This window comes from Cheilinus undulatus, linkage group 6 (assembly GCF_018320785.1).
Source record: "Cheilinus undulatus linkage group 6, ASM1832078v1, whole genome shotgun sequence".
Lineage (NCBI taxonomy): Eukaryota > Metazoa > Chordata > Actinopteri > Labriformes > Labridae > Cheilinus > Cheilinus undulatus.
In genome coordinates, this window is record NC_054870.1 from 21,503,862 (window position 1) to 21,575,950 (window position 72,089).

The 72,089-nt window shown below is 38.3% G+C and overlaps 4 protein-coding genes across 5 annotated transcripts in view; 2 read left to right on the plus strand and 2 right to left on the minus strand.

Moving 5' to 3' along the window:
* The first annotated feature begins 24,730 nt into the window (after positions 1 to 24,730).
* Positions 24,731 to 34,034, plus strand: zc3h15 (zinc finger CCCH-type containing 15). The gene is made up of 11 exons (XM_041790280.1): positions 24,731 to 24,941; positions 26,559 to 26,660; positions 26,968 to 27,079; positions 28,611 to 28,763; positions 28,957 to 29,048; positions 30,557 to 30,739; positions 31,919 to 31,999; positions 32,165 to 32,230; positions 32,440 to 32,553; positions 33,452 to 33,587; positions 33,680 to 34,034. The coding sequence occupies exons 1-11, from the start codon at positions 24,867 to 24,869 to the stop codon at positions 33,877 to 33,879; spliced, it is 1,314 nt and encodes a 437-aa protein (XP_041646214.1). The 5' UTR covers positions 24,731 to 24,866; the 3' UTR covers positions 33,880 to 34,034.
* A 2,507-nt stretch (positions 34,035 to 36,541) lies between these two features.
* Positions 36,542 to 46,058, minus strand: rbm45 (RNA binding motif protein 45). Of its 2 annotated transcripts, none has more exons than XM_041789345.1 (11): positions 45,750 to 46,058; positions 43,703 to 43,825; positions 43,231 to 43,357; positions 43,033 to 43,158; positions 42,136 to 42,306; positions 41,873 to 42,002; positions 40,546 to 40,639; positions 39,927 to 40,084; positions 39,626 to 39,701; positions 38,198 to 38,335; positions 36,542 to 37,061 (listed from the first exon to the last, which is right to left on the minus strand). In XM_041789345.1, exons 1-10 carry the CDS (start codon positions 46,023 to 46,025, stop codon positions 38,219 to 38,221), a joined length of 1,398 nt encoding a protein of 465 aa, XP_041645279.1. In that variant the 5' UTR covers positions 46,026 to 46,058; the 3' UTR covers positions 36,542 to 37,061; positions 38,198 to 38,218. The 2 variants fall into 2 exon arrangements, with proteins under 2 accessions (XP_041645279.1, XP_041645278.1); XM_041789344.1 differs by having other exon boundaries at positions 40,522 to 40,639.
* A 2,127-nt stretch (positions 46,059 to 48,185) lies between these two features.
* Positions 48,186 to 52,025, plus strand: LOC121510945 (cytochrome c). The gene is made up of 3 exons (XM_041789346.1): positions 48,186 to 48,343; positions 50,040 to 50,214; positions 50,758 to 52,025. The coding sequence occupies exons 2-3, from the start codon at positions 50,046 to 50,048 to the stop codon at positions 50,901 to 50,903; spliced, it is 315 nt and encodes a 104-aa protein (XP_041645280.1). The 5' UTR covers positions 48,186 to 48,343; positions 50,040 to 50,045; the 3' UTR covers positions 50,904 to 52,025.
* A 9,656-nt stretch (positions 52,026 to 61,681) lies between these two features.
* LOC121511158 (gap junction alpha-5 protein-like) overlaps positions 61,682 to 72,089 on the minus strand; it is a 27,013-nt gene continuing 16,605 nt past the window's right edge. Inside the window, exons 5-7 of the mRNA XM_041789747.1 lie at positions 66,745 to 66,810; positions 66,520 to 66,668; positions 61,682 to 63,681 (exon numbers count right to left, since the gene is read on the minus strand). Coding sequence (XP_041645681.1) covers positions 63,189 to 63,681; positions 66,520 to 66,668; positions 66,745 to 66,810 — 708 coding nt within the window. The 3' untranslated portion in view covers positions 61,682 to 63,188. The remainder of the gene's footprint in view (positions 63,682 to 66,519; positions 66,669 to 66,744; positions 66,811 to 72,089) is intronic.

Below are 72,089 nucleotides of genomic sequence, written 5' to 3' on the forward strand. Positions count from 1 at the left end.
TGTATACCTTGCTATCGATAGAAGATGCCATGTCCCAAAAGAGAAAAGATTGTTCAGCTACTGCAGCAGACAGGAAGTTGAAATAAACAACTTACAATGGGTTTGGTTTGACTGTATACTAATGTCTTTAGAAATCAAGCCTCAAACAATACAACCAAACTACAGAGAAAAAAATACCCAACAATTACGTTATGTATTTTCACCATGGCAACGGGAAATAACCATAATGATTATCTTGGTAAAAGCACAACAAGACCCTCTAAGAAGATGGAGCAATCCGTGAGTTTAATGGAGAACAGATTATGATTTCAGCTTTGTTGCCATGGAAATAGCACCATAACGCACTTTCACACTGCAGTACCCTTGCAAAACAAGTAGAAAAAAAACACTTTTTATATATCTTATTTTGCTCCCTGAATCTCTGTTGCACCTGAATCTATAGACCTTTAATAAAACTGCATTTCACCTGTTAATATACAGAGTGATATGTTATTTAACATCCAACATTATGTGTGGTTTACCAAAGCATGAAGTAGTAAATGTTTACGAAATCTGTAAATACATAAGTGTGTATGACATTTATGAAGTAGTACATCTGTCTTTTAGCCTGAGCTTTATTTTCAAACGTGCCTCCTATATCTCTCTCTGTGTCTCCTGTAGTCATATCTCTAAATTTGAAAACTAACAGTTTTACCAAAAGTAGTTGTCATTGGTGTCAAGGATACAAGACAGAGATAATTGCTCTTTTATTTTTCATGGAACTTTCTTGAAGAAAAGCATTTTCCTGTCTACCCATATCAGCATCAAATTTCAATCCGACAGTCCCTTTCTTCACGTAGCACCTCTTATTATCCCTGACAAGCTGTTGCTGTCACTCTAAGGCACTGAGCGACTGTGATCAGCAGTCATTAGCAGCTGCAGCACTTACATGTGGGCCACTCATGGAAGTCACTGCTCCGATCTTTGAGGCTTTCAATTAGCATTTGCATTTTGCACCTACACCTGAGTGTGCTACAACAACATGAGTTCATCACACATTAATGCATGCTGGTGTGTCCTTCTGTGCACAGAAGAAACACATCATCACTTTACCTACCCTTATGTGTTGAAAAACATGTTATCAATTTACATTAGTGTTGGCAAGTCTTATCCTTTTGCAGAGGCTTTTAATTTTGACTAAGACTAAGCGGCCCTTTTAGTAGTGTGGTTTAGGCATGTGAAGCATAATCACATAGCTCATACTGCAGGAAAATGAAATAGAATGCAAAAGTTTTACCTAATAAGAATTCAAAACTAAACATGGATGTGCATTCATGGTATCAGAAAAACATATCCATTAGTTTTCACAAGGAATGTGCTGATAAAACTTTTTTTAGTTCAAGTATTTACATTTGGTACTTACAAATATAAATACTTCATATTGCCATTACAGTTCTTACAGTTATTACGTTTCTTAAGTTTTTATCAGACGCCTTCACCCTTCTCTTGATAACTGCAGTTTGATAGTTTGCTGTTTGCTCTACTTTTGTCATTCTGTTTCATGTCAAACATCACAAAACCAAAGACATTGCTCTGACTTGCTCAAATATTCAGAGTCTAACATTATGCTCTAAAATGATATCTGCAATTTTCATAAAAATACTTAGACTTGGTATCAGTATCTGCATATCCCTAGTTTTTCTCACATTTACCAAAATCCTGAAAATTTCCTGGGATATTTAGGACAAGCTGAATGTGCAAATGCAAAATGTCATGCTTTCAACCAAACTTGGACTGGACCCCTCCTGCTAGTACCCTTATAACATTTCTGCATGAAGCAGAGGTGATCTAACCTGACAGGCCAGATGGATCTGGGAAAGCTTCAAAAGGAAATGTTTGAGAAAAGGCAGAGCCTTTGAAAAAAACTCGGAGTGTGATTGGGTGAACGTTCTGTCTGTCACATCTCTACAGGCCAATCAGAGCAACAAAACACGTGACGTAGGTGCTACTGAGGAATAACGCAAAACATGGCAACTATAGTAATGTAAGTACTTGACTTTTGTCATTTTTGAAAAGAAAACAACTCACTGCTGTTCTTTGTTCTTCTTTAAACAAAGAAATGTTGTCAAGTTCTGATAAAACTAGCGCTTTAGCAGCATCCTTCCTCCATAACTGCACCAGCTCTTGCTGCTGCTTGTTTACGTCACGACTCTGCTGCGCCTGAAAGTACTGCCCCTCGTCGCTGATTGGTCCTGTCACTTTCTAACCGGTCCCAAACGGTTCAGATGGGAGCTTTGCGAGATGGATTTGCCACTGAAAAACGAGGAAACGAGCGTATCCATCTGCTTAGCAAGGTTAGAGGTGATCTGAAGAGGCACATAATGGAACTGCTTTATTTGGTTTAGTTTGCTAGCATGTTCTCCACCCTTTTGATGACTTTGATCAATAAAGAAAAAAAAACTACATCTTGCATCGATGCAAAGTAGTGTTGGGGTAGTTTCTCAAAAACATAATCCATTGCACATTACTAGTTACTTTCTAAAAAGAGGCATGACATTACTTAGTTATTCACAACAAAAAGAAACTAGTTACACTAGTCACATTACTTTTGCATTATTGTCACTTGAAATCTTCTTTTAACTAATTGCTAATGAAGCATATCATGTTAAAAACATACATATTCCCACATTTGTGTAATATAATGTAATGGCGCTCTTTCATTCAGTAAAAGGTATAAAGACACATGAATGATGCAAACACAAAAAGTGATATTTCAAGACAGAACTGAGTGTATGCTCTCCATCAGAAGTTAGTCAGCCGTCGAGGACATCTGTTGTGTTACGTTAAGCCATGTCTTGTTAATAAAATCAACAAAAGATAGTCACTGCTGCATGCTGTGTTTCACACGGATGGCTATATGTGGGCACAATGTACTTGTTTTGCTCATAGACTGTAGAAGGAATTGGACAAACCCCGTGTGATGTCAGTCGTCTGCTTAAAACAGGTGGACTCAAACGGCTCTTGAAGCCAATCTGTGGAGGCTTCCATATTGAAATCGCAATCTCAACCGAACTTTGGATCAACCTGACAGCCCACCCACTAAGCGCGACTTCCTGTCAGCCTGCTAGCTAGCATTCCGGTTGACAGAAACGGAGCCTCTGCCTGCCGAGCTATCTGTCAATCAAATGAGACGGGCCAATCAGCTTTCATCTTAAATATAATCCAAACGATGGTGGTACAAAAAATTTGCCCCCTGTACAGTGGGAGCACAATAAGACACTAGCTAATGAGACACGTTTGGTGTTATGAACCAGGCTGTAAACCAGTTTAATTTGTGTGTCAAAACCGGCTGTTTAACATGTGTGCAGATGGAACTTCCAGTGCTCCTGCAGCCAGCCTCAAGTGGACACTCGTGGTATAGCAATTTTTTGCACTTCCGCATTGGCTTCATTTTTCATGCATGATGTGAGGCGTGAAAGTCACGAAGGAAGAGAAGCTGATGCAGTGATGTTTACAGCCACACGTCCTGGATTTTTACGCAGCCACTGGCCATGGCTTCATGGCAGATAACTATGCCTGAACCGTTAACCTACGCAGATCTCTGAGTTTACGCGCTGCCTGCATCACTCGCAGTTTGTGTCTGCAGACTTCAGGGAATTTCATAAACTTCTCCGATTGACCTGACAGTTTTACAGAGCACAGTCAGGCTTCATGATTTAACTCCTGTTTTAGTGCTTTCCCTCTCTCTCTCTGTCTCTCTCTCGCATGTTATAAGCTATATTTAATTATAAATTATTTAAATTCCGCGCACTGACGTCTTGATTCTAGTGTATTTTTCGGAAAGTTTCAGCATCCCAAATAATTCGATAAGACTTATATTGATAATGAATTGACACCAATAAGTGACTGAGACTAAATAGGTAAAAGTTCATCATCATATAGTCAGGATTCAACAGATCATAGAAGTAGCATTATCCCTTTAAATGTGTTTTCCATGTCAGTGGATGGTCTTAAAAGTCAGATTATTATCGTGGATGAATTAAAAAACAAAAAATGTGAAAAAGATTAAAAGTGAACACCCTTTGAAAAAATAGACCATATTCCTGTAATCTAAAGGTTCATCTTTCAGACATCATCAGACCGCTATGTGAATGATGAAACTTTATTTGTTGGTATAATGTGAACATTACAATTATGCATAAAGTAGAGGATGTTACAATGGTTAAGAGTCCCTTTACTTTAATAAAAAATTGGAAAATATAAATAAACTATGATAGAAGAAATAAAGTGTTAGCACCCAAAATTTCCTAGGAGAGAATCCCTAAAACCCCAAATATGGCATAATCTAATGTAGTTATTTACCTTCCTTTCCTTGTAACTTTAAGAAATGTAAACTTTCATCAGAACTTCATTGCACTTTGTAAAACATATTTTCTTTGGAGAACCTGTTAATACCAATTTAAAAAAAGAAGTAGTAGATTTAAGGGACCCAGCTTCTCGTCTCGTTTGTCTAGTACTACTGTTCTTGAAAAGGCAAAAGTGACTGATTAAAAAAATGCATTATTTCTTATTAAAGTACTCGATTAATCATCAGAAGAACTGCCTTACAACTGAGGTTAAAAGCATATCTGACATTTCCTGAAAATTTCATCAAAATCTGTCCATAAGTTTTTGAGTTATGTTGCTAACAAACAAACAAACCCTGCCGATCACAAAACCTCCTTGGCTGAGGTATTAATACTCTGCATACCAGCACTGGATGGCTGCATTGACTTGAACTTAGTAATATCAACAAACTATCTGCAATAATGTTTTATATTAATATGTTCAAGATCATATATGAGGGAGCTTTCAATTAAAATGTTTAAAGTTACCAAAAACATCCTTAGAGGTTGTCTAATAATAGGTCATTTAAATAAAACACTTGTGTGGGTGAGCTATGTAGGGACTTAATTACAAAAGAACCATACAGTAATGATCACCTTGTGGGAAAAAAGGTTCAAAAGTATTGACAAAACCCTCAAACATTGTAATAAGTTCAAAATTCATAATCCTTTAGAAAGTACGGAGAGTTTTGAAACCCTGTTTTGCATAATCATTTGGAACATTACATTTTGAGTTATTTTGCAAACAAACAAAAAAAAGACATGCCATTTTCATCAGTGGTCATTTTCAATAAATAGAATAAAGCCCTACTAACTGCCAATTATATAAGGAATATATTAAGGAAAAGTTGAACAAAAACAGTCAATGATTAATAAATTGGAACAGAGTGTATCATGTGTAACATCCTAAAATGTCTAACTAGGGTTCATCAGCATTAATTACATGGTTAATTTTATTTATTACAGGGAGAAAACATATTTTTTATTGTTAAGTGTTGGGTGAGTCCCTGAAAAACCCAGTGAATGTAACCTCCCCAGTTGTGATTTGTTGATGATATCAATACATGTGTGTCAGTCCAGTAGCATTGTTGCTGGCATTTGTCCTGGCTAACAGTTACTTCATTTTGGACCTGAAAAAAAAGTATCACACTATCATTGGGTTCTGCTGTTCAAATTATTTATTTATCCAACGTTTTAATCCCTTTTCAGCACTTTTTTCCACTCATTTTTTTCCACATTTGGCCCATTTTTGTCACCTCTAACCTACTTTTGCTACTTTCTAAACCATTTTTTCCACTTTAAGCCAATTTTTGCCCTTTTTTCCCATTTTTGAGATCTTAAACTAATTTTTGTCCATTTGTATTGCTTTTCACCATTTCCTGCTCTTTTTTGCCTTTTTTGCTGCTTGTATCCCATTTTTTCTTCTTGAACTGCACTTTTTAACCACTTTTCACTATGTTTGCCATTTTTTGCCAGTTTCATGATTTTTTTCCCAACCAGTTTTGCCTGTCTCTTACCCCATTTTTGCTACTACGAACCAATTTTTTACACCTTAAAAAATAAGTGTGGCCATCTTTTCCACTCATTTTTGCCACTTGTATAGTCCCATTTCACCTGTACCACCAAATTCTGCCATTTTAAAGCCATTTTTAGTACTTTTATAATGTTTCCACCATTTTTTGACCACTTTTTGCATTTTGTTGTCTCTGATTAGCCCCATTTGCAACTCTTACCTCTTTTCACCACTCTCTTTATCCATTTTTGGTAATTTCAACCACATTTTGCTATTTGCCATGCCAATTTCTGCTACTATCTGCCTAATTTTGCCTCTTTTAACCTATTCATCCCATTTTAAGTATAATTTTTGGTCCCCAATTTTTTTTAATTCCTGCTACTTTTTAACATCTCATTTACAATCCTTTTCACTCATTTTTTAAATTTTAACACATTTTAACACACAATCTCTTCTCCCATTTAACCACTTATTTCTGCCACCCTGTTGAATCCTTTCCACCACTTTTTTGCCCATTTTTGCCACTTTCTGCCTGCTGTTGCCTCTGTTGACCCTTTTTGCCACTATTATCCCCTTTCACCACTGTTTTGCTTATTTTGGGTAATATCAACTGTATTTCACTATTTGTCACGCCCATTTTGCCACTTAAAACATAAAAGTAATTTCTGCTTGTTTTTTGAAATTCCAAGCTTTTCACCCATTTTTGCCAGTTTATCCAATTTTTTATAGCTTTTTAATTCCACCCATTTTTGCCAATCTCCTCTCCCATTTTTGCCAATATATTGCTGCTTTTAAAATGTCATTGCACCACCTTTTCCACCCATTTTTACCATTTTTTCATCCTATTTTGCCTGCTGTACCACCAATTCTTGCTGTTTTTAAGCCATTTTTGCCACTATCCACCCTTTTCACCACTTTTTTTTTGCCAATTTTTGCCTCTGTTGACCCATATTTGCCACTATTAATCCCTTTTCCTCACTCTTTAACCCATTTTTGCCACTGTTGAACCTTTTTTCCTCTATCCACCCGTTCGCCACTCTCTTTGCCCGATTTTGCCAGTTCTAACGGCATTTCACTATTTGTCATGCTCATTTTTGCCAGTTAAATTATTTGCCGTTCTGATTTCTGTTTCTTTTGTAATCCCATTTACCACTAACCTTGCAAAGCAGATGGATATACCCATTTCCTTGTTTTTCACTGGCGAATCCATCTTGCAAAGCTCCCTTCTGAACCGTCTGGGCCCATTAGAAAGTGACAGGACCAATCAGCAACGAGGGGCAGTACTTTCAGGCAGGGCTGTAACCAGGACTTGACAAATACCAAGGTCAAAATTTGGTGGTCCAAGGGCAGCATTGACATAAAAGGTGGAGGCAGGAGATGGGGGCAGCCAGTCACCATCCACAAAGACTCACTGAAATTACATGAATGTAATAGGTTATTACAGGCCTGTACATCATCAGATATTTCTATTTATATGGTGTGTGTGTGTTTGTGTTGTCTAATTCATCTAAATGTCCTTACATATGCTGCTTCCCCTCTCTTGTCCCTTTGAGTCTGCTTCACTCTTTCCCTCAGCCTCCTTTTCTGCTGTTGATCTGCATTATCAACACTTCTGCCTCCACCCTGTTCTCTTTCCATTCCCTCATCCACTCTCTGTCCCTGTCTGTCCTCATTTGTCTCTCCTGCCAAGTTGTAAGGAGGATCATTAAGTTAAAAAACAAACAAAAAACCTCCTTCATATCAACATTGAAACACATTCAAATAATTCAAATACTAAAAAGTGAGAACTCAAATACAAACAGCACAAGAGTAAGTTATACAATGATACTATTACTCTCATAGTTGGTATGTTGTTAAATTTAGGCTATATAAGTTCCATTATGATTGCTAAAGAAGACCTCTGTGGTCATTAGGGGAGACTGGGGACAGTTGCAACAAGGGACGGTTGCAACAAGCCTTATTTCTCCAATCAGAAACATGCTAGAGTGATGACACTCACACTGCACATGCTCAGTTAGACCCTCTGCCCACCAAGAACAGAGAGGCCATATTGAGCATCTGGTCCTGCTTGTATCAAAACAAAGTTGTTTTGGGGGTATGAACGTAGCTTTTTTTCATGAGCTGTATTTTTGTCATACTGTCCTGATATTTTGTATGAATTAATCCAAACTTACCTAGTTTAAGTCATTGTTTTGTTGACTATTCAGTGACATGGTTAGCATGTGTCAATGTCAGTGTGGCTAGCTAGCACATGATGTTTTGTCATGACTGATACTATGAGGACGGTTGCAACTTTTGCAAGTGTCCCCATGCTAATTAGGCTAGTCATATCAAAACAGACCACACCACAGTATTTTTGAAGATTTTTAGATCAAAATGGGCACAATTAATATATTTCATTGCTCATGATGAACAGAAAAGACAATCATATTATAAGACAATGAGAAACTAATGCTAATAATAAACCATACATATGGTTTTGACAGCTTTTTTACACTGGATGTTGGTTTTGCTCTATATTGGCCACCAGTTTGGCTAGGCCCCAGAAAGCTCTCCCCTTTATTCCCCTTTGTGTGCAGCCTTAAATACAAGATCAGAAGCAACTATGGACTTTTTAAAACACTTTTTAAATGATTTGAAAAAGAAAAGTCTATATCGTAATGTGAAATTAGTTGATTATTATTTTTATGTGGTTGTAGAGATTTTGGCTGAGGCTGATAACTGCTGAACATGTGACAGATGTTCAGCTCTTATCAGCCTGTCTTTGATTTTAACCTCATCAGGAGCTCAGACAGAAAACTTCCTTTAGCGTATGGTTTGATGAAACGTGAGGTCAGAGTAACACAGATACAAGCCGGTCAATAACATGAAAGTGGCGTGGACAAACACCACACACACACACACACACACCTAAATAAATGCACACACAGATAAAGACTGAGCTGTAAACATATACTGGGAGACATTGATACATTCCCACATCCATTACGCACACAATCAATGGAGATACACGCATGCTCACACACACACTCGGAGAAGAGCTGTGGGAGTCACAGATCTTAACTGAAACACTCTCACACAGAGCATGGCAGAGTGGGTTTGATCGCCTCTCTCTGTCAAATCAGTGCATCCCTTATTAACGCCCTTTTCTTCTCTTTTCTCTCTGTTTTCTCCTTCTTCTTTTTCCTCTCCTTTCTTTGCTTCTTCTTCCTTTCTTCTTCACTGTCCCCCTCTCCTTCCCTCCCTCCCACTCCTCTGTCAGAGAGCAGATCTGCCTGAATAATTTCTTCCCCCTGGACCAGCTCTGCTCTTTAATTCATGAGCCAGAGTGCGAGAGAGAGAGAGAGAGAGAGTGTGTTTCTGTGTGTGTGTGAAAGAGTGGGATTGTGTCAGGGAACATGTGTGTGTGTATTTGTGTGTCAGCAAGTGAGAGAACAAAAAAAGCATGCTAGTGACAGAAAGTGCGACTCCGTCTGCGTGTGTAAGCGAGTTCAGAAAAATTTAATTGTGGGGGTTTTTAGCTCCCTGCATCCTGGTGTTTGTGTATATATGTGTGTGCGTGTGTGTGGAAGGTGACAGCATGTGTACCAACATGCATGCCAGAGTGTGTGCATGTGTCAGTGTGTGCGTCTGATCTTCTTGAACCACAGAAAGTCTATTTTTAACTTCAGGATGAAACTGGCTCTCTCACACAGAACTGACTCCTCTGAATGAATCACTTGCTTCCATTCAACATTAAGCTCCTTCCACTTCTGCTCAGATGAATCATTTACTTCTCTGCTGCTCTCAAAAGTAATTTTTCAGTGCTTTTCCACCGTTTCCAAATTAATTATTTGGTTTATTTCAGTTGTTCTAAATTGAGTCATTTAGCTGATTGCGAATCTTAACTGAAACGCTCAGATCATTAAAGCAGAGTTCATTTCAACTCCAATCAAAATAGTTTGAGCAGAGCTGCACGCCGCTCACCCAGGACATGATCAGACTTCATGAAAAGCATCATTCCCTGCTGTTCACTGGAAGTTTGTACAAACACTTTATGAGTATTATTATCTTCCATGTTGCGTTAATAAAAACAAAAGATTATTAAAATGCAGGCATGCCTGCAAGGCTCCTACAAGCTGTGAATGACAGCAGGTGAAATGTTCATCTGTAGCGTTTTATTGGCAATAACATGAGCCTCAGTCATGGATCCAAAACTGATTTACTGGTTTCATTTCAAGCCACAGTAAATTTGTCTTTACCATCTGAAATTCATCTGTTAATATTTCAAAAACACAGTTTATTAAGTCCTTAACTCGTAACAATTTATCAAGGAAACGTGACCCGACTTCAGACTCCAACAGAACAAAGCTTTACTGCCAGCTGTCATCTGCTGGAGTTATGTTTAGTAGATATTCTCTTTGGCAAGTGTCAGGTTTCTAATATTAAAATAAAAGTCTTCATTTTTAATCAGGAAAGGGCCTGCAGAGCCTAATCAGAGCCCAAAGCATATTTCATTTGACATGTATAGTATCAAATAGAGGTGGATAAAAGTGGAAATCCAATAAGTGAAATTAAACTCATTTTACATTTTTTGCAAAAGTGGAAAAAGTACATGACTATTGTACCCTTGTAAAAGAACAGTTACTTTGGTTATACTGACTTGAGTAAAAGTCGAAGTACTGATCTATAAATCTACTCAAGTAAAAATAAAAGTTTTTATTTTACTTTAAGTATTGAGCAGCTACTAAGTAGCTGTACAGTAAATCTGATCTTTCTATAACAACAGAACAGATGTTTGCATAATGTGCATAAAAGCTCTGCTCCTGCAAAAATGAATTTATTAACCTGCTATTTTGGCACATTACAAGTTAAAGAAATATCACAGCTTCTGCAATTGGTTAATTGCAACAGGCCATATTTCCCAGCCCTAATTTTACTGTAAAACTCACTAAATTAAGTGGCACAGCTGCACCCATCTGTAGAGCTGTGTAACCTAGCTCCCTTCGCGCTCTTCTAAAGGGAGTAACACACACTGAAATCTCTGGAGGCTAATGTCATTATTATTGCCAAGAATCTTCTACAACCCAACTTCAAAATATCAATTTAACTAAGCATATATATCACGGCTGCCACCCTGTGCCCATTTGATGTATGGTCTGTGCACATCCTAAAAAACTAATGGAACCAAAATGCAAGACGCATTTAGTGTACTCATGACAGGGTAGAGTCAGTGGAGAGGCAAGGGAGGAATGAGTCTGTCACAGTAGCAGATACACTGTGTTGATCTGATGTTACTATTGATAATTGATGTTATTGTAAAATGAGTTCTAATCTCAGAGTTAACATTATAATAACCACACTGAGTGTTGCCATGTTTGTAGTTTACATCCCATACAGCAGATAGTTGTATTCGGCCAAGCTGTCTGGTGCACCCTCCAGTGGTGTCCTAGTAACATGGGTCAAGTATGGGCAACTGTACTCACACTCATGATGCAGTGGGATGCATACAAGAAAGTAAGGTTAAATAGCATCTGTTGATGAAAAATGACTTTGCACCTAAACTTGCACAAATACTGCAAAGCAAGAATTTTCTTTTAAAGCTGGTCTGCAGGGTCTTAAAAGTAAAAGTTGCTAAACCAATTCAGCCAAAATAAAGTCTTTTGAGAAACATCAAAAAGCCAGACTATAAGGGCTTATGTGCTTGTATTTCTTTTTTTTCTTTTCTATTTCTTTTGTAGTTTTCCTGATTGTATTAGTTTTAAGATTTAATCACACATAAGTTTTTTTAACTCTCCGTGATCTGACATTTTTCTGCGCATTAATATAATGTCCCACTGAGCACATCAAACCAGCAAGTGAACTATATAATTACACGATGTATACATTGAAATGATGAGTACATGCACATTTTTTGTGAAGTAGTTGCAGTAAAACTTTTGTCTTACTTTAAGCACAAAAATACCTAACTGTGCTGCTAATATAATGAATTAGAGATTTAAGATGTGATAGGGTCTTGAAATGTATTTAAAGGCTCTTGGAAAACGTCTTAAAAAGTATTACATTTAGCATCAGATTTTCTTTATATAACCTGTTTAAGTCAGAGTAGATCCTACTTCTCTTTTGAGGAAGTTTCCATTTTGTCCATTGCTGGCAAATACCGGTCATGATTTGGTGTTGACAGTGGTTTGTTTTTGACAAGAACAGTCTAAATCCTTTTTAGCACACAACACTGGGAATGTATTTCACATATTGCCTCTTTTTGCTAAGCAATATTGAACTTGTATGTTATGGTTGAACAGCTTGGGTTTATATGTTTTTCTAGACCCTTGAAACATCTGCTGAACAAACATGTAACCACACACTCATGTATTAGTGGTCTAAAACTGCTCTGGAGCTTTAAGAGCTGGCTGCATATTTAAAACAACATATACAGCCGCTTGGAATGCACAGAAACTAATGAAACAGAAAGATTATTTCAGCTTAGACCACATAGACATATTTCTGCTGTATTAAATCAGTTATTTTTCATTAAACCTACTCTTGAGATTCAGAAATCTCTTTTTAGGGAGTCCTCGTCAAATCAGTAGCAAGACTGAATTTTTATTAAGTACAGAAAAGTAAAAACGCAGCCTGTGCCAACTCCCTGTTTGCAGATTTGACAAAAATGTATCCCACAAGCCAATATCTTTGAAAAGAACACAAAGTAACAACCATTCATGACACATGGATATTCATCACTGAACCTGGGTGAAAACTGCACCGTGCCAACCACTTAAACTAAAGTTAACCTCAGCATGTTGATCACCTACTGTTGTTTGAATATCAGCTGACAGAGATCCTGTATACCTGCAGCCCTGTTCAATGTTTCCACCATCTTGCTGCTAAGTTAAAAGCAGCTCTTCAGCAAAGCCAAATGGAGGTCAGCCATAATTTTAATGAGCACCACGCAAGCTCTACTTTGAAAGAAGGACGTGGATGAGATTTCTGCCATCTATTTACACTAACTCTAAGTTGTCATTAGACATCAGAAAAGGTGCAAACTTCAGAGAGTAATGTTAATTCAAAATACATTGTGAGGATTTTCTGGAGTTTTAACATGGAATCATTGGAAGTATAGCTATGGAAATGTGTGTTTCTTTAAGCCGAAAATTCAATAAAGGTGTGATGTAGATAAAAAGAAGTTTTTTTTCAAAGCATGAAAACCCCAAAGTTCATTGAAAATAGCCCAAAGGAAATATATCAAATTTTGACTTTTTCCAGTGTTACGTAGTGTCATTCCCTACTCCTGGTTACCTAGTGAGCTGTCTGTAGCTGACTTTATAGTGCACTCATCAACACAATTAAAAATGAAAAGATTTCTGACCATGAACCTGGGATGGACAACTTTGGTTACAAGAGGGCCACACTGGTTTTGTTAATGCCAAAGGGGCACATTGTTGCATATTGTTGGGTATTCTAAATGTAACTATTGTGATAACAAATGAATCATTAAAAGGAAGAATACTCATTTATTTTAAAGAACTAAACATATACCTGTAATCTAAGATTGTTAGAGAAATGTTTCTATTTTCATGTTTTCATCAAAGATGATATCATTTTTTCTTCAAGTTTATAATTCATTCTTATTCAAAATGGACTTGGGCTCCACATTGAGTGAGGTGGAGGGTGGCATGTTCGGATACTGAAAGGGTGTTCTAAGCTCAGTTCATGGCAGCCACCATTCTGAAAGCGATTTCTCAAACTAACATAAGATCAATCTCGAAACAAGACAAAGAGGTGGGCTGAGGCAGGTCTTAAGAAGGCTTGCAAAAATGGATAAATTAATGCCCTTGTTAAAAACTCTTGCTGTCAATTGATTTTAAAAATTAATCAAGTTAATCACATAAATACACTGTGATTAATCATGATTAATCATACATTTAAAATACTACCATTTACTTGCATTTTGGTTTGAGATCAGAAGAAGTAAAAGTATGGTAAACTGTAGTTTTTAAGCTTTAATTAACATCTCAGCCCAGTTGTAATGGTTTGTAAATTCCAATACCATAATTTGCTGTGTAATCATCATTAAACGGCACGGTTAATCGGCAGACAAACACATCACATACAAAATAACTTCTGCAGCAAAGTGAATGTAAATTCCTGAGGCTTTGGCAACCCATTTAGTTTAGTTTGCATTAGTTATGAAGTGACGTGACGTGAAGTGATGACCTGACGTGATGTGACGTGACACGAAGTGACCTGACGCGACGTGCCGTGCCGTGAACTGACATGACTTGACACATGGTTCACAAAATGACCTAAGTCAAGTGGACACTTGTGGAACTGCAGTTTTCTTTTTTCTTTTCTTTTTCTTTTTTTTTTTTACATCCACACTTTTTTCAGCTGCAGATTCTGCTGCTTGGCTGTTCACTAAACTTCTCACAATGCACTGTGGGATAAAATTTAAGGTTCATAAAACTGGCATATTGGCTGTCTAGTGCACTTTATAGTGAATACAGTGTGATGAACTAGTTGTGACACACATAGTCTATTCTCATCAGTTTAAAGAAACATGAGAGGTTTATATTTAACATCAGACATCTCTCTTTCTACATTAACAGGAGGGATGCTCGACTGTCTCTTCTTCTCTGACTGATCAGCAGCAGATTCACACAGGTGACTTGAACGACCTTGATGGGTAATGGAAGTTAGAGAGATTGTTCACTAGTTTATCAGTCATGGAAAGCTTACTACAGATCTAAAAAATGTTAAAACATATAGTGAGTAAAAAAAATAAACTATGGTTAATAGTCTTTATAGGACACATGAAGCAAACATCACCTGCAATACATAATGTGCATGAATTTGCATTTTTTTATATGAACTTTTGAAATAAAAATCTACTGTACATTTTCATTGCTGCAGTCAAGCAGCACCTTCATGTTTTCCTTCAGAAATAGCTGTGAATTCTAAGAACATTACCGACTGCTTATCTCATGCAAATGGACAGCACCAAACACTGACACCAGGAGTTGATTCACAAATGATCAGAGCATTATCAGTCATAGTTTAAGTCAACTAAATTAACGCTGCTATGGTAACTAATGTGTGATACTTCTGAAAAACATTAATTGCAGCCACAGACTCTGGAGCCTCTCCACTCTTTGCAAATTATGTGTAACTACTAGCTTCACTGAGCTATTTTGCTGACTAAAAAAGAAATAATTATTCAACATTTATAGCCTAGCCTATATCATAGTAAACCTCATCACTTCCCAATAGGAAATGAGTCCTTCACCAAGGCAATAACTTTCTTTCTTTTTGAAGTGGCTGCCATCTTGAAAAGCTTATAAAATGGCCCAAGTCACACTCTTGACATAGGCCATTATACCACAGGGTTAGGATCGCTCGTTAGGATCTGTTCAACTGAGGATGTTGGTCAGAGGTGGCCAGCATCATGAAGAGCATGAAGAGCCGACTGAGGCAAAAAACAACATTTTTTTCAAACAATGGCCCATCCCATTATTTTAGGAATGTGTTATTTGGCCCCTGAGTCTTTAAATGACCATAATTCTGTAGAACCCCCCCCCCCCAATAATTTGCAATTTTATGTTTACAGCATCATTCTAAAACTATTGGACAATTTTCCAACACAGTCTTGGACAGATCAGTGGACCCTTCATTCTGTCCCCTCTATCTTTAATTCAGATGAGCTCAGCTCTGGGGCGTGTTTTACTTAATCATTTCACTCACCTGTTGCCAGTTAATCTTAATCTTATTCACTGTCAGATGTTCCATCAGGTATTTTTAGCACTTCACAACTTTTCCAATCTTTTGCTGCCCCAACTTTGCCCTCATGGAAACTCTACTTGAGCAAATCGTTTCCAAAAAGCAAAAAGAAATGTTCTCAGTTTCAACATTTCCTACTGTCTAATGATAAAATGATCAGTTACACAATCGATTTGAAAATGGGGTGTTATTTTCTTACTGATTTAACCATTGTTTCCAGTTTGCTGCCAGTAAAATACGACCCTCCATTCCTCAGTGTGCTTTCAGTTCAGTCTTTATTGCCTCATGAGATGAATATTATCTGCAGATGTAGTTCACAACAAAATATTGAAATAGAAATGCACAATAAAAGCACAGTTGAAGAGCAATTAAATTAAAGAACCAAAGTAAAAACACAAAACAAACCAGCACTTTTATGCTTCATGAACAAAGAGGAGCTGCTAAACCTGCAGGGAGTTGACAGCTGAATGTACAGCGATAAAAAAATAATAAGAAAAAGTCAGTCATCAGTGCTGCTGGTGAATCCACCAAAAGAAATTGGTGGCAATGTTTATGACTGACAGTAATGAGCTTTACAAACAGCCCCAATCAGAAGGAGTCTAGACATTTTGTTTTGCAGTGAGTGAATAATGGGACAGCTAGTTAAAGAAAAATCTTCCTGAGAACAGTTTAACATCATTTAAAAATAGCAACAGGATATCATGAGACATTTCCTGTGCAGATACACCTGTAGAAAAAATGGTAAAAAAAGAAAGCACATGCAGAGGAAATTTCTATGAAACCCCAGTAGTAGGTTAAACATCCTGTTTTGGTGTCAGTCCCTCAGGATTTATTGAGCAAAGCGCTCCTTCTAGACTCTTCATTGTACAGACTTTTAACCGTCACATGAGGAAGAAGAAATCCACCGACAGAGGAGAATACACAACAATCTCTCCACCTTTCAGAAGCCTCCAGGGAGCCGAGTACAATACATTCAGCAGACGAGCTGTGTTATCAGTGAAAGGAGCTGATACTCCGTTTTCTTAGATGAAAAACATGCTCTCTTGCTGTCACTATCACTACTGCTCCTGCTATCGCTCATTATCTGAATGTAAAATAAAAAACTTAACAACAAAGTTTACGCCTGTTATCCGAGGCTTGTGGGAGATGTTAGAAATCATCATAAATGAAGACAAGGCAGGTCAGGGTAAATGGAAAATAGAATAAAAGAGGAATTTTAACAACTGCTGAAAAAGCATACACTTTTATGTGCTACTAATTAGTCAACAGAGATGGAAAATTACAAGAGTATCATACCAAGTAACAGTACAGTTACTCTGGTTAAAACTTACTTCAGTAAAAGTAAAAGTACTGATTTCAAAACATACATATACTATAAAAAGTGCAAGTACCCAAAAAAAACTACTCAATTGCTGTAATTTCAGTAAATGTGGTTAGTTGCTTTCCATCCATGAATATAACATAATAGGGGTAATTCCCCTGCGAGGCTAGCATATGACACTGGCACATGGCCCATGCACTGACAAAGCTGTTTTACCTTCCAGTGCCAACAGGAAGAAGCAAAACAGAAAGTGCTGATGCTTCATAGAGCACCTGTATTTAGTTTTCCCTTTTTGTAGGCCACAAAGGAGACAGGGAATAAGAGAAAATAAAGGAGTGCATATGTTAAAGGGGCTCATGTTTTCACTTCGGCTATAGCTTTCTTGATGACACACAAAGTCATGTGGTGGGCAAGAAGTAAAACAAAGGGAGTGCACTATAGCACTAGATGGACCTGCATGTACCATAATAACATTTCCAGATACCTTGGGCATGATCCCTACACATTACATGATAGTGGTTTCTTCCACTGGTTTACCGGGTTTGTCTGGTGTGGAGGCTCTCAGTATCACAAATTACTTAGTCCTGCAAACCTCCAGTTACATGGCTAGCAAAGTGAAGGGGTACAAGTGTCTTGAGTCTTACAGCTGTTTTGTATGTAGTTGGGTCAATGCCCTCATATTGAAAGCAGCAGTATTGTATGACACAGATCATACTCTACTGCGTGACATCACATCATAAGTTTCTGGAAATACTGCCTCTGTGGTTTTCTTTAGCCAGAGATATAAAGTTAGGTGGCTAAATGATTGTAGCCTAAACTTTTACATAGCATTTGCTGTATACAGAGAGTTCTTTGACTCTGCTCTTGCAGACTTAAAACAGAGTCTTGACACTGACCCCCCCCCCCCCCCGTTTGGATTGGCACAGTCCTAAATAGCACAAAACGTGTAGTGTAGGGATTATACTCAATCTGTGTTGAAAGTTTCTGATGATAATTGCAGCGTACAGGTCCATTTAGAGCTCTAAAGGAATAATTTCCCTCTGTTCACGTTCATTCCTAACGGCTATCCCCCACTTCCTGACCTCCAACGAACATTCAGGATCATGTGATTGAAAACAACCCATACTTAAAATAATAGCTGTACTTCAAAGTTTTGTGGCCACCATGGGTTTGTTGTTTGTATGATTTTCTCTGCTGCACACTTTTCTTCATATTTTTGCTTTGAGGGATTCATAAAGAAACTTTTGAATGCATTCCGGTCTGCCTGCTGATTACTTGTTCATGCTGAATGCAAACAAAGGCAAAGCACTTCAGCTAGATCACTTCTGAGTTGGACACCTCAGTAATACAGTCACTAGAGTGTTGATTATTAACAGTCTATTATAAGGAGCAAGTTGGTTTTAAGCAGCGTTACAGACTTATGAGGTCCTCATAGAAACACTTGGCTGTTGTCTGAAAACATTACATAGATATCAATATATCTTGGAGAACTGCAGACTTTCCTTTTAATCTATAAAGGACTGCCAGGTCAAATGTGCTGCTGAATGTTAGTAGCCTTACCTTCATCTAAAGAAGTGAGCTTTGACTTTGAGATAAGAAATGGTATGTTGCATCTTCTTGAGTGCAGAAGACCAAATCATTGTCAGATGACAGCCAATTTGTGATGTTGATAGTGGAGATTGCATGGCCAGTATGCTCCATTTTTTGCCCCTTGCATGTACACTTTTCCTGCATAAAACCGACAGCAGATGATTTGTTATAGGCACCAAAATGGTGTAACATGCTCATCATATGCAAGGGTTATTTATAGAAAGTATATGCCAGTGAGATGAGGGGAGGTCTTGGTCTTTGTGCAGTCGTTCACCTTTTCTCCATCCATTATGAAGCTTCCATCTTTTTTCTTTGTAGCAGAAAGTCACCTGGGTGGGCCTGGCTGGAGGCAATCTCTCCTGCCCTTTTCTTCGCCCCTGGTGTCCTGCAGCTGCTTGACGGGGAGCAGCTGACAGCCGATGACCCACTCAGTAGTCAGTGGTGCGGACAAGGTGCTGCAGTTTGTCCTTGGAAGCAGGAGGAGGCCAGAGCCAGACTAAAAGAAGAGAAAGAAAAAAAACAGGACGCTTTCGATTACTGCCTCAGAAAAAACTGCACAGCGATAGGGTTGTGTGGTGTCAAGTGTTCTCAGGTGCCACGGGAAGAGGATCGACTGTTGTGCTTTGCTAATTAGGCGGGAGATGTTTTCTTTTCCATCTGCAGGCAGATTTAAGTGCATTCATGTGTGTGTGCACAGTTTGTGTGCACACATGACACTCATGACCCTCTGCAGAAAAGATCGATGTTTATATGAATATGAAGAAGGCTGTTATAAGGAAAAACAGTTGTGGAGCAGATATAGTGATTTATGATACTGCTTTCATACACACAAAGATCCTCACAGAGAGAGGGGGAAGGAATGAAACAGAGAGAAAGTTTGCTGCAGGCAATATTACCCACCCCTGTTGTCTTAAAATCTAGCCTTCAGCCATGCAGTCAAGAGTTGTGTCAATATAGGTTATGATATATATGTGCTCTCATTCTTCAGCTGCATGGTAGAAGGGTGCCATGCATCATAAACATGTTATGAAAAAAACATCTCCACATGAGCTGAAATAAAGTCATAGCAGAGGCACAGAGGGCGGATGCTACCATAGGGCTCAACAACATGCTTTTGCAGCAGAGGACAGAGTAACTAGACTAATTTCATTGTCTCACTCTGGGACTCATTAATGCACACGACTAGTACTGTCATTATGTGGGTGCCCAAACTGAGTTAATGTTGTCCTTTACTCTCAGAAAAACCCAGGCTCATTAAAACATATGGGAGCAAATAAGAGCCCAAAAAAGAGCAGGCGTGCGTGACCCATTTCAGCTCGTGACTGTGCCATAGATTACAGCACACACACACAAAGTGCCTGAGTAGTGAACTGGTCGATGAACTGAGACAGGATGTGGATGAAAGCCTTGCATGTCAAATGTGCCAAATGAAATCACATTAGTAACTTAAGTGAAATCTAATTAAATCAAGTTGAATCAGCAGCTGAGGCGGTAAATCTACTGCTGGTCGGCTTTCCTGCCCTGCAGCCATGACACAACCTCACGCTTCTGGTTTAGGTTTTCTTCCAAGCAGTGGTTAAAAAACACAAAGGAGCACAACCTTGTTATCTGTTTCTGCTCACTCCTAATTTCTCCCCCTAGAGCACTGAGAGCTCTGAGACGTATAACAAAGGTTTCTAGATAGGTAAAAGTTTCATCAAATACTCAGGCAGTGAAAGTCTTACCAAGGGGGTCTTAATTGAGCAGCTCTCTATATAATCAAACTATTAAACAAGACAAAATGCTAATAAAACAGTCTTACACTTACAAGCCAGATGGTGGCTGAGTAACAGCCGTTTTATGCTCAGGACAATTATTTGTAAACCACCTCTGGTAGAAACACAGCTTTTCTTCATAATTACTCAGTAAAATGTTTAGCAGCTACAACTTTAAGCACCACACTGAGGTTTCATTACTGCTTATACTGTAGGTGTAACCTTGTCCTTAATGGTTCATCAAATCATGGCTTACCTTGGCATATATTATCTGGCCATGCTAGTTCTTTACCTCAAGGCAAGAATCTAACCAAATCAAGTTTTTGTGTACACAGAGTACAATCATATAAATCACATATACTGTATGGGTGGTAGTTTTATCAGTCACCTGTGTCAACTATTTGTATGTGTAGGTGAGTTTGCCACTAGGTGTCACTAGGTGATCATTATATCATACACCCAGTGTATGCCCCTAAGAGGAACTTTGGTTTTGTGTCAATTTTTCCACCCCTGTGCACTAAGTCATAACATTGCTTTATTGGCATAAAAATCTCCACTTTTTTTCTTCAATGTGGATAATGTAGAGAAAATAAGGGCTGTTAATTGCCTTATCTGACAGTTACGCCTCATAGCAGTTTCAAACCAAACATTTACAGCTCAGGAGCAGCAATTCTTTAGGGTGGACTTATGTTCCTTCTTAGCTCATTAAAAGGTATTAATAATAATTTAAGTTTGTTTCATAACCTACTCAAAATCCTACTCGAACTTCCTACTGGAACTTTAAGACAATCTAAATTCAACATAACATTTCTAAGAAATATAAGAGGGTTCAATTTAATCCAAAATTTATGTAAAGAAGCCAGACAGCAACTTTTATGGACTACATATTTTTTCTTGCTTTAAATTTGATTTCAGTTATTTGCTCTTGAAGATTGTATGTTGAACTTTTACAATATCTGATCATTGGGGGGAGTCAGTGCCTTTCCTAGTCATCTTCTACATCCCACCTCTACCTGCAGGTATAACAACAATGACACCTAGTGGCAAAATATTTTAACTGCAATAAAATGCAATGCACACTAAAGCCTTTTCCTCTCTGAATGAGGTTACCAATAAAAAAAAAAAAAAAAGAAAGAAAATCAAAGACATATGCTACATTTTTTAAAACTATTTTCAAGGGGTGCAAGTAAATAGGATTTTGCCATCCTGTAGGCCTATTCCAGTCCATTCCAAGGTTAGATTCAAATATCAGAGGGTTTAGGCCATATTAATAATTTATAGAAAAGTCTGTGCTCCTTGCCAGGTATAATTTCCTTTTTATGTTGTTCAATAGCATACGAATAAAGAGTGTCTGATTCATTTCTTTGCATCAACATTTCTTTAAAAAGCTGATGATGGAGGTTTAAAAAAAGTCATTAAAATGTGATTTGACATCTTAGACCTGTATCAGTTATTTTAGGACACCATCCACACCTGATCTTCCCTTTTCCCTTATAAAAAAGAAGAGGGTTTATAATGAAGTCAAACATATTTTCTGTTAGTTAAACAAGAATTATCTGTGCAGTATTCCAATGAGTTTAGTGTTTGACATTTTTAAAGGATAACAGCAATACAATATTTAAGGCTATTGATGGAAAGGAAATATCTCATTCATTTATGAATTTTTCTTCACTTCTCCTGATGCCCCTTTAGAATTTTCTTTATCATGATTGCTGTGACTCTTTGATAAGATGAAGCATTACACAATATTGTTGACATTCCTTTTTATAATAAAACGTTTAGGAAGTTGGTGCATGTTATTTCATAAGCCAGGGGTCATCAAATCCATTCACACAAGGACCTGCTTTTTCTTGACAGTAGGGGCCAGATTGAAATAAACTAAACTAAAATCTGTTTTTTTTTTGTTTGTTTTTTTTTTGTCTAATTCACATATTCTTGCAAGAATATCAATTATTTTAAAAAATGAATGGAACTTTAAACTTTTAACAGTGAGGCAATATACTTATCACCTCTTATATACTTATCACCTATACTGAAGCCAGCCACAAAGGGGCGGTTGAGAAATTTTACCTACATATTTCTGGAGCCATCTTAATGTCTTTCACTGAGTTTGATGCTAATAAGCTGTGTCGTGATTGGTAAAATACACATGCAGGAATGTTCTTTTCAGTAGATTCTCAGAACAGTAAATTGCACTCTCAAAGAACCTTTAAAAAAAATGCAGCTTTAAGCAAGACAGAAATAACAAGTTTTTATTTATGTTTTTCTTACCATGCCAGATTACAGAAACACAATATCTATTTGCCATGGGGGGCCTGATGTGGCCCCCGGGCCTCCAGTTGATGATCCCTGTTACAAGCTATCAGGGAAGGTATTCTGCTGGCAAAAATAACTTCCTCTGGTCAAAAGTTTCTGAAGGGCTGGAGTCTGTTTGATGGCTATTGTACAGAACCAAAGATGATATTCTCTGGAATTTTTCATTGATAGAGGTTTTTTTTTTAACTTTTCATTTGCTTATTTGTTCTCTTAACAAAAGATATACTCAATTAAGATTCTTTCAAGGTGCAGTTCACAAAAATATTCATACCCTTGGATGTTTTGCCCTTTTATTGATTTTATAAATTAATCATAGCCAAAATAATTAGGCTTTTTGACAAAAAAATTAATGTCAAAGTGAAATGTCAAATAAAATATGTGAGGTAAAATAACTGATTACATAAATATTTACACTCTTTAAAGTGACTGGCATAATTCAGCAGAGGAATGGGGATCAAATGAGTGTAGCGAATCTGTCTCAAGTCATTGTAGCACAATGACAACTGTTTCTGGAAGGTCCAGTAAGGTCAGTATTCCTGGCTACCATTACACCACGAAGACAAAAGAACACTCCAAGCAACTCAGAGTAAAGGTTGTTGAAAAGTAAAAGGCAGAGGATGGATATAAAAAAATCCATGGCACTAAAGAGCCCCCGGAGTTCAGTTAAATCCATTATCAAATCTGCCTAGAACAGGCTGTCCTCACAAACTGAGTGCAAGAAGGAGACTAGTGAGAGAGGCCATCAAGACAACTATGACTATTCTGACTCCATGGTCAAGTGGAAGAAAGTTCCTTGGTCTGATGAAACCAAAATAGGGCTTTTCGGCCACCAGACAAGATAGTTGGTAGACAACGAAAATAGCACATCACCACAAACACACCATCCCTACTGTGAACCATGGTGACAGCATCATACTGTGGTAATGCTCCTTGGCAGCTGGCCCTGGAAGGCTATGGTAGAGGGTAAAATTAATGCAGCAAAATATAGGAAAATCCTGGAGGACAATCTCACTCAGTCTGCAAGAGAGCTACAACTTGGGAGAAGATTTATTTTCTAACAAAACAATGACCTGAAGCAAACAGTGAAAGCTACACAGAAATGGTTTAAAGACAACAAGGGGAATGTTCTGGAGTGGCCAAGTCAAAGCCTAGACCTCAATCCAATAAAGAATTTATGGCTGGGCTTGAAAAGGGCTGTTCAGGCCTGATCCTTGCAACCTGACAGAACTTGAGCAGTTTGCAAAGAAGAGTGGAGTAAACTTGCAACGTCCAAATGTGCAAGCCTGATTGAGACCTATCCACACAGACCCAGTGCTGTGATTCCAGCCAACGGTGCTTCTACTAAATACTGATATAATACTTATGCAGTCACTTATTTTATATTATGTATTTTAATTTAAATCACATTACATTGAATAAAACTTTTTTCTCTTTGACATTATATAGTTTTTTTGTAACTATTTCTTAGTTAAGAAAGCCAAAATATATTGCCCATGGTTGATATATAAAGTAAATAAAAGGGTACAACACGTTGAAGGGGGTGAAGACTTTATATGGACAATTTAATTCGTTGAATTACTGTTTTCATTTTGATATAAAGTTACTGCAAACTAACCTTGCAAAGCAGATGGATACGCCCGTTTCCTCGTTTTTAACTGGTGAATCCTGGATGTGTGAAACAAATACATCTGGCGTGTCATGTTAACTGCAAACTCCTTTAAATTTACCTTTTTTTAGAGATATACTAAAATCCCCACTGCCCTAGCTTTACTATGTAGTTGAGTTTCTTTGGGCAAGTGGTCGCAAAGAAGACTACCCAACACCCAGGCTTTAAAATTAAATACTGTAGTGTGAAACGAAATAAAATGTGGTCCAGAAATTAAAGGGACAAAATGGAAATAATTAAAAAAAATACCCCCTTTAGTCAGATTGCACAACCTAAAAATAAAAAGTGAGCATTTTCTGAGTTGTAACAAAAAGAATTTCAATGTTTTCCTTCGATAACCGACTGTTTACGAAAAGGCTAAACTCTTGTTTCGTCTTTTCTGTATCTATAGACTACAATACCCATCAAGCCTCCCGCTTTGCGCGATGATGTCATTGAACATCAACAACTCACATGTGGCCTAGGCGCGCCGTGCTGTGCCGTTAGCAACAACCGGGTAATGTGGAGCTGACATCCCAGCCGAATCACGAAGTCAGAATAATCATTAATCGGCTATACGTGTACTATACGCAGCTGTATCTGAGCCGACATGCCTCCGAAGAAACCCGCAGCGCCCGCGGGGAATAAAAAAACTCAAGAGAAGAAAAAGGAAAAGATAATTGAGGTAATATTTTCACAAGTTAGCATGTCGGTGTTTAGCACTAACTGGGCAGCTAACGTACCGCACTAGCTGTAGCCGCTAACAGAAGTGGTTAGCAGCAACCGCTAAAGTTACACCGGTCTCATGGTTGCTGTCAGCGCTATGTTTCTGTACAGCAGTCACTGTAATGCAGTTAAGACACCTAAACGTATTTTGGTATGAACAATTCCTAAACGAGTAAGCTACTACAATTAAGCTAGTCTTGTTAAATGTGTGACGCGGTCAGGATGCTAGCAGGGCCGAGCTGCCGCAGTAAAACATCTACACTTGCCTTAGTTGGGTTGATATTTATTCTTTAAGATTGTAGCCAAAACCAGGAGGTCACAAACGACGTCTACTTGGTTCCAAAACATTTCGTGTGCTTGTTTTTATTCATGACAGGCATCAATAGGCCTGGATAGGCCCGCTTGTGATCGGCCACACATGACACAAGAGGGACCAGATTTGAGCCTGTTACGGTGGCGGGCTAAACTGCTGATAAGTTTGTAATGTTAAACCTAATTTGTGTGTTTTGAAAGCTTAGAGCTCAGCTACTGTCGATGTCCCACTCTGTAAGGAGATCATGATTGTGATGGCCATAAACCACTGCCAAATATACCTGTCAACATAACTCGACGTCATGTCACCGTTAGCCGGCTTCTCTTGTTCATACTATGGCACGTACAGTACAACAACGTTTTAATGTGCCACGTTTGTCAAAAAGGTTTATTTGTGAATCTGTGTCAATACAAAGAGTCATATTTCAACCGATTATTTTAAAATCTGTGCTGTATCACAGCAAGCAATGATACTGATAAAACCCAGATGTGATATTGTTTAGTATGCGTGCAGTGCACGGTTTTATAAAGGATGTTTGCTTGCCTGCAACTCACATGAGAATACATAAGCTATCCACTGTCATTGGCTGAAAGTATGCCATTAATAAACGTATAGAGCATAGCCATCCATTGTTGTTTTGATACAACCGAAAATTAGGCATACATTTTGACAAGGTGACAGTCTGTGAGTTGAGAAACACTCCTGTTGCTCAGTACATAGAGACTGATAAATAGAACAACAGTCCAAAAATGTGGGAAGTTTTGCACGCAGCTCAACTATCACACCCCTATCTTACACGAGTTTGAAACGCTACGGCACTGGTGGAATGAAGGACTATCAAATAGTGCAATTGCAGATTCTGCATCTATGCTAAATTCGGGACTGAGGAAACCCTTATCCTCTGTTTACTGCAGCCTGGGCAGTTTAGAAGAGCCAAACAAATGTAAGGAACAGGACATGTGAGGGATGCTTTAAGATCCTGCTAGCTCACCATGAGATGTGCTTCTCACAGAAGAGGGAGGCTTTTATTAAGACAGCAGTCTTTGATAGCGCTTTGTGGGTAGTTTCTGTTTCTGTTTAAATGCATTAAGGAGAGGACACATTTTGGGTTAACAAATAAAGATTTATACTCGGAAAGTTGTATTTCAGGGTAGCAGAAAGAAAAATGGTGTCCATGATTACCCATAAAGCTCTCTGTGATTGCCTCTATCTTTTGCATTTTCTGTCAAAGTTGATTACTGATTTTTTTTTTTTTTTTTCTAGGACAAGACATTTGGTTTGAAGAACAAGAAAGGGGCCAAACAACAGAAGTACATCAAGAACGTCACTCAGCAAGTGAAATATGGACAGCAAAGTGCCAGACAGGTTCGAAGACAAACAGTGTTCTTCCTCAGCGTTCTGTTATTGTCTTTGTATACCTCTACCAAATCAAGCATTCAAATTTCTTTACCTTGGTGTTTTTCACTGTTCTTCTTGCAAATAACTTGTACTTTCAGTTGTCAAACTTAAACATGTATAGAGGTGAAAAACAGTTTAAAGGACACTTTTTTTGTGTCTCCACCTATAGTGTTTGGTCAGCTAGCTGTGGTGTGTTACGCTTTACGTGCCCATATATGTTTAGCTCAACAAGCAACCACTGACTGTTATAAACCTATGTTTGTGTCATGTGTAGGCTGCCCAGGCTGAGGCAGACAAGACCACAAAGAAGGCAGATAAAAAGAAGGAGTTGGACGAACTCAACGAGCTGTTTAAACCTGTAGTTGCTGCCCAGAAAGTCAGCAAAGGTAACCAATACACTGTTTGGCAAAGTGACTCAAGAATAAAGCATTTTTATTTTACCAGTATTTCTTTTTTGTGTAAAAATAACCTTATTTGCTTGTCACTAGGGGTGTGATGAGATCTCGTGCGATCAAAACACCACCAGATTTCTCGCCGCGGAAAAAAATTCAATCTTGCGAAGTCAATATTGCACAGACACTTGGAGCAGCAGCTCTTCTTACAAAAGACAATGCCAAAATGGAAGTTATAAAAGATCACAAAGATGTCCTGGACATTTTAAAACTGTTGGTGATAGAGCTAATGAAGAAATGGAGCTGATCCGTGATCCATTAAGATGACCGTTCCAACCTCCACCCCCTCCTCCGTGTGCACTACTTGGGGCCGCACATGATCACCTATGCATAATAAGTTCACCATAACAGTATGAAATGATTGAAAGCTGCTGCTGGAAACCTGTGCAGTCTCCGTGAGGAGAATACAGTGTTTATTTAGTTTGTGTATGCACGCAGACTCACTCATACTACCGGTATTCGTGACTTTGTAGCTTTGATTCAGTCGCTGCGTCGTCATGTCTCCTTGTCTCACCGTCTATTAGTCACACGTCCATCAGCTGTTGGCTGTGCTATCATCATCAGAAGCCCAACATGTAGCGCAACGGGCTGTTGTATACTGCAGCAGTAAACTTGGCAAAACAATCTCCATTTGAGTGCCATAGAGTCTACTGTTAGCTCAGAAAAAAATAAAGTTCTTGCTCCAGTTAAACAAGCCTTGATTGTTGTCTGAGAGCAGGCAGAGCAGAGACACATATTAACACACACACACTCATCTGTGCATCGTGTCCAACACTGTCAAAGCTCATATGAGAAAAAATGACCGCAAAACGATAAAATAATCTATTTCTCTAAATTACTATAAAAAACAAACAAACATGTTGTTGACAGAAAGATTTCTTTTGAGTGTTTAAAATATGGATTTCCTTAAAGAGGATGAGAAATAGTTTGATTTTACTGATGCGGCTCTTTAGATTTAGGTCTGTTGTAAACAGTGTTTAAAGTACTTTCAAAATAATCCTAATGCTTATGTAATATATAATTGAATGTGATGTTAAAAATAATTATTGTAATTGTAGTGATGAGTGCATAGTGTAGTAAATTTAAGATTTTGTAGACTGTTAAAATAAAAGGTTTGATTTGAAGAGCATTAAAATGTAAAGTTTGAGTCAGAGTTCGACCAGGCAAACTGTTTGGAAACATTGGTAGCCTATTCAGTACAACAGGAGTCAGTTTAAACATTTTTGGTAGACCCGAATGCTTTGCAATTGTGACTTTTAGTTGTATAAAGGACATATTATCCACCCATGTAATTTTTTTTTTTTTTAATTAAAAAAAAAAAGTGTTAAGTCTCGTCTCGTGGGCCCAAATCTTGTCACGTCTCATGAGATAAGTGTCTCGTCACACCCCTACTACTCACTCTTGTGTGTAAAAGTTAATTAAATGTGAGCAGTGCACTGATTGTTTTTCCTTCTTCTTTCTGAAGGTGTTGACCCAAAGTCAGTGCTGTGTGCGTTCTTCAAGCAGGGCCAGTGTACTAAAGGTGACAAGTGCAAGTTCAGCCATGATCTGTCTATGGAGAGGAAGTGTGAGAAGAGGAGTGTCTATGTGGATGAAAGAGATGAAGACCTGGAGAAAGGTCTGTATGTTTTACAGTTCACCATAATACTGAGCGATGTTTTATAATCATAGTCTTATAATCGTTTTTGTCATCTAAAGTGATGGTTCCGCTTTTGTAATTATTTAAAAAAAAAAACTGAAGCTCAACTTTTATTAACACACGTTGTTTCCACTTGTCCAGATGAGCATCATGCTGTTGTTTTTCCTTTCAGACACCATGGAGAACTGGGATGAGAAGAAGCTGGAAGAGGTGGTCAACAAAAAACACGGAGAGGCTGAAAAGAAGAAAGCCAAAACACAAATTGTAAGTGTGCACAAAAAATACACACAGAGAAAAAGAGTCACATAAAGCAGTAATGAAATGTCAAAATTGTAATGGATTAGATGGTGGATTGTCTTTAACCATTTTTAAAGTAAAGTTATGAGAGACAAAACTGTCCAGTTTAGAGATAAATGTTTTAGTCTTGAATGTCAACTGAGTTAAGAGAATCAAATGAAGAGGGCAGAATAGGGCAGAGTTGGAAGTATTACATTTGATCAAAAATGATATACATCTACGACTCCTGTTTTTGTGGGAATTCAAAACTAAATGAAAGTCCAATGAACTTAACATTGATGTCATGTACGATCTCATAGCATGGCATTTTGATGTACATACAAATGGACTGATTTGACAGTAACACCTAAAATTGAACTGGTATAATGCATAGACTACCAGATAGGGGTGTGATGAGACATGTTGCCCACAAGACAAAATGAGATGAGAATTTGCACAATTTTTAATTTTGGTAACAAAATACACAAGTGGAAAATTTGTCTTTCATACAACTAAAAGTTACAAATGCAAAGCTATGAAGGTCTTTTCAGAAATGATGAATCAAATGCTCTCGTACTGAAGATCCCTGCTTACATACAGTTAGGTCTTGTCTAAAACGTCTCAAACTGTGCAATTTAACAGCACTTCAAATCATATCTCCATACATCTTAATAGTGTGTCACATCTTTGTTTTACTATACGATGCACTCATTGCTACAGTTATAATAAAAATAGAATAGTGCGTTTGTGTGTACATGTCTGTCTGCTTTGCCTGTGATTGACAACAAGCAGGGTGTTTATTAAGGACTATAGGTTTTTCTAGCAAACAATGCACTCGACAGCACTCAAACTGAGTTTTTTTTTTTTTTTTTTTTTTTTACTGCCACAGTAGGCTATACAAAGGCCCGTGTGCTACATATGTGAAGTTTCTGACTGATGTTTTGTGCAGCCAACAGCTGATAGATTAGTGACAGATGCAAACTGAGATAAGATGTTGAGGCAGTAGTTAAATCAAAGTTCCAAAGTAGCAAAAAGTGACACTATGAGCAATTCTGCACCATATGAATTTAATAAACACTGCACTCCCCTCATGGAGAATGTGCACATTGTTATGATGAAGTTATTATTCATTTGTGGATCATATGTGGCCTCAAGTAGCACATATGGGGGAGGAGGAGGGGTGGGTGGGTCGTAGTGGTGATCTAAACAGGTCACGGATCAGCTCTATTATTTCACAAGCTGAAACACCAATAATTTTGAAGTGTCAGGAGCATCTTTATTAGCTTTTTAATTTTCTGTTTGGTATGATTTTTCAGTCATGGCACCTGGTGCTCTGCCTATCTTGCATACTAATCTCGCGAGACAGCTTCACTTAAACAAGAAATCTCGAGATATTTCAATCTTGCAAGATCTCGTCACACCCCTCCTACTTCATGTCACTAAGTTTCCCTGTCTTCTCTGTGTATAACTGATCTACTCTTTTGTGTTTTCTGCAGGTGTGTAAGTACTTCTTGGACGCCATAGAGAATAATAAGTACGGCTGGTTCTGGGTGTGTCCAGGAGGTGGCGATAGTTGTATGTACCGACATGCCCTTCCACCTGGTTTCGTATTGAAAAAAGACAAGAAAAAGGAGGAGAAAGAAGAGGAAATTTCGTTGGAGGAGCTGATAGAAAATGAGGTAAAGAAGAGTGGATCCATTTCATTTAATTCAGTTTAACTGTGATACATTTTTATTGTGGGGTGGATAAGAGCAGAATAGGAGGCTTAGAGGAAGAACAGTTGGGACTTTGCACTTGTCTCCTGTGTTTAAACAAGCATGGTTGCTGCCATCTTAGCGTAGAATAGTTTTAACTTAAACTGTGAAAAGGTATTTACAAAAACAGATCCAGATCTCACAGTTCAAACACTAATTCATTACTGCTATTCACATCTACAGTGCTTAACAGATTTATTAGACCACCTGTCATATTTGTCTCAGAGACCATCCAGCATCATGAAGCGCTTTAATGCAGACTCTTTCATTTTCAGTGAGCTCTCCATGTTTTATCATTTTAATCAGGAATGAGAAAATTTCAAACTGAATTCACCTTTTTATACCCAAATTTGAGCCGGCTCACTGGGCTTCTCTGAGAAGTCAGAAATTAATCAAGCATAACATTCAACCGCTAAAACTAATTTTTCTGTTCAGGAATGCAAGTAAATAACTATAATTTGACATGATAATCAAGAAATAATAATGTGCTTTACTATTTTTTCAGTTTTTTTGTAAATCGATAAATTTGAAAGTTCATGGAAAACAATAATAATTATATTTTAGTTTATGAGCTTCTATATATTGGTGTATTAACCATTGCAGAAACATAAAAAAATGTTTTTGGTAATTACCAATGCTGTTAATTTAGGGCAGCTGTGGCATAAACCTTACTTTGGGTGGTGGTCTAATCAATTTGTTAAGCACTGTACTTCATGGTAGAAATGATGGTGTTCAAATCAGATGGGATGGTGAAACCGCTGACAATAGTACGAGCAATTATTAAGTGTTTTCACTGTGAATTTCTGTGATACCACAATGAAGCTTTGCCGTCATTATGTCGACACTTTACAACTTTTAATAAGTAGAAATTATAAAGTACCAGTCTAAGTAGATGTAATAAAAATAGTAATTTAAATTCAACACCTTTTCAAACCACACTGAAATAAAACAAAGCTGGGGCAGCAATACGATAGTGCCATGCTGCAAGACTACCACCCAGGTCTGTTGCTTGAATGCTGTCTTTAGGATCACTCTACCTGCTGTTACACTGAAAACCCTTTTCTCTCCACATCCCGATGACTGTCTCTGTTTGTGTCCCTGCAGCGTGCAGCTCTGGGACCTGATGTGACCCGAATCACGTTGGAGACTTTCCTGGCTTGGAAGAAGAGGAAAAGGCAGGAGAAGGTTGGAATATACTTCATTATCACCAGTTTAGCAGATTAGGAACATGATTTTTTTTAAAAACATCTCTGTATGTCCCTGATTTCTTCTGTTGTCTGATTGAAACAAAGAGTTGGATATTTTTGTGGATTCTCTTATTTTCTTGAAAACATGTTCTTTTGTTAACAGGTGGACAGAGCAAGAGAGGAGATGGAGAAGAAGAAGGCCGACTTTAAGGCTGGGAAGTCGTTAGTGGTAAGTCTGGCTTCAACTAGATGAGTGTAGGGGTTAAGGTTTCTAGATAGTCTTGGGTGGGAAGTTGCTACTCAAGGGGAGTGAAAGGTATCGGGATCTTATTCTGAGAAGCTCATAATGATAAATGGATGGATGTTTGCTAGTCGCTCTACATATTTATGGGTGAACACAACAATGCAAAATGTAATTAAAATCACATGTATTTGCAGGTGAGCGGCCGTGAGGTGTTTGAGTTCCGTCCAGAGTTGGTCGACGATGACGATGCCGAAGCCACTGACACTAAATACGCCAACAGTGATGAGGAAGATGATGATGAGGAACAGGTAGCTATGAAAACTTTACCAATTGTGTTCATGACACATGCCACAGAATTTGAGTCTCTTCCTACTGAGCAGACTCACTGCCTCCCGCAGTCAGTGGTTATTTAATTTGGCTTTGTGTAACTCCATATTGTTCTGTGCTCTCTGTGATGTCCCAGCCCAATAACTGCACTCAGAGGCTGATACAGTTTGTATAGCTAATACAATATCTGCAGTCTAATAGTGTTGCTATGTCAGTGCTTAGTCTTTCACTGTTTGCTAGTCTAAATGTGTTACTTAAGTTATGTTGTGAGGTCAGTGTTGTCAGGCGGGTTTATCTGGATCATACGTACATTCTGAAATAGTTTTTAATTTCAGCATGGTCCCATATAGTCTCCAAAATATAATCTTGTCAGTAAACAGTACAGATAAATGTTTTCCAGTTGTGTGGAAATGAATCAGTTTATTAGAATCAAGAAAATATTCATATTCAGGGCTGTGTGATATGGCCCAAAAATCGAATCTCTTATTTTCTTGGTGGGGGGGGAATTCTGATTAGAAACGATTTTTCATATGGCTGTTTAAAACAATACATCAATACATGTCTACATCTCAAAAGAATGACAGCAACATCTTCTGGTACACTGTATATCAACAGACAACATTTCAGCTTTAAAGATGTTAAGACATTTTTTCTTTATTGATAGATGCTCCAATTTTTGCTTTATAGCAGTTGTCTGCCTACACATATAAAATTTGTATTAAATAAACAGCTCCTGTTGTATGTGTGATGCTTAATAGATCCAGGCTTCAAATCTGTGCGTTTTTAGTTTAGCAATGAACCGTATGTTTTTCCTGAGAGGCACTACATGTAGTTAAACTAAACCATTCCATTTCAATTTTGTTTACATTTTCATTCCAGATTAATATTGCAGAGGTCCAGGACATAGACTTATCCCGTTTTGTTCCACAAGAGGTCGACAACACAGGCATTACCGTAGCATCAACTGACCGTTTCACATCAAGGAGTAAGACTCAAAGAAAGGAAACAGACAATGGTAAGAGAGCAAATCAGGATGATTCCTAACTAGTTGTCAACGGTTTTTAAACATAACGTTCATATTCTCTCTTGTCCTCTGCTCATCTTCAGAGGAGCAGCTAAACGGAGCCTGTGGAGGTGCTGAGGCCAATGGTCTTTCGGGAGCAGAGGGAGGCGGGGAAGATGGAGGAGGGGAGGATGCAGAGGAGGACGAGGAGGAAGAGGAGGTACCGGTGGATGAGAACCTGTTCACGGGCGAAGATCTGGAGGAGCTTGACGAGGAGCTGAACACACTGGCGCTGGAGGACTGAGAGGGAGCGTGAGACTGAGGGAGTGTGAGGAGGACACAAGACAGACTCTGACAAAGGGAGGGACTGATGGATGCATGGAGCTAAACAACAAAGAGACCAGGTTTTTGATTTTAATTTCAGAGACTCCAGTAATAAAGCCTGATAATATCATCTCATCACTGCCCTCTCTGTTTTCTGTATCACCCCTCTTACATCCCTACACATCATTTCTTCATCAGGTGTTCAAATTTCTACAAAAGGGCCAATCAGAGTTCACCAGGGCCAACTCCACATGAATGTTGCTCTTCAATATTTCCTTAAAGAATTTGGCTGCTTTTGTTCTGCATTTTGTTGCTTGAAAAACTTTCTGGCTTTTGTTGAACTGAAATTGTTTTTGATAAATTGGGCTTCTCTACCTAATCACAAGAAAAATACTGATTATGGTTTTTAAAGTGAGATATTGTACGGGCTTTAAGATCAAAGCACTATACTTGTTAAGATTGTACTGTAAGATAATCAGCATTGTTGACGAATGCTTGAAGGAGCTGTTGCAAACTGAGGTAAAAAAAAGAACAAAAAAATTAAATGAACAGGAATGATTCTGTTATAGGAAACTGAATCTGTTCAGAGCTTCACCTGCTCTCATACCAAAATAAAAAGGCTTCAGGTTGCACTGTTATTCTAGTCAAGATTGTCCTTCCACTAAAAATCAGTTTACTTTAGCTAACGTTCAACCCCTGTTGATAATTCTTGTGTTGGCCCTGGTTCTACATCAAGATTCATGCTATTATGACGCCTCAGCAGGGAAACCAAATAGTCCCATTACCAGCCCTGTACTGTAAATACTGTTCTCATGAGATGCCTCCTGAAGAATTAAAAGATTATTGTACATCCAGTTTGTGCCTCTTCTTGGATGATTCCGAGTCAATTATAAGAGAGATGTTAAAGCCCCTCAGATGTAATTAGCCTGCACCCTACAGTTCTGCTTCACTAATGAGGCAGGTACAGGAGGAAAATAGGCATTTTGCTACAGCAAGGAAAAGCACCAAATTGCAAGAAAGCATGAGATGAGCAGTTAATATTTATTTGACGTTGGCAATGACCAAAACCAGACCCAAAAGAACACAGATGCTTATGATGTTTAATATTCCAAAGTTATTTATGCTGCCCAATGTGATAACATTTTTTATTTCAGATTTACAGATTTTTGCATCAACTCTGACAAATGGCTAAAAGCTCAAAGATGGCTTTCTTTACAATTAATCATTCGTTTTGGTGTCAATGCTAGAACAAACCTTCAGTTATCAAAATTACTTTACTGTTATTCATGACTCTTGTTTAGCAAAGTACTTATTAGGGTGCCCTAAAGGAGGTAGCTATCAATAATCTGAATAATCTCAACATAAGCGCCACATATACAGTATCTAAAAAAAGTGTTCACCCACTTGGATGTTTTACTGTTTTTATTGAAATGTTTTGAAGCTCCACGTAAGAAGTCTCCTTCTTACATGGTCACTCTGTCTGTGAGGACGACTCGATCTAGGTAGATATACACATGTGCCATATTCCTTCCATTTCTAGCTGAGGGCTTTAGCTGAACTCTGAGGAATGTTCAGTCCCTTGGAAATATTTTCGTACCCATCCCCTGACTTAAGACTTCTGAAGAACCTTTTCCCTGAGTGTCTTGGTGTGTTGTGATGACTTCATTGTGTTGTGATGGCCAGGAATACTGACAAACCAATGACTGGACCTTCCAGACACAGGCGTCTCTATACTACAGTCACTTCAGACACATTGAATGCACTCAGATGATCCCCATTTCACTGATTATGAGACTACTAGTGCCAATTAACTGGGCCTCTGTGGAGTTAGGACAGTCAGTTTGAAGGGGGTTAATATGTATGCAACTAATTATTTTGCATTACATATTTTTTTATACAATGTTGGATAAATGTTTTCACTTTGACATTAAAGAGGTTTCATTGTAATTTTCTTTGTCAAAAAAAGCCAAATTGTATTGCCCATGATTGATGTATAAAATCATTAAAAGAGTAAAACATCAAGGGGGGAATACTTACCCCTCACTCAGAACAGAAGTGAACAATTGCTGGTCTGACAAGTTACAATATTAGAGTAACACTTTCAAAAAAAAAAAAAAAATTTCAAAGCATACAAGTACACTTTAACTGTGAGTGTCTGCAATTCAACCAAATCAAACAAGTTTTCATTACCCTGCCTTAATACCTTTTAGTAAGTGATGTCTCCACAGGTTGATTGCATGCTTCCATCTCCTTTATCTGGCTTTGTTGTGGTGACATGTTCTGTTTTTAACAGAGCAAATTAGCCTAAAGTGCAAAAAATTATTTTAATGAACTGTTAATGAACGGTTTTTAAGAAGGGGAAAAATGTCAGTCATCCCAAAACTCTTAATTGTTTGTGGAACGTTAAATCTAAGCAACAGCTATGGCAGACTTCTTTTCTTGCGCAAAATGGATAAACAATGGAGAAAAGAAATTCACCATGAAGCTGCCAGATAATGCCAATTGTAACACCACAGCTTATAGTTGTTTTTTTTTAACCATTTTATCATCATAAAAATGTTTTATAACACTAATACTGACAGCAATGATAACTGAAGTCACTCATTAGGCAGGAACTGAAGAACAGAAGAGATGTGACGGACTGGTGGTAAAACTGATCTTTATTTTCACCAAGACAAAAACAAGTTTACTGACACATTTGAATCTGATCAATATGGGACAACATACAGAAAACAAAGGACAGATCTGAAAAAAATAAATTGTCGAGATCCAACTTTTTAACTGTTTATCTCTACAGTTTTAAGGAAAATACTGCCGACACCTTCAACCAAGACTCTTCAAATTAAACCTACATATCTTTCCTGTAGACTGCTTTGGTTTTCCATTAGTTAGTCCAGCAGTGTCAAGGATGGATTGGTGTTCCCCTAATATGCACAAAAGCTTGAAACGTAGCATGAACTAAAAAAACGGACATTGCTGCTGCTGTAAACAACTTAAACTCCATTGTATGAGATACTGTACATCAGTGAGTCACAGCAAGGTCACTGACCAGAGGGTTCGGTCAGACAGGTGTCAAAGGTCGTGTCAGGGGTCGCAAGAAGGTCTTGATGTCTGTTGGTCGGTCTGTCAGGTCAGGTGTCATTGTGTCATGACAACAGTCGCCTAGGGAACAAGAAGCTGCAGTGTTATTCACAGAAACAGAAACAACTGTCATTAGACATTTGTTGACATTTTGTCAGAGTACATACTGTCCTACAAATTACAAAACAGTTTAACAGTTTTAGAACAATGCATGGTGGATTACTGCAGGTGGTTGTATGAGAGTATTTGAAAACTACTTTAGATTCTGTGGTAAATTTAAAACATGTTTCACATTCTGAAATGAAAAGTTTTAAGGTGCTACGCTTGGGCTCAATAGTGTAGCATACTAACAAAATGACAGTTAATATTCAACAGGCTTTCTGGCCAATGAACAGATCCTGAAATGGACAGTTCAAATACAATTTGTGTCATAGCAGTCCAACAATCTGCATGTTCCACAAGAGAGAGGAGGTAGTAGAAAGGAATACCTGAGCCTTCATTTTATAAACATAAAGCAGCCTTAAAACAATGGCCATCTAATCCATTTCAACAATACTATCTTAAACTCTACTTTACAAAGCTTCAGCATTTCCAGTTATAAAATGATAGTCGGAAAAGATCAGAACTCAACTTTATATTTAGTGGACAGTGGTGTACTGGAGTGCATTATATTAAAAGGTGTTAACTAATATTTTGCCCATCTCATTTACGTACACAAGGGGAGCAAATATATTTGGAACATCTTTTAATGTAATACACTTCAGTTCACTGACACAGACCGTAAACTGTTGTATGTGATTGCATTAGATTGCATAGCTTATGGCTGATCAGTGTATATACACTGTACAAAAAAAGTTTTAATCACTATAATTAATTGATTTAGATACAGATGTTACTGCAGGTCTATAGTCCAGTTTGTGGTGAGATGTCAAGTTTCTCTAAAGCAACCAGTCTTTATTCTGCCACAAACCAACTCTATTTGCACTGATACAGTGCGCATCTTTATACTATTATTTCATAATCTAGATTAGATAGATTTGTTGGTATATTCTTGTTCAATTAAACCTTTGTAAGATACGTTTCAATAATAATAATAAACTTTATTTATATAGCACCTTTAAAAACAGATGTTTACAAAGTGCTTTAACACAGACATGACAACTGAATCATACTAGTTTTACAGTTCCAAAGTCAGTGGGACAGATGCTGGCACTTACCCTTGTATCGTCTCATAAGTCCTAGGTAGTACGGGGCCGTTTATGGGATTCCTCTCTGGGTGGATCAGCCAGCATGACCTTCATCTTCACTCCGTTCACAATCCGACCGTGGAGTACCGCCATGGCCTCGTCTGCACACTGAGAGACACAGAGACAAGAACAAACAGAGACAGAAATCACAGTCAGTTTATTCCTCCCTTTAGGGTGCACTCACACTTGGCAATCTGCACTCATACTGCTCAACGCATCCAGGCTTTACCACAGACACGTCACAGGCCGATGCCATCACAAGGAGCAGATTTGCACTGAATTTACTCACTTACCCACAATAAGTATACATAAAGTACTGTTGTTTAAGGTTTTAAAATTTAATACGATATCTGATCTGAAACACAGTTTATTTCACCTGACCTGGGATCAGTGTGTTAACAGAGTCCGATGGAGGAGAAAGAGAGCACAAGGTTAAATGCGGAGATGTATCCCCCACCAGATCATTTGATATAAGCTTGGCATCACAGTTTGATAATACTGAGGGGTTAAAAAGGTCAAGAGATTAATCGTGGCCTACACTTGTCACACTTGTGGCAGACTTTCCCGTACACGGGAATAACAAAAGTGTTTTTTTATCCTGAGAGCTGCTGTTTGTGGCTCGTTCTGGGGAAGAAACTTCTTTATACAAGGCTAAAATCTTTCGCTTTCATTAAGCTCCAATTACTGACATATGGACAGAACTAGGCTCCATTAGGATGAGAGGTTGTAGTGGAGCTGTGTGCAGATGGTGAACTTCTTCCACACTAAAATCTTTGTAACTTTTTAAAAATTAAATTTAATAAAATACATATCTCTCTCTCCATCTCTCTAGAAAAATCCCACCATCTCTATCAGCCTTTCTCTGTCTGGACAGTGTGACTGCTGAGCATGCAGCTGCTGCCTGGTGTGTGCTCTGAAGCACATCCTTTTAACAATGCTTTTGCATCATATAAACCCTCTCCTTTTCTTAAAAGATGGACGAAAATGTGTAGAGATATTTTAATTTGCAAATACTTCAAATCAGTATTTTCCAAAATAACCTGTGTTTTCTAAAACCTCTCTTGTACTCCAGGTCCACCACACTTTGTGTCACATATCCATGCTCATGCTCCTTCATTTGCATTTGTGCTGTGCCCTGGCCCATCTCATCCTTCTGTGCCAGGGGCAGGGAAGCATGCCGTGCCCAAGCACATAGTCACACTGATCAAATGTTCTGGGCTTTATAAATATGCCCCAGTATGGGACGGATAGCCTGGTGTGAGTGCGCCCTTAGACTGCATTCATCCAGCCATTTTACTTTATCTCAATCCACTGGTCATTTCTAAATAAAATACTTCACCTTCACAGCGATTTAACCCCATTTTTAAAGATCTATCAAGTATAACTTTAGACTCTCACCTGTTTGTCTGCATATCTCATGTATCCAACTTTCCTCCCAGGCACCAAATGGACCTCAATGAGTGAACCAAAGCGACTACAGAGAGGGAGGAAAAAATTTAGTTTTAAAGTTGTAGATCAAGTGTTAAGGTTGATGCTCTAATGCAAAACCACCTTGTAATAACTTTGCTTTTAGTCAGAGATCAACTGAGCCATCTGAGATAATTAACAATTTTTAAATTTAGTATTTTATTTTATGTATTTAATATAAAAATGTGCAATTTTATATCTAAGCAACATATCAATATGTGTTAACATTTACCAGAAAACATCCTCCAACACATCCAGTGGTAGCGGGGATGGACTGAACACAACAAACAAGCGTTCCTTTGTTTTGCTGTCAGGTGGAGCAAGCTTCTTCATAGAGGGCAGGCTGACGTCTGCCTGAATCCGGGACATGCTGGACATAGGAGAGAAGCCCTGATGGATGCAGACAAAAACACCCAGGGTAAAGGACTCACCTTTAAAACATTTCCTTTTTTTCTAACTGCATGACAATAATTAGTCCAGTGAGGCTTTAAGGCTTGTATAATTAACAACTTTAATTACATTAATTATTGAAACTGTACTAAAGTTGGCAAAGAGGGCCTGGAGATACAATTACCCAGAACAGTAAGAAACTGTAAGGAGTTATTTACATGGTGAACTGTTATCTGAAGTGAAGTCAGATCACAATTTGCCCCTTGTGTTACCTATTTTGTCATTTTATCTAGAATTTAAAACTTTGTGACAGTCAGCATAAAGATTTAATTCCTCATAATTTTGTTGTCTGCTGAATAAAATCACTATAAAAGTTAATTCATCTTTTTGCAGATGAAGAAGTAACTTTTCCCAAGTGTTGCTGTTGGTTTCTTTACCTGACATTGCCTGTTGGTACTCACAGGAGGTTTCATCACTTGGCTGGTGGACGGTCCACTCCACACTGCTGACATCATCTGGGCTGCAACCAACTGCATGGCCATCCGACCAACAGGACTAAAAAATAAAAAGGAAGCAGGTCATTTCAAGCTACTGTACATCACATTGATAATGATGTTGCTGTGGGGTCAGATTACTTTAATCCTTACACAGATCCCTTTTTTTTGCAGCTTTAATACTGGAAATAATCAGTTTTAACATTTATTTAGAGACTTTTGAGGGAGGTACAGTATGGTTTGGAGTGGATTTTTGAACAACATGTTTTGTGGAGACAATTTCTTTGGGACGACTTCTTAAAGCTGTCAACATAAAAAGGACAGTTTACTCTTTTTCTTCTTTATCTTCAAGAAACAGAAAATGACTACCTATTTAGGGGTGACTGTGGCACAGTAAGTTGAGTTAGTCGTCTCACAATTGGAAGGTTGTGGGTTTCATTCCCCAGCTCCAATAGTTACACGTTATGTCCTCATGCAAGACACTGAACCCCAATTTAGGTTAGGCATTTATGTATTACATAAAAGTGCATTGATAAGACTTAATATGCCTTGAATTTTAGGATAGAAAGCCCAAAGCTGATTCAGGTTCAATCCCAAAACACCCCTTGCCTCTTCCATTTAGTTCTACCCCATATTTGCTTGTTCATGTCTACAAGTAGTGTTCCAGTCCTTGTTGCAATGGAGGGGTAGGATTAAGTGCTTCAACTTAGTGGCCCTTCAAATGTTGATTTTCCTAAGGCACACTCTAAACCAAGTGGCATGATAAATCTGCCAGAATGCCTTATGAATCATCAGCAAAATGGCTGCTCAAGAGGTGTACAAATGTGGGTAGTTTCATTGAAAATAAGATTTGAAAATTATGACAAACATTTGATATCCTAAATCAATGTTGTTTTAATGCATCATGGTCCTTTTACTTTGAACAAACACTTTTTTAATGCTCATAGTAGAAATGTTTAATATTGACATCACATCTGCTTATATAAATGCTGTCGAAGACTCAATGACACATCAGGAACTTGAAGGGGCATCGAATTCCCAACTCTGTTTCAAGAGGCAAGGGGGCATTCAAAACTAAGGGTTGGGGGTTAAAGTTAGAAATGTGATTGACCCTAACAGTAGACTGTTGATTTTCCCTCCAGAAAAACAGGCTGATCTTTGTAAGACTGACAAGAAATGTCTAAAGTGGTGTTCATCTCTTTAGTCTCATTCCTAATTTATCATTTTAATCATGCCTAAAAAAAAAACTTCAATTGTGCAGACCCATTTTACTTAGTTATGACTGTACATTTACCTGCCACGGTCCTCTCCATCATCAACAAAGTTTACTGCCAGCCTGTTTCCGGGAGGATATTCAAATCCATTCAGCTTTTCCTTTGCATAAACAGCTGATCCCAAGTTACTATAGCGAATCAAAGCATGACCTAAACACACACAGGAAAAAAGAAAGTGTTGGGCCTGATTTAAAAAAAAATGGGTCATCATTCATTCAGCGAACTATATTTTGATTTGATTCCAATGCACAGATAAATCAAGTCCATGTGTTTCAATACCAACCTTTACTCATTCCATAAGCGTCTCTCTGCAGCTCACAGTATTCCATGCCAGGAATGAGGTCAAACAGAGCAAAAATCTGCTCCTGGCTGAGTGCAGCCCGTGTTGCTACCATGAGGCATCGTGTGAAATCACCAGAGCGGTAGTCCATCACCTGATAGTTTCCAGGTTCAGCTGCATAAAGGAGAACAATCTATTACAGTAAAGGTAAACTGCAGCTTTGACAGAAATTTGGTTTTAACAAGGAATATAACTAGCTCCAAAGATCAAGAACCACTTTGTCATCACAGTACAACACCAATTAAAGACAATAAAACTTCATCAAGAATACAAATCTGTCCACTTACGAAGGACAAGTGATTGTTTCAATGGAAAGGCAAAAGCAAGACAACTTCTAAAAGTTGGTCACTACACATGCATGCAGTTGCTACAGGCAACAGCTCTCTCCCTCCTGACAGATTCTTGAGGTTTTTTTGTTTTGCTAGTGTGCAGAGGCTGCAACCCAGTTGTAGTTGAAACAAGGTTTGTTGCATCCTCCAGCACAGTCTTAAGAGTATGAAAGCGTTATAAGGAGTGCAGTAGTTACACAGGAGAGCTGGACAGAGCCATAGAAGGGCATCATCCCAGCACAAGGACTGCTGTCTGCTCCTTTTGAGGAAAAACAGGAGAACTGCCTGAGCCTGACAAAATGATCTCCAGCAGGCTACTAGTGTGCATGTTTCAGATCAAAGTGTCAGAAACAGAGTTCATGGGGGCTGCATGAGGCCCTATGTAGCATAAAGGGGCCTGTGATCACAGCCTTTGATTAAAGATTAATGCTTTATTCTAAATAGACCAGCTATATTTCTGACAAAATGTGTACACATAAAAAATACTGAACAGTGTCAAATGACTGCATACCCATTGGGAAGGCATACTGGTTCATTGGTTCATTCCCGCCCATGTAGTCACCTCTGGACGGCCCCCCGCTGTATTCTTCTGATGCTGAAGCCTTATTGCGAGGTTCAGCCAGGATGGCCCTGTAAGCTAATGACACAATCATCAGTAATGTGAAGTTCTGAGTGGCAGAAAAATGTTCAGAGAAGTTCCTTGTCTTACTTTTGTCACAGTTCTCTATAGCCAGGGCAGCTTGGGAAGGTTTATAGTATCTCACATAGCCAAGCCCTTTACTTTCACCAGTGGACTTATTCTTGATGATCACACAATACTCAATATCCCCATATTCCTATAAAACACAAACACAGGCAAAATGACAGAGGGATTTGTATTCTTAAGCTTGGTCATACTTGTCCCTCACAGCTGGAAGTATTTTTTTCTGTAGATTGTCTGTCAAGGCAGTGCTAGGGGGAAGACTATTCTTGCAGGGAAATTTCAGGGTGAAAAACTCTGCTGTTTCTGTTCGTACCTGCAGCTCACCCAAGTAAACTTGAGAAAACTTGAGTTTTGTGCAAGTTTGACCAGGGCTTAATCAGTCATACTTCACATAAGGGCAATGTTCAAAGTAAAAAGATATAAATAATAGATAACAATCGGGATGTTTTGGCACAGAAACATGAGTGAGTGAAATTACTTTGAAAGTATCTTTGAGGTCCTCCTCTGAAAAGGTCTTGGGGATCATGACAAAGATCCTGGTCAGCTCTTCATCCTCTACATCTCTGTGTCTATTGGAAGAACGTGACTGGGCGATAAAAACCTAAAAAGAAAATCATCAAAAAAGAAAATGAAAAATGATTAAAATGTAAATTAATACAGGTTTTGTAAACCAAGCTATGGTGAATATATCATACACTGGATATGTAGCACCTGAAGCTGAGCGTAACATTAACTTCCAGTCCTATACCAAGTTTTCATCAATCAGTACTGGTGGGTTAACTCTGATTAAAAGGGGTATTTACCATTAAGTGAAAGGGAAAGGTCTTTAAGTTTAATAAAACATGGTTTCTTTATTTCTTTAACTTTGTTTTAAGGATATATGTGCCAATTTCCTGATATATTTACCCTGCAAAATGGCTTAACAAGGAATATTTGTCTGATTATTTTTTTCAGAGCTTTCAGAGTGAAGTGGTCATTTCATTGGGACAGGATTTCCAACAGAAAGGAGAAGAAAAGAAAATGAATGTTGTAAAACTCTGACTGACAGAGATAAAGATTCTGGAGGGACACTTTGGTAAGGAGCATTTCCTTAAAGCCAAATTGTATTTTTCTTAATTTTAATGAGAAGACAACATCAGAACTATTAGACACCACAAACCTCCACTGAATTAACAGTGCAGTGTGTAGCCTAGTAGCATTCAACAAAACAAACTTGGTAAAAATGAAACTATCTAAAAGTAATATCTACATATCTAAAAGTAAACACTCATTTAGATAGGCTAATCACTTGAATAAGTTGAATATAAATTATAAAGTTGTGTTATTTCTTAACTCAGAACAGACTTTCCAAAACTTCAGTGTGCTGCGGCCCAATTTGAGACCTGAAAATCTTCTTAGGACACCAAAACCTTAATTACACCATAACATGGAGCTCAAAGTGATTTACCTTTTGATTTTTATGTCATAAATAGAGGATTTCAAATCATATTCCCAGTTTTCATTCATTAATGTCACAAGAAAGCATTGGAAGAGATATTCAATGCAATTAATAAGCCACCAGCATTTATTTGGTTCGACAGGCATCTGCAAAGTCAATTCTGTTTTCTTTTCTAATATCAGTCTTATAAAATGTCTGCTGTGACTCCATATATCTTTTTCCAGTAACATCAATACAGCATAGTAAACATTCAGTGGGGCGTCACTTGTTGACTCTGCACCAGTTAAACCATGACACCCATTTTGTACATAAAACAATAAATATTTAAACGTGACGTGTAAGTTAAATATTCAGGTTGGGTTATGTTGCTTCTTGGAATTCAAAAAGAAATGTTTAACTTGTAATGAAGTGTTTTATGTCCACAAAAAATTTAATTAAAATTTTCACAATTATACTGATAGTTTTGAAATAAGGTAAAAGCCCACCTCAAGTGCCAGTGGGCCTCGACCAACACTTAGGAGCACTGACTTAAACTGATAAGCCTTTATTTTATGTATGCCAGTGCAACTTAGTATAAACATAGAGAGGGTCCCCCGCGTGGACTCCACCATCTTGGATTTTGCATCTTGCATGTTTTTACAGTACCACACAGGGGAGCAACTAAATATCACTTTCTTAAACTCCACTAGTTGCCACACTTATCATCAGTAGTGAGCATAGCAGGCACAGCATAAACTAACTAAAGTTTTTGCTAATATTCCCAAAGTGTTCACACAGTGGCACCTTTAAATAAATGAAAACGTTGGCCCCGATTCGAGGAGAGAGGTAGCATAGCTTTACATTGTAAACAAACCGCTCTCTTCAACAAATCTCATTTAGATAGCATAGCATAGAGCCGTTCTCCGTTTAGCCAAAACGTGAACTCCCCCATTGCAGAATACTAGCATGCTAACTGTTGCTATGCTATGACTCCGACGTTTTGACTCATAATTTGATATGAATACTAATACTAATACATTTAACATTTAAATGCTCCAGTGCTATTTGGTAGCTCGCATCTTCTCGGTGTCCTAGCCATTATCGTTACCTTAATGGGTTTAGTCCCGTCCACCAACACTTTGCCATGCATTTCCTCCATGGCTAAGCAGGCCTGCGAAGACTTGGCGAACTTCACATAGGCGATTCCCTTGGACTCCTTTGTTTGTTTGTCTTTGACAACCCAAATCCCCTGGATATCTCCGAACACAGAAAAACTCTCCCGAAGCTCATCTTCGCTTAAGGATCGACTTATGACCGCGAAAAGACGACTATTCGGGGGATCGTCGAGGTTTTCGGTCGCTTGCTTGGAGGGATACTCGTCCATCTTTAGTAGAGTCGTCGGTAAACTGAATGGTGCTGGGTGGTTGCCGTTGGTGCTGCCTTCAGGTGCTCATCGGAATTAAGCTAGTCGGTTAGTTATACGTTTTGATTTACGTTATGATCCAGTGCTTTCTGTCCATTGCGCCAAACTGAATCCACTCATCTGTTTTATTTAAAATTTAATTTACTCGTTTACTGATTTATGATGAAGATCTAAAGTTGTCAACAAAAAGAGTAACTAATTAGCCATTTCGTATAGTCGTGAAGCTATCAGTGTGGCTTGGAAAAACAGTGAGCCGCCGTCGCCATCTGCTGTGCGGGAGTTGTGCTCTAGGAGAAAGTTACAAAAGGATGCTGCAGTGAGCTTTTATAAACTGCCAGTACAGAAGAAAGTCTTCCTACGTATGAATCTGTATACGACTGTATACAGAAAAGGTTCTGCGTTAGAAATGCCAAATACATACAGACCAATCTATATAAAAAAGGTTTGTCTCTGCAAACGGTAAGGCGCTGTTACTTTAACTAAGAATTCTTTATCCAATCCAGTGTCAGAATTGTTATTGTCAGTGCTGGTTGTGGCGACTTAATTTCAAACTACTTTGTACCTTTCAACCTGAGAGCCCTAAAATAACAGCGCGACAGACCATAGACCAGGGATCCACACAATCAATCACACAAAAGTGGGGATGTTGCACAAAGCAGCATACACATTCACGTTTTTGGGAGTTTTTGTACCCACTACTTACATTCGGCTCAAAAGTCACCCACATAATCGATTTATAAAACATACCACTTTAAATCATTTTAAATCTCTATTTTTTTTTCCCTGGCAAGCATCCACAGCCCCCTTCGGTGGCTGAGAAACCCTCTGGTTATTTTCGTTCTTGATAAATCTGTTGATAGTTTCTTTTGATAATTTTAGTTTGAGACATCAACAGTTTTTCTCATGTTCGATTAAATAAGCCTTTAATAAATAGCCCAATGATACTCCCAACCCAATTTTATTGAAATGATCAAATGAAAAACATGGTTATATTCTTGAAGGTGTGACATTTTTGCACTAATGATTTAATGATGATTATAAAAAAAGTGTCTTGTTGTATTAGAGGATTCAGATTATTACTTTTACACTTTTTACATTAAAACCATTGTGTTTATGAAACTAAGCTGTCAGACTATGTTGTAGAGCTGTGCACTGTCGCACCCTCATAGTTAAACAAAACAGGAATCGAATATGGATCAAATTAATATAAAGAAAAAATAACATATATAACCCATTATATTCTATTATATAGGCTACAGATCAGACATGACATTGTTTACCCAAGGTAACACTTACATACAGAAGTCAGCTGACGATATGACGTCAGAGGCTTGTGACTTCTTGATCAGGTTGGGTCGAGGGTCCCATGAATTATTTATAACTGTAGTACCTCTTGTGTGAGTGTGGTAAGCGACCCCTGTGGGGACAAAGATGAGATTAAATAGCTTTAACATTGTAGTATACCAATGTGGAATTTTTATTATCACAATGATTTTGACATGTTGTTCTGTCTCCTTGTTCTCTTGTTTTTATGGCCTTTTTACAAGTACGCTGTTTACTACATTTTTATTATGATAATGTTTTATGTTAAACCCCTTCACATTAAATACTATTAAACTACGCCTCGCCAAATGAAATCACACACGTTTTCATTCCGAAGACTATATTAATTATAATCTATATGGAGACGTATTTTGATTTCTCCCTGCCTTTGAAATTTGAATGAAAACGGAGTTCATGTTAAAGATATGTTAAATTTATAATAGGCTATTTCAGTGTCACCTTAAAAAGCTACTACAGCAGGTGCCTTGAGACCCACACATACTGTAGGTCCCACAATGGAAGCTCAAGAATGCGACAAGACGTAGGGACTAATACTAAACACATATTTTTCCTTCCTTTCTAAGTTCCTTGTTTCTGCTCTTACAAAAAAGAAGCGTCATAATCGTTCGTGTTTTGTATGATTACTTTCTTTGATTGATTTTGATGGAATACTTTTTATCTCTGCTCTACAGAACACGCGATTTCTAAATAAAGTTAACCACGAGAAGTCAAGTGAGGAAACATCCATGTACCGAAATAAGACTGGGCCGGATTGAAGCGGCTACGTCACAATTCAGTGGAGATCGCGCTGCACGTGATTGGATGATGACGTCAAAAGCCGGTGCCTCTAAAGTGAAGTGACCTTCTAGCCGACCGCCAGAAGCTGCTCATCGGACGCGACCAGCCATTCAAACCCGCACAGGAGGGAGGATAGCTCCGCTTATACTAATCAAAAGGTAACCTTTAGTGTCTCCCTTTTTTTTTTCTTTCAAAATAGAGACCGCTGTATTTTCTAGAACGAGGCTTCGATAGGATGATTATAAAGGAGATGCTGGGCGGTTGAGCCCTTACGGTGTAATCTAGCTAACGGCAGCTTCAGCTTTAATGAATAGCTAGGCTGCTCTCCTGGCGTAAAGAAAAAGGGTTATCCAAGAGTATCTGCTGTGTGATACTGTGTGATATTGAGTCATTGGTGATAGGGTTTATGTATTTTGTCTCCAGACGTGCCTACTGTTTTCTGGGTTCTGTAATGGTGTTACCTTATAAAAGCAGTGTTGAGGGCGTTATATGGACGCCGACATTGAAGCATCCTTGACAGCCTGGGTGGGTGACACATCCGCGGCTAATCTCATAGCAGCCTAGCCCCTGATTTGCACCTGCTAACGCAGAAAAACAAGCGACCTACCCTCCTTTAAACGAAAACAGGCATGTAAGCTTCTCTCAAATGTATATTGATAGTGCTTTAACGTTATGTCCTTGATACCCTGTGATGCAAGTCGGCCATGTTTCAGGCTGTCTGAGCTGAGGTTGACTTTATTTCCTCTTATGTGTGATGTTTAATGTGAGGGATAGCGTTAGCACTGAGCCCATTAATACACAGTTCAGTTCAAATTCTTGTGTATTTCATGTGTCAGTCAGTCCTTTGAAACCAGGTTGGCTGGCCATTTATTGACCTGCTTAAATACGATAAGAAGCCATCATTAGCTGAATCTAATACGTTTGTTTAATACCGATAAGACGGTTGTTAAGAATGAAGCCTATCCAAGCAATAGGTGTAATATTTGGCAGGTAGACCGTCTTGTCTGCGGGTGCATACGAGGGTCATGTTAGGACAGCGGAGCCGGGGTGACGCAATATATGGGCCTTTTAAAGGATACCTCAGATGACAGGAAGCTTTTCATGTACAGCACGAAACTGTAATATTTACTGCCATGGAATAAAGACGTAAACTATTTGCGGTAAAATAATAAAGTAATTTAAGCGAGAGGGCCTCCCATTAGTATTTTGGGGACAGAACAAGAAAAGTAGCACGTTTTGGCGTAACCCCTGCAGCAGTGGTGTATATCTTTACAGACACTTTAAGTACATTAGTGATGGCTGGTTTATACTTATTGGCTCCTCTCCGTAAATACAGCACGAGCTAAGCCCCTGAGGCGGACACGGTTAAGACAAACCTTAATCACCGAGCCAACCGGAGAGCTTTTCTATGGGAGTAACCCGAGCTGAGGCTGCCTGTGGTCGGAGGAATGAGCTGCTATATTAAACATATAACAGGAACGAGTGGGCACTAGGCTAACCTGTCTAGCGGCAGTATGAGGCTGTTTCTATTTGCATGTTTCGGTTTCCTTGAAATGACCTCGGCAGGGTGCATGTGTGCATGATAGTGTCGCGAATGCAGGGTAAATAAAAGCAGAACTACTAGCGCTGAAAAGTTGTCTCCTTAAACGACCTTCACAAGATGGCGACCGTCTGACAAGAGCAGTGGATGAGATACATCCCCCAACTAGAGGCTATGAATAGATACTGTAGATAGGCAGGGATCAAAGCTCACACACTTTATTTGCCAGAGTGTTGCATAGACATGTACAATGTCTGGCATATCAAGTTGTACATCTGACTTATTGTTGTCCTGTCTTCCTTTTGTGCCTCCAGCTGACTATGGGAGACATTGCCAAGGGAAAGAAGACTTTCGTTCAGAAGTGTGCCCAGTGCCACACAGTAGAGGAGGGAGGCAAGCACAAGGTGGGCCCCAACCTCTGGGGTCTGTTCGGTCGTAAGACTGGACAGGCGGAGGGCTATTCGTACACAGACGCCAACAAGAGTAAAGGTCAGTTCTCTAGAGGTTAAACAAGGCTTCTAATAACCCATCACCTTTTATTATCATTGTTATAATGGGACACATCCACAGTATGTGATATTTCTACAATAACGATGATGGAGTTATAGAGCAGAAATAAAGTAAGACAAATCAGGGTCTAAATAATCTGTATCATTTGCAAACGACATGTTAGAGTCCATTATTCACATGCCGAAGTAACTAAGTTATGTGGGATATAACTTCAAGTTATTTAGCATCTTCAGCTAGTTATTACTTCATTTTTGATAATAAAGTAATTCTGTCAAATGTATTTTTTTCCCTAAAAAAACATCCCACTCTGTGATTGAGATGCACGAGTCCAGAGCCTTTTTTTAATATGATTTTTTTTCAGTATTTTGTCAGCCACTTATATTTAACACATTCGGTTTGAATAACATTGACAGTTATTTAAGGTTTTAAAGGCTCCGTTATCTAGCTCAAGGTTCAGATCTTTTTCAGATTCCTTGTTTAGATTGATCAGTTTTGACTCACTGACTATCCGTCTGGTCTCAGGTATTGTGTGGAATGATGGTACCTTGATGGAGTACCTGGAGAATCCAAAGAAGTACATCCCTGGAACCAAAATGATCTTTGCTGGCATCAAGAAGAAGGGGGAGCGTGCAGACCTTGTTGCATACCTGAAATCGGCGACATCATGAGCTAATCATCAAAATCAGAATATTTAATGTCATTTTATTGTATTTTTTGTTTTATTTTTAGGCATTGACATGCTTAATATAGTTTTCTGTTTAGTCATTTTTACACATGGCTAATTTATGCTGTGTTTGGTTAGAAAAGTGGCACTTTTTTGATAAAGCAAGTGTTGCTTTCTTTATAAGTCCTATTACGAACAACCCTTAAAGTGACTAAACATAAAACTACCATGTGTTCGTTTTTTTTGCTGAGCTGTACTTTGACTCTAATAAGACGAACAAAATAATAATTATTTAAAAATGTCTAGACATGATAGGTTTCCTGTTCTTTTTTCATGAAAACACTACTTTGTTACTTTTCTGTCTGCAGAGCCATGCTTCAGTTGCTTTTTTAAAAGCATCACTTTTTCACTATCAGTCACATAACAGTGATACAGGGTGGAAAATGAGGACATTTGGTGGCTGATGGATGCTTTTTCTCAATCAAACACCAGCTTTCATGCCAACTGGAGTTTCAGGCCTTAAAGGGGCGATGCTGCAGTTTTAACTCTCTGCAGTCCCTTTTGTCTATCCTTATTTATTGATGTTAAGAAACTACCACTTGACATGAATGCTCTACAGATCCCACTAGATTAATACTTGTTCTGTAAAATGTTTAAAATCCCCTTATTGCATTTTAGGACCCCCAAACTGAGCCTGGCTTGTAAGGTTACTGAAGCAGCCCCTTTGAGCCTCTGTTCCCGGCCCCTGCCTGCCATCACACTCTGTGTGAGTTTTTAAAAATTTTCCAAGGGTCACACACTGTATCTGCCTCTGCACAGCTAAGAATTGTGGTACTTATCCTGCCTATCATTGCTGCAGAGCAGCTGTATTATAAACTTCAAGAGGGCACCATCTTGAGTGAGGAATGATGTTATTTACCTGGTTTCACAGGCCTGAGAGAAATGTTGTTTTAACTTATTTTACTGTAACCTGAGAGACTAACACATATTTTGAAGGGGCTGCTTGCTGTCTTTGTGTACAGCAATGTACTGTATGCACAGAAACAATATAACATGGTAGCTATGTTGTGTAGTTGTGGACAGGATGGATGAAGGATCAAATAAAAAAGAACATCTGAAATGTGAACATGTCTCTTCATTTTAATGTGTCATCAATTATGTGAAATTCAAAATATGATACAAGTATCTATTTTATTTAAATTTTGTCAAATGAATTGACAGTGCAACTGTGGAGGTTTATTGGATATCTGGGCAATTCTAACATGAAAACATGAAAACCAAAAAGCTAACTATTGCACAAAATAATTAAGAAGCAATTCTAAGAAAATGCCTATAGAATAGTTTTCTAAAACTGTGCAAGCAAATCCTTAAGTACAATAATTGAATTACTGTTTACAGTTTTGTCAAACAGGTGAACTGAGGGGAAATAATTGTAAATGCTTAAGATTTTTCAACTTAATTCATTAAACCAATCTCATAAGAGTACAGTGTTCTTGTATGTTTTCCTTCAGACTGGCTTTAGATCAGCATTTCACTGTTTATTTTTCAGTTGTTTTAGGTGAAGAAAATCCTCTAATGGCTTTTGAATAGAGCAAATAGTTTACTAAGTGTTGAGTTTAAGTGTTTGAAATAACCCTAGCATTAGGTTTACTACTCTGTGCTACTTTGTCCTGAGCTAATCCACATAATGATGAGTTTGACATACTAAGAGCCACACCTAGTCGTATACTGCTAATGTTATATAATACTCCACTGCTCATGCCATCTTTCTAGGTACAGGGCCAACTGAGGACAGCTCTGGCTCTGCTGGCCGTGCACCCTGTCATGTTTCGATCAAAGCTCAGCTGACAGCAGAGGAGTAACTGGATAGGTCTGGATCTGTCTTCATGAAACCTGCGTTCACACTGCCCCGCAACAGAAGCCTGAGTAAATGTGTTTGTGTAGCTAGGCTTTAAACTCATTACATTAAATGAGAACCTAGTTTGCAGGAAACTATAATTGAGATGAACAGATGTTCAGATTTATTTCTCATATCAAAATTAAAGTCCACAAACCTGCTGTAAATCAACAAGGAGGACACCGTTAATGTAGTTTATTCTGTCTGATAGTTGTTATTATCACATCTAGTATATTTGAATTATTTTTCTTTCCCTAAAGTTTCTGGTAAAAAAGAATAAAGAGTAGCCTAACCCAGATGAATTCATGGGATATAATTAAAACCTAGTGGCCAATATAGGAATAACACAGTATAATGCATCATGTAACACTGACACCCTTTGTAAAGAAAGACAAAAGGTCACATCTCCCATGACTGGCACAGACATTATGACCAACAAACAGTTCAGTTCAGATCACAGGCAGAAGGAAACGAGCAGCAAGGATCATCATACCCATACATATATATCATGGCTGTAATGGCAACACTGTACAGCTGCACGGCATGCAGGTTACCTTAAAGATGGGGTCAAACAAAGGCAGTAACAAAGGCAGAGGGAGAATTCAGGTTACTGGCACAAACAGGACAGCATGGTAAGAGTGAATGACAGCCTTACAGGGATAACTTTGGAAAAATATGTTATGTAATAAAGATGTAATTGCTTTAAGATAGGACTCTGAACGGTACATTTACTAGAAAATGGCAAACACATTAAATTTTAAGTGATGATTTTTAAGCTGGTCACAAAACAAACTTGAATTAATACTGATACCTCTTCAGGAACCAAACAAAATGATCACAGCATAATTATTTATTAAATCTATGTTGTTAAATCTATGGTAGTAATTTTATTTTTAGTTGGTAATTACCTAGTAATCTTTTTAGTGATAAGTGGTGATTGTCTATTGTTTTTTTATTTTTGTTTTTTGAAAAAGTGGTAATTACCTAGTAATAAGTTAGCATTTTACTAAGTAATAACTTTTGAAAATTTAGGAAGTATTTATCTGGTAATAATAAATTAATTATCAAGTTATTCTTCGAAATATCGTGTCAATTCTCTGGTATTAAGTTGGTATTTCACACAAACCCAAACCCTAACCCTTGTAATACTGTGGTTGTTCTCTGGTATGTAGGTACATTTTTACCCTAAACAAACCCCTAACCCTAACTATGGCAATATTGTGGAAATCTTCTGGTAAGTAGGGGGTATTTCACCAAGTAATTTCTAAGAAATAAGATGATAATTTTCTATCTCAGTTTGTTGATATATCCCAGGTTATTTCTTTATTTTGGCCCACTAAATTAAAGTGAGTCATTCCTGAATAAGTTTCAAGTAATTGTGTTGTGGTTAGGGGATTATGTTTAGAGTTAGGGCTGGGGGTTAGGGTTAGGGTTAGGTTAGGGTAAAAGCGTAGCGCTGAGGGCATAGGCTCTTGGGTACTGTGATCATTAAAGAATACAAAAATATCTTCTTATCTTCTGAAAATACCAGGATGGTTGGTGAAAGCCCCATCAAAATTTAGTTAAAATAGGGATTACTGGTCTGACTGGCCACTGAACAGGAAGGGCAAAGGGAGCTTTATTTTATTGTCAAAATACTCCAGTCATCCAGGGTCTCAGAAGAAATGACCCAAGGGTCATTCATGTATGATTTTAAAATAAATATAAAATAATATGTGGTTTGAATGATACATAGTGATAAATAAAAGATCTTTCCAAATCATAGGGTGTTTGGGTAAAATACCACCTATTTACCAGAGAATATTACAAGAAATTACTTGATAATAAGTACATTACTGCTATATAAATACTGCCTCAATTTAAGCATATTTTTGCATTATTACTTGGTAAAATGCCAACTTATTACAAGGTAATTTCCAACTTATTCTTGATAAATCACTGGGTAATTAGGGCCCACTAGAATATATTGTTCCCATTATATTTCTTTGCATGTAAGTGCTGTTGGGGGTCAGGTGAGTACAAGGCAATAAACAGTACAAGAACTTTTTTTAGAAACATTTACCACAGCAGAATTCTTAATAGATGAAACGATAAAGAGGATATGATTTTTGTTTGAAATGATAATGCAGTAGTTACAAATGTACAAGAGAAAATATGCAAACAGATACGACTTCATCCACATGGGGCACCAAAAGATACAAAAATCTACAAGATTGTTAACCAATAAGTAAAATAACTGGAGATACTCAAACTTAATTACCAGAACTCCATATCCAAGCAGGTAAGAGGAACGCCAACCATGTCACAGCTGATCCTACACACCCACTGAACAAATCCCTCCAGTTTTTACAATCAGGTTGCAGTAAAAAACAAAGTCCCTCTTAACAAGAAGACCAGTTGTAATGAATGTCATAGCAAATGTCAGGCTTTTATGCTGTACTTACACAAATGAGGAGATACAGAGAAAGCTGGCTTATCAACTCAAAAACCAAACTCATACCAACATCATGCATATTTGAAGGTGCTTTATTGTTGGTTGTAAAGAGCTGGCAATACAGGGCAAATCAGGTAAGCAAAGATCACATGAAGACACTTGATCTGTAGGACAGGTAAATGGGTTTACAGACGTAAAGCTAACACCAGGATTAATCCTATACCAGAGGTTAATTTGGACTTTACGCCTGTGCAGTGCTGGCAAACGGAACTATCTGGCAGAGACTTAAGTGTAGAGCTGAATTACGGGCCCTGTGGGGGCTTGATGGTAGGAGCCAAGGTTGACAGCATAAACAAATCTGATCACCACATCCTAAAAACTCATAGTAAATTCAGGACAAACAGGAATCACTGGGAAAGAGACAATAGCTAAATCTCTGAGACTGACAAAGAAGCACAGCTGAGTCCTTGACTTCCTCTCTTTCACTGATACATCTAGGTGACCCAGCTGGATGTGTGAGGTGAAACTCACTGAGCCCAGAATTAGAAAAGGCTGTTGTAGCTGGGAACAGTTCATGTAGGGTGGAACTCATGATGCGTGGTAACGTAAACCTGCCAACAGATGAGTTTATTAACTCTCCATAACAAATGAGTCAGTGTTGGGAGCAGAAAGTTTCTCTGTATGAAGGAAAAACTTTCTTAAGTGGTTTGGATGAAGAGGCTGGGAGCTTCCAAAGCAGGCCATTGAGGAAATCCCACTAGACCTTGCAGTAGCACAGAGGTCCCCAAACTTTTTCAGTAGATGGAAATATTTTCAAGCCTCCCCTTGCGCGCAATAACATATATCCATAAACACTAAACAGAGTCACAGTGTTTGGTAATAATGGACATTCCTTATATTTATTTTTTATCTCAAACACTGTCTACAAAACATATCAAGATTCACTGTTGGCCTGATGTTGACCTGGCAAGACCTTTCAAAAATTTGCCATGCTTGGCATAGCTCAGTTGATAGTGATGGTGCCGAGGCTACAGTCCTCAACACATGGACTGATTCTTGGTCTTGGCACATATTTGGTGCATGCCCCCTGCCCCCTATGTTTCCTGTTTTCAATCAGCTGTTCTATCTAATATAGCTCCATATGGATAGATACATTTATGGTAATGCATATTGAATACAATAAAAAGAGTTCAAACCCAACTAATCTATAGTAGAATGAATCTAAATATGAGGGTGCAACAAGCTTAATGCTATAAAGGAGGTGGCTGGGGTGGAGGAGGTTAAGCTTTGCCAGCAACAGCAGCAGTGTGGTGCATCAGCATTAATCCAGGCTGGCATTAGTGAGAAGTAGGTCATATTCAAATAGACCGCTGTGTTGAGAGAAAGAGCTGTGATTGGCTGTGGGAGCGGGGAGGCGATAATTGGGGTCAGTTGGCCATCAACTGATCACGGCTGGGCATATTACTACCATGTCCTGCATGAACTAACACTAAGCTTCATTTAGCATACATGAAGTATGCATGTTGGCTAATAAAAGCAAAGCATGCTCACTGCTGTGGAAAGTTAAATGACAATATTGTAAGATACCTTTTCTACTCTAATACTTTAAAGAATGCTGTTTAGAGTTGCTTTTGTCAAAGAATCATAAAGTTTGGCTCTTTCATATCAAACAAATTATTAAAACTAACAAAAAATACTCACTGACTGCTTAGAAAAATAATTGTGACTGGTGACACAACAAGATTTTAAAGGGGTCAAAGGTCATCAGGGAGTTGTGGGCATAGACATGGAGTTTGACAGAGTACCTTTGAAACCAGTGACGGGCTGTTTACCTTTGCCAGAAATTTAGAGGTATTTCAGAAGGAACTGACAGAAAAAAAAACTGCTTACAATGATGTGTATGGCTTGGCTGGTTTCTCTTTAGAAGGGGCCAAATGAGTGAAAGGGTTAAGAGCAATATGAAACCAGGAGTCATGGGAACAAGGGCAGTAAAAGGGTGGAGATGGCTTGAGTCATTGAGAAAGAAGGACTAGTTAAACAAGAGGGTCAAAATAAGTTCAGCCATAACAAGAAGCCACTTTATTCTTCAGCTGCTCTTAAGACTGTTCAGAAAAACTCATCCATCCTGTCATACTGCCAGTGTCCACACCTCAGGAGACGGATTACAGAGGATTCAAGCAAACATAAGGATTAATGATATACTTTGATTTAAACTGGCCCAATGTTAACAACACTTTGGCAAAATGACCAATCAGTCAGAGAGGTGTGCTGAGCCAGGGTTTCTACAGAGAAGGCTTGATAAGCAGATAAATGTTGGAGATAAGGTTTAATGGCATCATGGATAAAGTGATTTCATCTTCATTCAAACACAGACTAAGAGAACAGACAGGAAAGGTACAGTAAGGACAATGTTAATTGTTTTCCAAATATATTCATGGGTGCATAGAGACCCCTGGTGGTAAAAGAGTGTATTTCACAATATATACATGACGACCATAATGTGTAAGATAAAGGACTGTATATTTTGGTTAAAATGATAAGAGCTTATAAGTTTTGTTATAAGACTGTCATATATATAGTGAGATCAGCTCTATCAACTTCACAGGTGAAAAGGAAAATATATGATTAATGTACGCACATTTACTGGAAAATCAACATTATCCTTAAATTTAAACTTGGACTTGATTAAAGGTGCAGTGTGTAATATTTAGCCTAGTAGCATTTAGCTGAACAAACTTGATAAAATAAAGCAAAACATTTCTAAGATGGTCTATTTTGAAAAAAAAAAAACAACAACAACTCAGAATAAACCTTTAATTCATACATAGGGAGGGTCCCCTCCATGGATGCTGCCATCTTGGATTTTTATGTTTCCATGGTAACATAGAGGAAAAAAAGGAAAAAAGGATAAATAAAGTTATTGTATTGTATTGTATTGCATTCACATTACAGATACACATTAAATTCAACTGGTTGCCACAGTTTCCAGCAGAGAAATGCAACCTAGAATCCACTCCTAGATGTTGGTATTAAGTTTTACACACTGCACCTTTAAAATTCTTGAACAACTTCAGTAATCAGAAACCTTTAGCAGGTCCAGCTGCCCTTTTTGGATCAAGCTTCAACATCCATGCCAGTCTTAAACGGGGTCTGTGTGTAGGATATAAATACAGCTGACACGTGACCCAAATACAAGATTATGAATGATAAGCAGGTGCGCTGACAAAGAAACACGGCACAGACTCCTCCGTTTGTGTCTTTAAAGGGTTGTGTACAGAGGTCACAATATAAATGTCACCATAGAGGAGAGATTATTGCGAGTAAAATAAAACACAAACCTACAGTGCTGCTTTGACTACAAACATGGACACGCATCAACGTAGGTTTGAGTTTGTGCAGACTTTCTTTGACTTTATTCATCTTTTTATTTAGCCACCAATCTTATAGCAAGTATGACCATTGCTTACATTATTTTAAAATAGAAACAGCATATAAAATTACTATTTGAAAAGGGGTGGTCATAGTCATGATGTACAGAAATTTATCATACATCTGCAGATATTCTCCTTTTACAAACTTATATGCAAAGTTTCAGGCCACTGTCTATCTCCTTTAGTTAGTTCCCATAGTGTTGTAGTTCATGGCAGCTTTTCTGTGCGTATTTTAAATACTTGCTACAAAAGAGTAGTCCCTTGCTTGGTGGTTCAAAGAAAGTGTGCTGAGGCACCCTAGTGGGCCTTGAGCTGTATCAGCTACTAAAGATAATGAAACACATGTTAAAGAGGCTATTTTTGCGTGATATGAATATTGTGTGCCTTGAAATTTTGCTTGTTCACAGATACACCTTGAGCATTAGGGTTGAAAACTGCTTTAGAATAATTGAAATCTAAATACTTCTCTCAGAAGTTGGGGTAAAAAAACAGAGGGTACATTTTGGACTTAAATTTTTCCTCAACACATTCATCCTGGTGCTATAGATGGGTTGCACCAGCTGTGTGTGAGTTCAAATGTAGCCTAGTTTGGATGTGGGTTCTTACCTACAATAGTTCACACTCTACTAATGTTTAAGGTGTCGCACCAGCTGAGATTGTATCAATTTAGGCTTAAGTTGTAGTTCAAATATTGAGAGGGGTCTGGCTGCAGACCTTTTAATCTGAGATGATGTCTCTTTCAGAATGGAAATACATGCTAAAACTTTAGAAATAAAGTTGAATTAAACTTCCATATAGGTCTGAGGTAGGGTTAAAATTACGGTTAGGATACAAAAGTTAAAAGTTAGAAGCATGATCTGCAAAACCTGATTACAAAATGTTGAAGAAAGTCGAGTGAAGAGGCTTCTTACAGGAAGGAAGCTTGCTGTGACATAGTGACTCATTGTCTTCTCAAAGCAAAAAGGTCCTCACTAATGTGGTTAAAAAATGCCACTGGTCCTCTCAAGGACCTTTTATCAGGAACATACTTAAATAATGAATTTTAAAAAAGCATATAGCCTACATAACGAGTAGGTCTGCTGCTTTGTGAACTCCTGCTAAATCTAAAGAACTTTAATTTGTTGCAACCATGAAAAACGGTTTTGAGTTGTTACACATACCTGGGGGAAACAGACAGGATGTGGTGTGCCTAAAAACATTTTACACATTAATTAAATCAGCAACATTTAAATAAGAGAGACAAAAACCCTATTCACTAGTGGCCAGTGGGACTTTCAGTAAACATTACTTTACTATAAACTGCTAAGAGTCTCCATAACATGCAGCTCTAAGTAATGAGTTCCACATGTTTACATGTTGTTCATAACGTCTTTCTACAACTAGCTGCCAGATTGGTGGGAGAAAAATACAATCTGGAGGCAAATGTATGCTGTTGATGAACCCTGTAGTCACAAAAGTGGCCACAAGAGGGCATCCTTGTCTACTGAGTAACAGAACTCAGCTTTTTTTGGATTAACTATTTTTCATTATCTGCAGGACATGCCTCCTCATACATTTTATTTTATTTGTTTTATTTTATTTTGTGAGTAAGAATGTGCATTAAACCTAAAGTAATGTTTGACTATTTATTTTCTGCCTTGCAGCTTACAGTGGAATGTTTAGGGGTTTTTTTTCTCCATGATATGATGAAAAAAGGCTTGTCATGGGATATAAAGAGGACCAGCTGACCAGTCTGAGTTTAAGAGATAAAATGTGTAATTCTAACTGTCTCTCAATATGCCTGATTATACTGTCTATCTGACACATAAGTCAAATTTAATTGTGTAGTGCCCTATCACTATAAATTAATTAACTGTAGCTTTTTGTCATTATATAAGAATTTAAAGGTCTTTGGTTAAGAAATGTATAAATAAACTGGTTACAAAACACCTCTATTCTTAACTGTTTATATGTAGTTATGGGTTTCTAGTGAATATAATAAACACAATTATTAATGGTCTAATATACTGTTGCATATTTTGTTGTGACTTGTAAAATGTAAAACCTGGGTATTATTTTTGCTCATACAGTGGGATAATGATTAAAAAAATGTCTGCCAAAGATGGAAAAGAAAACAGAAACCCCTCTGTGTTTCAGTTCCCAAACATTCCTGCAGTGAACCAAGCTGGACATTTGCCATGGGAATTAGAAAGTATGTTAAAAAATATCCCAGAGTGCCCCTTTTTTAAACTATCTTGAATTTCTCAGCAGCTAGCTGTTTGTATGTCCCTCACTTAATTTTTCTCATGAGCTCTTGCGCCTGCCTTAAGAAATACGAATGAACTTCAAGCATCACAGTTTCTGTTTGACACGATGGCTCACAGCAACCGTTTCCAGCTAATATCAAATAGGCCGACCCAGTCCTTTGTGAGTAAAATCTGATGGTCTGTTCAAAATTTGTGCCCATCGTGATGCCACATTGAGTCATTATAGTAATAAGCAAAAATCATGGGGGTGGTAGTGATGGTTGTCCTTCTGAACTTTGCCCCATCTCCACACAGGATCTCTCAGAGTGACTATCAGGTTCTTGGTCACTTCTGACTAAGGCCCAAAGGCCAGATGTTTTCCCCCATGGCGATCAATGAAGTATTATCTTATCTCATCATCAGCTCTTGTTGGAGTCCTGGTTGTTCCAAACCTCCTCCATCTGAGAATTATGGAGGTCATAGTGCTCTTGAGATTTTTCAATGTAAACAGATTTATTATACCTTCCCTGGATCTTTGTCTTTCAGCAGTCATGTCTCTGAGCTAAATTTCAAGCGTTTTTAAAGAGTTATTTTTGTGAGGCAGATTAATTTTTTTTTTTTTTTTTTTACACATCTTCCTATTTCAATATCACATGATTTATATTGTTTTAAACGGGGTAGGAGTCACAGTACCAATGAAAATATGTTTTTCATATTTTTTTGTGCAGGTGTTTAGTATTCAAATTATTAAAGTAGAATTATAAGTCACAAGTAATTCACAACTTTAAACCATCATTGAGAGAAGAAATCTTATAATAAATTGCAAAATACATCATTGTACTGTAACCATTTTACAGAACTTAACTTTCGGTTAAGTTTATAGAAACTGCAGTACACACAATGTGAAAGTGAAATAAATCCAAATACAGTGAAGCTCACAAATAGTCATCCAAACTTATAAGGATAACAAAAACACATTACGAATGAAAACAAAATGTAACAAAAATGAGGAAAATCAAAAAACAAGGTAGTGTGAAGATGTGATACTTAATACTCACACAACTACAAGCATGTTCAGCCCTCTAAATAAAAGGATAAAATGACTTAAAAGACTTAAAATGACAGCAGTTCTTGTTGCTATGGATGTACATGAAAATAAAGAAGTCCCTTTCAGCCATTGATGAGTGAGTTCAGGCTCAGTCCACAGGCCAAACTTTGGCTGTTCATCAGTGTTGTGACTTTGACAGGCTCAATATTTAATTTCCTAGATTCAAGTACTGTCACACAGTCACAGTAGGTCAGCACTGGCAAAAGATGTGAAGTTACTGAAACAAACAGCCAGCTTGCACAGATCATAACTGATTCCATTATTCCTAAAAAAATCTGAGCAGCAATGCTGAGATTGAAAAATGACCTTTGGCATGCTACCTGGGGAGCAGTGGCAGGTAGATCAATGACAAGCCAGGAGTCAAGTGATGTGTGCTTTCAATCTAGTGACATTTATCATAAGTTCAACCTAACACCTGTGACACTCACAAATTTGCCTGTGTAGAAGCTCATGCTATGTTGATAACAACAGGCCATTTCTTCAAGGCAGATGGTTTTATAAATCAAATTGGAATTGTCTGGGCTCGCCTTGAGCTTTGCTACGTGTCTTCTAATATCATCAGCAAAGATATGTTCATGAATTTACTAAACTGTCACCAAAGAGATGCCAAACAGACACACATTTCTTTGATAACTATTTGTGGTGGACTAAAGTTGCCAGGTGAAACAAAAAATGTATACCTAATGTACTTAATGTAATGTGTCATAAAGCAAGACCAGTGATACCAATCAACATTTGTATCATGGTGGTGGAAGATGGCACTGGTATGACAGGCTAAGTTCGCGGTGGCGTGTCATCGGGTGTAAAATGTGTTCTGAAAGTTTGCATAGTAAGCCTTTAGATGGCTTTGTAAACAACACAGGAGTCTAGCTGTTGTTATCTAGCTGATAATCAAATTCTAGTCAACACATTTCTGAATTTTGATCACCATGCAAAAATTAACAACACAATTAAAAGTAATACAAAAGTGGTTAAAAGTTACATTCTTATTATGTAAAACATGATTCCATGCACTAAATCTTCATATACTGTTCTGTTGACATAACACGATGTAGAGTGCAAACTGAAAACATCAGTGTCCAGTTTTTGTCAATAAGGAGTTTTGTGCAATCTTTGTCCTCCTTGTTTTTGCCAGTGTTGTTTAAAATCTCAGTCTTTTTGGCAGACATGGGAGCATTTGAATCTGTATTTCTCCTAAACAGAGAGGTCATCTGCTCTTGTTCGGCTGCTTGTCCCGCTGGTTTTGCTGAACCTGCGTTTGTCCTTCTGACAGGTCCCTACATTTGGGCAAAGCAACAGCCTGTCTTGCTCATCATTTTGGACCCTAGGGCAGCTGATCTCCCTGTTACCAGGACTGAAACAGTTAGTATCTGTCCTTAGGTATCCGCCATCTTGGATCTGACTGTTATGGCTCTCCTGCCATCCTGGGGAGTAGCAGTTCATCCGAAGCAGGCTGGCTTCTTCCACAGCTGCTGCCATTTTGTGCTTTTCAGTGGCCATGTTCTCCGAGTTTTGTTGGTTTGCCAGACGGTGGTGGGGAAAAGGGAGGGCCAGGAAGTGTGAGGAGCCGATCACACATTGGTTGAAGTCTGGGGGTGGCGTTGATGGCAGTGGAGGGGATAGTGAGAGCTGGCGAGCCAGTGAGGGGTTAGCAGGAGTGACTTCTTTTCCTGCAAAGAAGAACCGCCTGAAACAAGAGATTTAAACAGTTAGCATCGCAAGAAAAAGATGAGTGAAGAAATTCAACTGTGCCAGGACCTTCAGCGAAATATTCTGATGGCAGATTGGGGCTATCTATTTGTGTGTAGAACATGAAATTCTCAGAAAAAAAGTTATATTTCATTGATTCATTTATTTTGCCTTGCTAGTATTACGGCCTCGCCTGATTTATTCTCAAGATCCCCCAACCACAAACCACATCCTTCTTCCTCTGCACCGAATGTACTAGCAACAGGCTATTTATTCCTGGATGACAGGAGTGACATTTCAGAACTTAAGGGCTTTTTTCATGAAGTTGACTTTTATTTTCATTTGTTGGATATTCAAGCTGAGTTAATGTAGTGTTTAAAGAGTTCATTCACATCTAATGTTACAGGGTTGATCCAGGGAATGGCAGATCCAGGACCACCCTTGAAATCTGCTTTGACATCCTAGAGGCCCCCAAAAAAATCCTGAAATATGATTGGCTATTTTCTAGTGGTTTTGAAAATAATTATGATGCAGATGTTGACAATTCTACATTGATACAGAAGCAGTACATAACTGATGCAAAAGGATATTGCTGGAGTATTATTACCCCTGCAGCTGGACATCTAAATATATGGCATTCAGAAGTATTTACGTCTTTATTTTTTCTTATGTTGCATCCTGATGCTACAGTCAAAAAAATATTCTTATTTATCTATACTCAGTTCCCCATCATGAAAACAGAATTTTAGAATGTTTTCAAATTTGGGTTTTGGATGAAAAATTCAAAAAAGGAAATATTATAGTAAGTATTCAGGCTTTGCAAAACACTTTAAATTTACCTCATGTGCCTCACATTTCTACTGATCATTGCTGAAATGTTTCTACAGATTGATTGGAGTCCACCTGTGGTAAACTAAATTGATTAGACATGCTTTGGAAGGAACACACCTCAAGGTCTCACAGCTGACTATGCATATCAGAGCAAAAACCAAGACATGAGGTCAAAGGAACAGCCTGCAGAGTTTAGAGACAGGGTTGCTGCAAGGCACAGATCTGGTGAAGGCTACAAAACAAAACAAAAAATGTGCTCCATTAAAAAGTTCCCATGAGCACAGTGGCCTCCATAAGTCTCAAATGGAAGAGGTTTGGCACAACCAAGACTCTTCCAAGAGCTGGTCACTCGTCCAAATTAGGAGAAGGGCCTTCTAAAAAGAGGTGACAAAGAACCTGATGGTCACTAAGACTGAGCTCCAGAGATCCTGTGTGGAAATAAGACAAAGTTCCAAAAGGACAGCCATCAATGCAACCCTTCACCGATCTGGGCTTTATGGCAGAGTGGCTAGATGGAAGTCTCTCCTCAGTACAAAAAGCATGAAATTCCACTTGGCTTCATTTGGGCACAACACAAACATCTCAGCAAAGATCAAGAGAAATGAGAGGCCTCTGAAATTTTAGGCGTTTTTGCAAAGGGTCTGAATACATATGTCAATATGCCATTTCAGTTTTAAAATTTTTAATACATATCCAAAAAATTAAGAAGATTGTATTTACTTTTTCATGATGGGGTACTGGTTGTAGATTAAAAAGAATAAAAATGAATTTAAATGACTGTAGCACGAGCTTCAACATATTTTTTTATAATTCAAATTTGTATTTATTTTGAAATAATTTAAAACAGTGCAGTATTTGCCAAAAATGACCACACTGTAACATAACAAAATTAAAGAAAAGTGAAGGGGGTCTGAACATTTCCTGTATTTAAAGCTCCTGTGAGTAACTGTCAGGCTGTCTGGCTTTGTGCAGGCTCAGTGGACAAAGTAGAAACTTTGATCTCTTTGCTGATGTTGTCTCTCATGCATGAATATCTTTTCAGACAAAAACAAAATCTTCTCCTGGGGCACCAGAGCCTCGCGGTTAGGCCTGTGTGCCCCATATAAAGAGGCCGTTGTCCTCATAGTGGGTTGCCTTTTCAGTGTGCTGCTTATCACCTCATCTGACACTGTAGCAGGGTGACAAACGAACAAAAAACAACTTGGTGAAGCATCAGTATTAATTTCAGTCTGTTTCAAGTCCAGCTAAAACCTCTTTAGAGGAGCTGTGTTATTAGAAGTTAGAGCAGATCTGGTAAGAGAAATAGGGCAGGATGAATACTGTAAAATGTCAATTAAAAAGCCCAGGCTTTTGTTTACTTTGGTATATCAAATTATCCTGCCTTTATTTGGGACATGCATGCATCACGAGACAAGCCTCATTCTTTATTTTTTTCGTGGCAAAACTGGAAAGATGTTTCCATTAAATCACAAACCAATCATTTTATCCTTCTTTTGTCTTTCTGTTTTTCCTTTAATTTTTGATCTGGTAATTTCATGCATGGGGTCTCTCTCTGAAGGCCTTTGCCTGCTGGGCCTATTTTTGTCCAAAATCGTGCATGTTAAAAAGAGATATGAGGATGAAACTTTAAATCATCATTTACTTCAGTTTTCCATCAAATTTTCAATGCTCATTCAGTTCAAAAATGTTTAAAACAACCCTTGAGACTTTGAAGGAAATTACAGAGGAACCTTTAAACCACAGGCCATTCAGCAGGAAGACATCTGAGTGTGTTGTAACTTTTGAAAGCAATCTAGACAATGATCCTATTTGACAAAAAACTTCTGATGTGTGAGATGGCAAACACTGAAACAAATAGCACTTTGTAATAAGAAATTTGGTTTAAATAGAATAGCCTGAGAAAAAAGGGGAAAATATAGTCAGTAAAAACAGGTATAACATGTCTTTGAGAATTATAAAGCAGCCATTAGTAAGTTTAATACAACACTCAGCTGTGTTTCACTACCTGCAGCAGTGTCTCCATGCCAGGTGATGCAGCTCGAGGACACTGAGGATCAGAGAGACTGCAGACACTGCTAACATGAACACTATGAAGACGTTTTTCTCTGTCGGTCTAGACACATAGCAGTTGACTGGATGTGGGCACGGCCAGGCCTGGGAGGAAGGAAGTGAATTTTTATTTGTTGATCGAAATGTCATAAATGCATATCACTTTAATGCTTATATTTACCTTGCAGACATAAAGGGGATTGAGGAAGATTCCATATAAGAAGTACTGGAGGCACAGAAACACCACCTGTATAGAAGATCAATCACAGTCAGTTTCATAGAGTGGAAGGAAGACTTTTTTCTCTTCTATATTACTAATTTTTTGGACCTTGTGCCTTTGTTAGATGAGTCCTCTGAAGATAGACAAAGGGAGGTACAGATGCAGCAAACAGCACTAATGTTTGTACATGGGACCTGCAGCCTCTGTATGTGCATCTGCTCTATAAACTGACCTAAACTGGTGCCCCTTAATTTAAATAGTCTGTCACAGTTAAGTACAGTTAATGCAGTATAAACTTGTTTTTCCTTTTGTTGCATAAATTGAGTCTATTTCAGTCTACAGTACTGTAAAAACTTTAGACAGGTTTAGACCAAAAACTGAGGCTGACGTAGTTGCAGATGTGTAGAGGAAGCCCTCCTGAGGGCATCATCAGGTAAGAAAGAGGATTGACACAACTCCAGTAGTGCTCTGGATGTCCTTGCGTATAACCAGGGGCATGTGAAAATAATCTGGTGTAAAAACAAATGTCCACACCTTTAGGGTGGAGTAAGGAGCCGTGTGGGGAGTAAGCACAGCCTACGGTAGCATCCGGGTACGTAAAGGGGTTGCCACAAGCCCCAGGTTGTGCTTTGGATGTCCCAAAGGTCCAAAACCCACTGGTGGTCCTGGAGTGTATTCTCACAGTTGAAACGGCCCGGATAAAAGAGATGCTGTCGGGCTTGACCTTGGCTGCCGAGCAACACACACACGTGTTGACTTGACTCTGTCCCCAAACTAAACTAAAGAACTACAACTCCAAAGGAGTTGGGTCAAGTCAGTACAGTCTCTGTACCAGAATACAGGGCAGATGAGCGCACATGAGATCCTCGGAGCTCCAAAATCCTCCAGAGGGCATCTCTACTCACTGGGTCAAACGCCTTCAGGAAGTCAAAACAGGCTGCAAGCAACCCTCCTTTGAATTTCAGAAAGAGAAAGAGTTGGGAAATTGTACACTATATTGCCAAAAGTATTCACTCACCCATCCAAATAATAGAAATCAGGTGTTCCAATCACTTCTATGGCCACAGGTGTATAAAATCAACCACCTAGGTAGCAGACTGTTTCTACAAACATTTGTGAAAGAATGGGTCGCTCTCAGGAGCTCAGTGAATTCCAACGTGGTATTGTGATAGGATGCCATCTGTGCAACAAGTCCAGTGATGAAATTTCCTTGCCCCTAAATATTCCACAGTCAACTGTCAATGGTATTATAACAAAGTGGAAGCGAGCCACAGAGTGGTAGGTCAAGTAAAATGACGGAGCGGGGTCAGCGGATGCTGAGGCGCATAGTGTGCAGAGGTCGCCAACTTTCTGCAGAGTCAATCACTACAGATCCCCAGACTTCATGTGGCCTTCAGATTAGATGAAGAACAGTGCGTAGAGAGCTTCATGGAATGGGTTTCCATGGCCAAGCAGCTGCATCCAGTGCAATGCATAGCGTCGGATGCAGTGGTGTAAAGCACGCCGTCACTGGACTCTAGAGCCGTGGAGATGTGTTCTCTGGAGTGAATGAGACTAGGTTTGTCGGTTGCCAGGAGAATGGTACTTGTCTGGCTGCATTGTTCCAAGTGTAAAGTTTGGTGGAGGGGGGATTATGGTGTGGGCTTGTTTTTCAGGAGCTGAGCTTGGCCCCTTAGTTTCAGTGAAAGACTCTGAATGCTTCAGCATACCAAGAGATTTTGGACAATTCCATGCTCCTAACTTTGTGGGAACAGTTTGGGGATGGCCCCTTCCTGTTCCACCATGACTGTGCACCAGTGTACAAAGCAAGGTCCATAAAGGCCTTCTCATCCAACATCAGTGTGTAACCTCACAAATGCGCTTCTGAAAAATGGTCAAAACTTTCCATAAAGACACTCCTAAACCTTGTGGAAAGCCTTCCCAGAAGAGTTGAAGCTGTTCTAGCTGCAAAGGGTGGACTGACATCATATTAAACTCTATGGATTAAGAATGGGATGTCATTCAAGTTTATACGCGAGTCAAGGCAGGTGAGCAAATACTTTTGGCAATATAGTGTATAAAAAAGGGAATAAAAAAGAACACAGGGATTTTCAAATCAATTTTAACACATATTCAGAATATAGAACCAAGTTAGGCAAATTCTTAAGCTGACACCAGAAACACGTTTTTAAAAAAAATGGGACAGGGGAAGAAAAACCAACAAAATGCTTAAAAAACCCCGGAACATTTCACCTGTAAGAGGGTTAACAGGTGATAGTGCTATGATTGTGTAAAGGAATACACCTATAAGCCTCAGTCATTCATGATCAAAAATGATGCAAAGCTCTCCCCTTTGAGAAAGACTGCATGGGCAAATAGCCAGACAGTTTATGAACAACATTCCTAAATGTGCAGTTGCAAAGAATTTGGAGATTTCACAATCTACAGCCCTTAATATCATCAAAAGGACTAACAGAATCTGCACATAAGGAGCAAGGCCAAAAACCAACATTAAATGTGACCTTCAATTCCTCAGCTGGAACTGCATTAAGAAGTGTCATCAGTCTGTGATGAATACTAAAACATAAGCCTGATAACACTTAACAGTACATTACAGCATACAAACTTATTGATTTTCCTCTGCAAAGCAAAAGCCACATATAAACGACATTGAGAAACACCCCACTTCTCCAGCTCAAGCTCATCTGAGATGGTCCAAACGAGTGATGTGACACAGGGGTGAACATGATTCTATCCAAACTTTTTGGAATGTGCTCCAGAAACAAAATTCTATCTAGTTAAACACAGGTCAAGAGGAGTTTGCAAATCACTATATTCAGTTTTTATTCACATATTACACAACATCCAAAAATTGTGTAATCCGGTTTTGAAATATTAATGTTTTAATGTGAAATGAACAGACTATACAAAAGAGGCCTCAGTGGAAAAGTGCTGTGAACCTTTAACTGTTAATGGCCAGGAGGGTGAATCCAGTTTAAAAAAAAAAAGAAAATTCGTGACAAAATCATCCTCCTCATACTTGAGTTAAAACTTACTAAATTATTCCATCATCTTAACTGCTAGTTTCAAATAATCTTGGACGAAGCATGATGTTCATTTTGTAAATTAGTGTACAACTTTGAAAAAATCTTCAATAAAGCTAGTGATATTTTTGGCAATTGCTACACGTGCTGTGACACCTCTGTGACTTGAGAGACATCTTAGCCAAAGTAAAGTGTAATAATGTGTATCCTTCCTGTCAACTTTGGCTACAAAAACCATAAAGGTAACTACAAAAATCAATTATAAAAAAGTACACATGCCAAATGAGTCACATTGAATGAACCACTTCCTATCCACTCCTATTAAGTTAATGCGTGAAAAGAATAATTTGATATGGTGGAACAAATTTGTATAAAACAGAAGTACATAATATCATGTGCTGTAAAGACATCAAGAACAGTAAATAAGTTCCATTTTTAACATAGAAATCCATGCTTTTCCCTCTTTCTTTTAATTCTAATCACTCCTGTTCTTCTCTAATGTACAGTATCAAAGTACATAATGGGTTTAGATTTAATGTATCAGTTTACATCAGGAATTTATCCGTCACAAGACCAAAAAGAATAAGCAGAAATGGAAAAATATGCCTCCCAAACCCCTTGTACTCCTAATTTACAGTAAATGCTTTAAAATAGCCCCCTCAAGCAAAGTGCTGCGGTTCATAAAGTTCAAAAAAACTTCACAGTTTCTTCCTGACTGCAGCTGTCCTCGTGTGCAAAGCCCTATGCACTGACAAAGATGTTTGTCCCAACCAATGGACGCTACATGTTAGTGTGAATTAAAATGCTTCTCTTAGGCCTTGTCCACACAGAGGAAAATGATATATTTCCATTTTGAAAATGTTTTCTGTTAACACGGGATCGTTTCAGGAAATGTCCGCATAAGCACGGATCCACTGAAAATGACTGAAAACGCTGTAGTATGTATGCCAAGCCTGTAAGTGGTGCTGTAACGCTGCCACGGAAGTGCACCAAAGGAGAGAAGGAGATAACAAAACGCTGCCACAAACTTTCTCCTAGTTACCCTTCAGGTTGTTTTATGCGGTGTTTGCTGTTCTCGGTGGTGGTAAAGAGGCATCAGATTTTGCTGGTAACGCCATAATAAGCTCAGTAGCTTCTACAGTACGAACACGGTGCTGTTATCCACATTGCTGTTCTGGTTTGACAGCGCATGAGGTGTAGGTGTGCTACATTATGTGTGACGTAATCGTTTCAAGAAAGATGCGGTTCGCTGTCCACAAGGAGACGAAATAGTAAAGGTTAACAGATTCATTCACTCTGGGACCTGGTTTCAAAAAGTAGTGTTGACAGCCCTCCAAAACACTGTTTCCATGCGGATGAAACGCGGATATGACAAAAACCTTTTGCGTATACTCCTGAATTTGTCTCCATGTGGATGGGGCCTTAAACTCTCTTAACTATAGAGTCAAGTGAAGTCTGTGTGAACACGGCTGGACGTACAAGACACCGTATTTGTGTACCAGCACTTTTCCAAAAAATACATTAGTAAATATGCTGATAAATTTTCCCGGATCCCAAAAGGGATTATCAAAGAATAGAGTATCCTGACTGAGGCTCAAATCAGTAAAATCAGAGGTTTAAACTTTTAGCGTCTTCTCTGTACAGCCTTTTTCAAGTCCAGCCACAAATCCTCTGTTAGATTGAGTTCTGGGCTTTGACTTGGCCACTCCAGAACATTCACCTTATTGCCATTTCTGTGTAGCTTTCCCTGTATGATTCCAGTCATTGTCTTGCTGGAAAATAAATATTTTCCCAAAGCTTAGTTCTTTTGCAAACTGAATGAGATAATCCTCCAGGATTTTCCTATATTTTACATTTTACCCTCTACCTTTACAAGCCTTCCAGGGTCAGCTGCCAAGGAGCATCCCTACAGCATAATGCTGCTACCATTGAGCTTCAAAACAGGGTTGGTGTGTTTGTGGTGATGTGCAGTGTTTGGTGCCCACCAAAAAAGCATTTTGTCTAATGGCATGAAAAGCACCATTTTGGTCTCTCAATGGCATGATTTAAAGCAAATCTTTTTGCTCCTAGTGTTACATTATTTCTTTTGTAACTATTTGCACAGTCCCACATTGGGCAAGAGTGAAGGCAAAATGCATGCAACAAATACAAAAATTCTTTAAATCCATTAGTTTGGCACCAGCACATCCTGTAAAGCTGTAGGCGAATAGTTGATACTAAATCCAGCAGCATGTAGAAACAATATCATCAATTTAAAGTTATTACTTTATTCCTTTGATGAAT

Bases quoted from the DNA above. Each gene is read 5' to 3' on its own strand.
- LOC121510945 (XM_041789346.1), top strand. From the start codon at position 50,046: ATGGGAGACATTGCCAAGGGAAAGAAGACTTTCGTTCAGAAGTGTGCC. The intron at 50,215-50,757 runs GTCAGTTCTCTA...GTCTGGTCTCAG, and splicing joins AGACGCCAACAAGAGTAAAG to GTATTGTGTGGAATGATGGT.
- rbm45 (XM_041789344.1), bottom strand. From the start codon at position 46,025: ATGGACGAGTATCCCTCCAAGCAAGCGACCGAAAACCTCGACGATCCC. The intron at 43,159-43,230 runs GTAAGACAAGGA...TTGTGTCATTAG, and splicing joins TATAGAGAACTGTGACAAAA to CTTACAGGGCCATCCTGGCT. The intron at 40,085-40,521 runs GTAAAGAAACCA...TGCATCCATCAG, and splicing joins GTACCAACAGGCAATGTCAG to GGCTTCTCTCCTATGTCCAG.
- zc3h15 (XM_041790280.1), top strand. From the start codon at position 24,867: ATGCCTCCGAAGAAACCCGCAGCGCCCGCGGGGAATAAAAAAACTCAA. The intron at 32,000-32,164 runs GTTGGAATATAC...TTTTGTTAACAG, and splicing joins AGAGGAAAAGGCAGGAGAAG to GTGGACAGAGCAAGAGAGGA. The intron at 33,588-33,679 runs GTAAGAGAGCAA...GCTCATCTTCAG, and splicing joins AAGAAAGGAAACAGACAATG to AGGAGCAGCTAAACGGAGCC.